At 41.1% G+C, this 72,089-nt stretch overlaps 3 protein-coding genes across 4 annotated transcripts in view; 1 reads left to right on the top strand and 2 right to left on the bottom strand.

Moving 5' to 3' along the window:
- Window positions 1–8,574: 8,574 nt before the first annotated feature.
- On the bottom strand, window positions 8,575–21,201 carry acer3 (alkaline ceramidase 3). The gene is made up of 11 exons (XM_073479448.1): window positions 21,091–21,201; window positions 15,102–15,212; window positions 14,849–14,901; window positions 14,600–14,652; window positions 13,340–13,421; window positions 13,194–13,229; window positions 12,306–12,364; window positions 12,079–12,180; window positions 11,508–11,612; window positions 11,376–11,421; window positions 8,575–11,279 (listed from the first exon to the last, which is right to left on the bottom strand). Exons 1-11 carry the CDS (start codon window positions 21,191–21,193, stop codon window positions 11,226–11,228), a joined length of 804 nt encoding a protein of 267 aa, XP_073335549.1. The 5' UTR covers window positions 21,194–21,201; the 3' UTR covers window positions 8,575–11,225.
- A 1,870-nt stretch (window positions 21,202–23,071) lies between these two features.
- serpinh1a (serpin peptidase inhibitor, clade H (heat shock protein 47), member 1a) lies at window positions 23,072–27,754 on the bottom strand. The gene is made up of 5 exons (XM_073478967.1): window positions 27,603–27,754; window positions 25,009–25,630; window positions 24,833–24,931; window positions 24,237–24,469; window positions 23,072–24,139 (listed from the first exon to the last, which is right to left on the bottom strand). Exons 2-5 carry the CDS (start codon window positions 25,604–25,606, stop codon window positions 23,837–23,839), a joined length of 1,233 nt encoding a protein of 410 aa, XP_073335068.1. The 5' UTR covers window positions 25,607–25,630; window positions 27,603–27,754; the 3' UTR covers window positions 23,072–23,836.
- A 22,240-nt stretch (window positions 27,755–49,994) lies between these two features.
- gdpd5a (glycerophosphodiester phosphodiesterase domain containing 5a) overlaps window positions 49,995–72,089 on the top strand; it is a 29,593-nt gene continuing 7,498 nt past the window's right edge. The window contains exons 1-12 of one of the 2 annotated variants that reach the window (XM_073479389.1): window positions 49,995–50,338; window positions 57,516–57,690; window positions 65,530–65,633; window positions 66,175–66,268; window positions 66,358–66,417; window positions 66,518–66,616; window positions 67,362–67,455; window positions 67,883–68,028; window positions 69,936–70,018; window positions 70,354–70,504; window positions 70,974–71,195; window positions 71,737–71,882. In XM_073479389.1, the coding sequence (XP_073335490.1) occupies window positions 57,574–57,690; window positions 65,530–65,633; window positions 66,175–66,268; window positions 66,358–66,417; window positions 66,518–66,616; window positions 67,362–67,455; window positions 67,883–68,028; window positions 69,936–70,018; window positions 70,354–70,504; window positions 70,974–71,195; window positions 71,737–71,882 (1,316 nt within the window). In that variant the 5' untranslated portion in view covers window positions 49,995–50,338; window positions 57,516–57,573. Of the gene's footprint in view, window positions 50,339–57,515; window positions 57,691–65,529; window positions 65,634–66,174; window positions 66,269–66,357; window positions 66,418–66,517; window positions 66,617–67,361; window positions 67,456–67,882; window positions 68,029–69,935; window positions 70,019–70,353; window positions 70,505–70,973; window positions 71,205–71,736; window positions 71,883–72,089 lie in introns of both variants that reach the window. The other variant, XM_073479388.1, reaches the window with a different exon arrangement.

Below are 72,089 nucleotides of genomic sequence, written 5' to 3' on the forward strand. Positions count from 1 at the left end.
ACATATTTAAATTATAGTCTTTACCTGTACTGTCTGCTAGGTGAGGAAAGAGTGGCTGATTTACTGTGCTGCATCCTTTGTTTCTTGTTTTCTTGTTGATCCTGCCAAATGAGGACATTTTCATATGAAAAATGATATTGGGGATAATGACAATAAATCAGCTGAAGTCAAGGACTGATGTGGTTTCAAGTGTAGAGGCATTTAAAGTATGAATGATGACTTGGATCTGAAGAAATGTAGTTTCTTGCAGAGACAACATTGCTTTGAAGAAACAATATACCAAAAACAAGTCATGGTGATACAGTTAGAGCTATGTATCACAATGAAAGACCTCTGAGGTGAAGGTGCTGTGCCAAAGACAAGACTGCGTGTGGTTAAAGCTATAATTTGAAGGTAGGTACAAAAACAGGACAGAACAAAACAGAAAACCGCTGCTTTTAGCTAGCTGTTCTTGGCTGTAGCTAGCTACCATTAGCCAATTGGCTCATTGCTCAGCCATAGCACCAGGCTTTGGAGCCAATTTCACATAGTGGCCAAACCGTGTCACGTGATGCACAGGCTTTTTCCTGTAAGCTTACATCACAAAATGACTCATTCACTGTCATAATTTTATTACTTTGGTCGATAACATTTGGAAAGTCTAGAAGAGCTGCACAATAATTTTATCTCTAGATAGCCAAAGTTAGCCAGCCTGACTCTAATGCGCATGCTCTGGGTGAAGATCTGGGTGATACTCTGCTCTGGAAGTCGAGCTTTCTTGGCTTCATGCACCACTAAGCAGCTTTCGTAGGAATGAACGGGGCTCCGCCTCCGACGCTGTGTCCAGCTTTCCTTTGTTATATCCATGGCGTGGACCCAGTGGCCCTGGAGTTTGCCGGGAACGTGACCTCAGATCACGGGTGGAGTCATCACAGGCAACAGTGCTCAACTCAAATAATTTAGCAGCCTGAGAGTGAACATGACTGGACACCAGACTGGGACTGAGAACAACCTCTGAAACTGCTCTGATCAGCAGTATGACTCGGGAAGAGAAGACACGACAGGAGGGGACTAAACTAATGGTTGCCCCTTATTTACACAGCATGAGTTTTCAACAGTCTAGTGACAGAACATAACAGGAGTTTCCACAAGGCCAGAGTGTTGCAAACTTCAGCAGAGCTGTCTGACTGCTACACTAATAACGGATGTACAGTATAGACAGGTAGTTGCACAAGTGTATTGTAATACCATCAGTAATGCTCCACAAGCCACAAGTAATGCTCTGCTTGATGTTTGCTCAAATCTGCTCCAACACACACCATGCCACAGAGGTTTAATAAAGATGTTTTGATCCTACTTGGATCTTCATCAGCTCATCAGTCATTCACATACTGTCCTGATACCCTTGCACCTTAGTGAAGTGTACATAACCATGTGATTGTTCGGCTGGCAACTGTACAATTCACAAGTAAATCATTTGAAATTTGATTTCGCAACTTTGTACTCTAAACACTCCAAATTATTGAATCCGGTTCAGTTCAATTCAATTTGAATGTCAGTTGAGTGCACAGGTAAGATCACTGGGGTGGTTGGTTACCTTTAACTGGACATTCATGCAGCATGCACACCCAGACTGAAATGTCTCAATCACTGGGTGGATTGTTATGAAACTTGGTACAGACATCCATGATTCCCAGAGGATGAAGTCTACGAACTTTGGTAATCCCCTGACTTTTCCTTCAGCACCACCAGCATCAAGGTTTTCACATGTCATGCAATAACTCAAAATTTACTACTCTGGCACGAAGTTTTAATTGCAGACATTCATGTTTCCCTCCAGATCAATCGTAATAACGTTGATGATCCCAAAACTTTTATTTGGTGATCAATCAAATGTACTACAAGGACTTTTTAAGTGTTCATGAGACAGTCTCAATTTAATACTGATGCCTCTTTATGACCTAAAAAGCAAACGAGATCATCAGTGAGAAGATTGGCTATTTCTATATAGTTGATCTTAATGCCTGTCGCTGGATCTTATTCCCTGTGCAATTAACATTACAAGTAAAGGAACGGTGATGACCTTTCTCAACAAAATTACAATTACTGAGCAACCAAAACAGTTAGCTGTAAGCCACATGCAGGATAAACTTGGTGTGTAAACGGCACTGCACTCCATTTGTTTTTGTTTCAACATCAAGTTATAGTATTTTAACCTACATAGCCACAAGTATATATATTACTGTATTGCTACGCATCCTGCAAACTGCTGTGTTTTTGAAAAAAGAAAGATAATATGAATAATACAGTGCCTCTTTCTTTCACTCGCCTTCAAAACAAATACACAGGGTAACTAGATAGCTAACTTTATTACCAGAGGCGGTGGTGATGATACTGCTTTTGTCCACAGGGACCACCAAAATCAACAAAAAATGAAAGGTCCTTGTAACAGCTTTAAAGCAACATTATGTACCTATTTTATGTTCAAATAACAGCGTCCAAATCATGGTACCGTGACTTATAATAAGGTGAATGGTCTCCCTGCCACTTGTTTCTGCACATTAGCAGATAAGATCTCAACGCTTAAACGCGGTTCAGCACACACAGCAGCAACTATCACTGGATAATCTTTTATAGTGAAACTGCTGGGTATGGCAGTTAAAGTTAGCTCTGTTGGCCGACACTGCACAGAGAACCAACCGGGAGTATTGGTGTTCACACTGCTATCACAGGGGCTTTGGACTGACAAGACAAGGTGTTGAAATGTAAGTGATATTAGACTGTCTTTTAATTATTTTGGCCTTGTATATGGCTTTTATTGACAGGACATCTTCAGAATGATTACAGGAAACAGGACGGTGACATGCAGCAAAGGGCCTCAGGTCGGACTCAAACCCGGGGCCGCTGCAGTAAGGACAGGGCCTCTGTACATGGGGTGCCCACTCAACCAACTGAGCTAATGGGCGACCCATTAGACTGCCTTTCTAAGTTGTACGTGTTGTGTTGAACTTGATAACTTACTTGATGTTTGGCTGTCTTAGCAAACTTGTCAACACGCTAATTTATTTTTTTATAAGCTCATTTCTACAGAGCTAGCGTGCCAAGTTTTGTGTGTACTGTAGTCAACACATAACGTTACATTACATCTGACAAATTGTTACAGAAACATGGGATTTGTAGGACAGGGGGTGCCAAATTGCAAAAAAATGCAAAATACTACATTATGTTGCTACTATATAACCAGCAGGTCAAAATTTTCATTTCCAACACTGAAATTATGACCAAATACCTACAAAACAAATGACATTCCGACAAGCCTCTGCTGTACTTTGTTTATTGTTAATAAGCAAATATTAGCTCCTAATAAACGTATACGTACCATTATAGTAGCTGACCTGATAAAACTTAACTAGATTGCAGTGAAAACCGCAAGCAGCTGGAACCTAAAGTAATGTTAGAAAGTAATTGTTATGCACAGACACAAAATACAGTGAATAACTGCATATCTATACTACAGGAAGAGACTTGATAAACTTATCAAGAAGGCCAGCTACATCCTGGGATGCCCTTTTGACCCAGTGCAGGTGGTGGGAGAGAGCAGGAACATGGACAAGCTGTCATCGCTGCTGGTGAAAGAGTCCCACCCCCTGCAGGTCACTTTCACAGCACTGGTCAGCTCCTTCAGCAACAGGTTGATACATCCCAAGTGTGTGAAGGAGAGGTATCGCAGGTCCTTCCTTCCTGCTGCTGTCACACTGTACAACCAGCACTGCTCCCAGTAGACCTCACATGTGCACTGTGCGATACAAAACTTGCACTAATTGGACAATTTTTAATACCCATATTTATTATTTATTGTTTGTAAATAAAAATACCAAACTGCTTATACTTACACTGTTCATATTATAAATACTATGTCAAATTGTAAATACCAAGTTCATATTGTAAATACTATGTATATACGAGTTAATTCTATTTCTTATCTCTTATTATATTGTTTATTTTTTATTTTTATTATTGTTTAAGTGTGATACTGTCCTTTGGCTGCTGTGACTAAGGAATTTCCCCATTTGCGGGACAAGTAAAGGAATTCTGATTCTGATTATGACATTCAAATGCACAGTATCATAAAAACATGGAAACCAGCAGCCTCTCTGCAGCTGCTTTCATTCTGCTCATCCGCCTATTCAGCAACTCGGGCATTCCCAACATGAGTCAGTATTGACAAGGTGTCACCCAGATGAAATCTGTTTTACAGCTGGGTAACGCACCTGAAGCGGGACCAAAACATGATGCCTGAACACAATCTAATCACAACGTCCATTAGATACGGATAGCACTGAGTCAAAGGAAGCGGGATCACTGGAAAAAACCTACTAATGACTCTCATTATGACTCTGTTAGACACAGCTTAACATTTTGACTCATTACATCTTGCTGCTGTCCCTTCAGGCTAAGGCTGGATTTTTATGTTCCCAGTTAAACCTCTAACATGACATGAGTGGAGCGCTGTTGTGCAATACCTGCTGATGAATTAAAGTTATTGGTCTCTTTCCAAGATATCATGCTTTTTCTGCATGCACACGGCAGCCTACAAATGACACTGCGCACTGCTTCAACTGATCTGCTAAATGAAAATCCTTTTGAAAAGACATTTAACAAATGTTTATCACTTCCACCTTTTGTAAACATTAGGAGGAAAGGTAAATTGTTTAAAACCAGAGAAAACTAAAGACTAGATCGCTGCTCAAATGGCAAGCAGCTGGAGGAGGAAGGGGATTTTTACAGATTGGTCACCACGCTGAATAGGTGCTTTCCTCCTTTTCTCACTAAACCAATGAAGTTGTGTCAAACAAGTCAATAAAGCTGTGCCAGGTGTGGGAACTCTGAAGGCTTTTATGAGCTCTGCTTTTTGAGTAATGACAGTTTATAATCTCTGTAGAGTTCAGGATACATCTCTCTACAAACTCCGATTGACAGTGTGTGTGTATTATACTAGTATACTGTTTATGCAAAGCCTGATTGATGTGCATACAGCAAAAAGACATCTGGATCCATGAATGACAGTTCTGTGTCTATTGCATACCTATACCAATACCAATATGCTGATAGAAATGACAGTGAATAGATGTGCTTGTGTTTATACAATAACAGCACTTATGGAACATCAGTATGGACTGTCTTTATATGAGTGTTTATAATACCAAGAGAGGAATGTGGCGAATACATGAGGGAATTATTCTTTGTCCAAACTTGTCCTCCTAACAGTACACTGTATACAATATACAGTACATGTGTGTTGATATACCTGCTGCACATTACATATCATGATTTCATTCCTCCTGCCGCTGGAAAACTACGACTGCAAGATTAAAAGACCCAGAAGGTGAATAATGCGTCACTCTAAATGTACTCTGCACTATGTTTTGAGTATTTTGCTGATTGATTTACAGTGAAAAACTGCATATCATTTAGAAATCTTAGAGAAAGACAACCTCAGGCAGGATTCTGAAAGGGTTTGAAAACCAAGTGTAGATAACGTTTGCGAATGTCCTCTTTACATTACATTTAGGGCATTTAGAAGAAGCTTTTGTCCAAAGCGACTTACAGTAATTCATACATTCATACACTGATGGCGGTGGCTGCCATGCAAGGTGCCGACCAGCACATCAGGAGCAGTTTGGGGTTCAGTATCTTGCCCAAGGACACTTCGACATGCAGACTAGGGGAATCGAACCAACAAGACGCTGGCTCTGCCACTGAGCCACAGTCGCCCTCCTCTTTGCTATGAGCTTGGATGTCGTCAGTTGAAAAGCCAGTGTTGGGAACGGGCAGAATACACTGTAACAACCTACACATACTGTAACACAGTAACACAAAGTTGTTTTTATTTTACTCAAACACTATGTATATTCACCCATCTTTTTTTGTAACGATTTGTAGCAATTTAACACAACAATTTAAAAGAGACCTTCCCCGTCTCTCCTGGTTGCTGATTTGTTGAGGTTGTTTATTGCTGCTGGACTGTGGATTTCTGTAGAAACTGTGGATTTCTGTAGAAATCCACAGTAGACTTTATGCTCGTTGTCGAGTGACTCATCTCAGTGCCTCTCTTTGCTCTGAGAGAAACAATGAAGAAGTGGATATAAACATGACATAAACAACCGGCTTCCAACACAACAGAAAAGTTCCACAGAGCCTCTTTAAATAAATATTTTTTACACGTGGATTTTAAAACTTTAATTAACTGATTCTGAGTATCTCATGTCGTTAACTGCTGCAATTTTTTGCCCTTACACATCCGAAATAGCCATGTCAAATAATTTTCCTGAATTTTGACTACTAATACTGCTGGTCTAGTGCATATTTTAAAAATGTGGAAAGACGCTGTTAGTGATGTGTGACCATTCAGTGATGAACTATGAAATAAACCTTTATGTAGTCATGTCATCTTAAACAGGTACATTTCAGCACCTCTTTCTCCTGAACCACTTTGTGTTGGATGTTAGGAAAAGAAATGAGAGAAGAGAGAGGAGGAAATCAAAACGATTTTAAATTAGTATCTGGTCTGATTGATTGATTGATTGATTGATTGATTGATTGATTGATTGATTGATTGATTGATTGATTGATTGATGAATGAAGTCTATATGCATGCAGTTTGCATGCAATTAGCTATTTTTCATTTAATTTCAAAAGGAAGTATGCTGTCAGAGAAGTCCAGAGTAAGAGTGTATAGTGAGAACTTTCCAGTAAGTTCAGTTTGAGAGAATTCAGTACCTACAGGGCCACACTTCTGAAGCACGCGGCAGTTACTTTCACATTGCTGTCTCCACACTGTTGGTGAACTGTATTTGTCCCAACATGCTCTGCCACACATGCAGCAAAACAAACAGCATATCTTCATCTTCTTGGGAACCTGTGGGCAGGTCCTTGTGACAAAGACGTGTGAGTAACAAACAACTCAATGACTAAGGAGTAAATCAGTAACTGAATCCTTGATTGAAAAGTCCAGGTGACGCATACTCCGAGCTGTGTCAGACACAGCCTTCTCTTTGCTGTGGTTTGAGTGGTCTTTTGTTGCAAAATTACAACAACACTTCCTCAAAGTGCCTTTCCTCCACCTCTGCACAGGCTGGGTTGCACTGTTTGGTGAGTGGGGTGCATGGTAACGCTGTGTGTGAAATGATCAGTCAGAACAAGCCTTTTTTTCCAGAAGGCTCCATTTATGTAGTGTTGGCATTAGTATTTAGATCTTTTACTTAAATAGCAATATCACAATGTGAAAATATTCTGTTACAAGTAAAAGCCCTGCATTCATTTTTTTAATACTAAGTATAAAAGTAATAACAACATCACGGCACCAGAGAAGTCCCTATTATGGTAATCGTACCGTATCATGTACTGTATTAAGCGATCATTATTACAATAATGTTACTATTTATGTCGTAGCTGGTATTGGTGGAGCTAATCTTAACTACCACACTTTGTATACATTACTATTTGTTGGCTCAACCCTCAGCAATATGCTGAATACTCCAATTGTAAATAAAAAATGTACACATCAGTGACAGTCGGAGAACATGTAGTGAAACATTACTAAAATTTTCTTTTCTTGTCGCATTTTAAAATCATTTTGGCATTCTGTCATAATGAGCATCATATATATGTTTTATATGAAAAATACATTTAACCCTATATATCTTTAAGTCTCATATTTCATTTTTGAAGCTCATCATAGGTCATCTGTATAAAATCTTACTATAAAAACTAAGTAAGTGTAGTTAGAAGTACAACACTGCCTTGTGAAATGTAGTGGAGTAGAGGTATAAAGTGGATAAAAATGGACAGACTCAAGTAAAGTGCTTCAAAATTGTACATCAGTAAATGTACCCCAGAATCAGAATCAGCAGCCAAAGGACAGTTCAATTCAACAATAAACAATAATAATAGCAATAATAATAGTAAAAAATAAACAATATAATAAAAACCTTGCTACTGTCCACCACTGCATTTACATTAACCACACATTTTCTCTAAAGTATTTAAAACATTGCTCTGAGAGAAGTCTGTACATTTAAAATGTGTTTTTTATATATTGTTATCTATTTATTTTTCTTGTGTGAAATATAATCATTCAATAATAATAATATAATGATCTTTGTCAGTGATGTAACTTTAACATTCATGAAAATAAACCTTGTTTGAATTTGAACATTTCTGTCTGCTCCACAATTGCCAGCTTTACAGTTGAAATACATGAGAACAGGGAACCACCACCATGGCACCATGGTTTCCATGGCAGCCAGAGGAGCATTACAGGAATGTGCCAGCGCCTGTGGTGTGCAGCACGTTTGTTCCACAGCTGTAGTAGTACCACACCTTTGAGTGACGCGACTCAATTGAAACCCTTGCCAACATTGGATTACCTTGATATGATGCTCAGAACAGTGGAAGAAAAATAAATGACTCATATCTAGTGACACTGCCACCTTTGTTTCACATTCAAGCCATTGTCCAAAACCATGTATGAACATGAAATGATCAACAGTGTATGAGTTCAGGGAAATGACAGAGACAGAATAAAGTTGTCAATGTCAGACATTTTCTTTTATTTGTCAATACAGGACATCATTAAAGACTGGCACATGACCAAAGTTCAACAAACATGTTGGCAGAGTTTGCTCCTCTGGCCTCAACACACAAGTATTATCATCTACAGCCACAGTTAACATCATCAGAACAACCCCGTCACTAGGATGTTGACACATGAAATGAATGGAAGGCCGAAGAATCAGGCACAGACTCTGCAGAAGAAGCTGTTACCATTTGTCCTCCTGATACTTTAACTGCTAATAATCAGGAGAAGGGCACACTGAACAACACAAGGGACATATTGATTGGTTTATCATGAACATCAAGGCAACTTGGATTACACTGCAAGGATAACAATAAGGCACCCTCTGCTCCCCTCTAGTGACGAGCAGTGATTTCAAGATAATGACACACATTTAAGATTTCACACAGACATTTGAACAATGTTAATACTTATCTCTCATACATTGTGCTTATGTGCTTATGACTGTAACACTGGGATCACGCAAAGGTTATACCCTAGCATATGAGAGTCACACAGAGACACAGCATGTAGGCATAATGAAATATGAATGTAGCATGTGTTGTCTCAGGACATAGTCCAGCACACAGCAGTTTAGGAGGCCACACACTTACAAATATCTCCATTAACAACAATGTTGTGCAGCTTCTAATTTACCACAATTACTTCAAGCTCCAGGTTCTATTGTTACCAGAACATCTCCACAATTTCACAGCAGAAAAAACAAACATTGTAAATGAGAAGGCCTTCATTTCACACCACAGATGCAGTACAAGAAAACTGAGGCAAAGATCCCGCAGTAGGTAGGTAGTAGTTCTTCAATGCACAATGGCATGCTTGGCAATGTCTGAAATAAGCTGGAAAATTATGCCACCTAGTGTTTGTATCATAAACAGTTTTACAATGGAGTACATGTAGTAAGGAGGTTTAGTGAAACATGGCAGGGGACAAGAGCCGAGTGAACTGGCTGTGTCTAGTATCCCATTCCCTGCAGCTGATGACGATGCAATGATTCAGACATCTTCCATTCACTCTCTTGGTCCTTTGACTGAAAGCTAACAACTACAAATAGCAAATGTTACTCTTAAACAGGTTGTCTTTGTTAGCTGGCTTCATTAGCTGGGTTTCAACTTAGCATTTTAACTCCAACTACCCTCTAAGCTAGCTGCACTGTACACAAAGTTCTTGGCGAGTTAAGCTGATGCATTTACAGTGATGTTTCTGCATGTTTGCATTATTTGTTTCTGAGCAGACCCATCAGATGCTAGTCAAATCCAAACAAACGGGGTATAACATTTTTAACACAACAAACCCTTAGGGCTTGAGGGGTGACTGTAAAATTCTAGTCCTTCACAGAGCACAAATTTATTGTGCAATATCACTTTAAAGACTGAAAGCGTCGTCTGTCCACAGAAACTTGAGATGTACAAATGCACAAAGTGGCTCAGCTTGCTTTGTGCGCCTGGGAAAATATTTAACCCTTTCCAAAGCAAAAGCAAAATCCAGTGTAATGAGGTTGTGTAACAAAACTATAGACATTGCATCTCTTGCTTGATAATAACGAGGTAAAAGATACGCGTTTCACACATTACACTACAGTTTTGAATCCCAGAGCAAGTTTGGCATTTAAAAAAAACAAATCATAAATGCTAATGAATCATTCCAGTCTTGGCATGTTTTGATAGGAAAATTTCTGGTAAAAATGAAGCCTGTGGGCAAGCAAATGATCGACTGAAGGCGGCTGAGCTACACTAACACAGCATGACTTTCACTTTCTAGCAAGCAGTTATTATCCCATATGTAGTGAGCACATCCAAAAGCAATACAATCCTCCTTGATAAGGGATGTAACAACACTGTGTTGTAAGTAAAGCTCCTTCAGCTACTTGTGAAACTACACATAAAAGTCTTAAGTTATACTTTTGTCTGGCGAGCCATTTAAATATATTTAGGCTTCAGAGATTCAAATATCCACAGACTCAAACATACAACAATAATTATGCTAATGTGAATTCTGAATCAATGACAACGTTTTCCCTTTTCCCAAACCCTAATTAAGATAACATCCCCTTCAACATGTTGATGAAGGTTCTCAGTCATCCAGGTCATGGTGATTCTAAGTGCTGTATCGTAGGGAACTGGACGTGTTTCAGTTTCTTGAAGACGTTTCACCTCTCATCCAAGAGGCTTCAAGCTAGTTAGAATTGAAAAAGCCTATTGGATGAGAGGTGAAACGTCTTCAAGAAACTGAAACAAGTCCAGCTGCCTACGATACAGCACTTAGAATCCCCTTCATCATTTACCACAGCAGCGGATTACACAACACATTTGCAATTTGAAATGAATGAGCAAATAAAATTATTACACTTCAATAAAATGACAAAACACTAGTCTAATAAATTATGATCAATGAAAAAACATCTTCCATTTCTTAAAACTGGACTCAGTGCTATACTGTACTTAGTAAAACCCCACAGTGCAGAACCGAAGGGTCCCTGGGGTGGTGCTTTTGGGTCCACCTGCTCCTAGCTGTGGGCTGAGTTCCCAGCAGCGGGCACTGGCAGGTCCCTGTGCCAATGGTGTCTGGATATGGCAGTCACCATCCTTAAGCTGGTCCCCATCCCTCTATTTCAGCTTGTCTTCTGTGGTTCAATGTGCAATGTGGGCCAAACTCCACAAAGAAACTGGACAAAGTTAAGACAAGACAAATAAATACATGAATAAATAAATGTAATGAAATGAAAACTACAACTTAAACAAAGGCTAACGGCAACACATACCTTTACTTTTGGTCTGTACTTGAGGTAGGTAGACCTGATCTGCAGGCTAAAAGAAAATCAACATTAGATTTTAATGCAAATTATTATGTCTTACCACAACAAAACACACCTTAGCTGACTCCTGTTACTTACCTTAGAAGTATGTGCAGGTAGGATCCAAGGCCTGTGAAGATGTGCCACCAGGCATGGAACTGTGTTACTACTCCAACACCAGGGGGAAGAGTTTTTCTACTGGCTCTGAAAGACCAAAAAGTGTGGAGCCAGCAAATTAAATTAATAACAAAACAAATGTGGCGTCTCCAACAGTGAGCGATTCTCCAGAGGATGCCAGAATGGAAAGGTATAACATCACCACTTTATAAATGATTGATTTTTTTTATGTTCTTTATGAAGGAAATGTTCTCATATCAAAACTTACAACATGCATCATGCATTGATAAAATTTAATAAATATGGTTTAAGTTCAATTTTGTATTCCACAGTAAATGAGCTGACACATTTCCAGGCAGTGGCATTACTAGTTTGCCTAACTTGTATTTGATGTGACAAAAAAAGCATTGATTAATGATGTATGAGGCTAATGTCACTGACTGTTGATATGAACATTTTCCTGCCAGTACTGTTAAAAACTTTCCTCTCAGAATTCCAAAATTATCTAAGTTAATACATAACAGGACCATCATTATTTTTCCAAAATACTCACCTTAATGTGTCACAGAAGATATTGTCAATGTTCCACAGTAGGAAACCTAACATGAAGACTCCTAAAGAGACGTAACACAGCGGTCTGAGCCATGGGTACACCCTAACATTAAGAAAACAAACAAACAAAGAAACCACAGGCAAGGCATTACTGCATTGAATATCAATGAACCACCATTCCTTTGATATGTTAATGTTTTAATTTCAGGGTGTTCTTGGCAAACTTACCATGTAACAATGAAGATAGATCGCATCACCAGGCAAGCTACTAGAGCACCATACATGACCTAGAAGAAGACACAATCACTTATATCTGGCTCTGAAACAGGCAGCCTAAGCTGTACATTGTGATTAATACCAACATGGCCTTCTAACAGCCTTGCAGGATAAATGGTTTCAGCTAGTCATCTTTTATCAGAATTAATTTGTTTTCCTCTGTCCAGACTAATTGATACATTACAAAATCAATAAAGCAGTGTTAAACCTAAAAAAAACTTTCATACAAAATCAGGTTTATCTTCTCTGAATCACTGATTTAAATAATCAGATCAAATTGTTGAATTTAAAACTCTGTACTTGTTTAATTTGCTCCAGCAGGGACAACATTATCAGCCTCGTTGTAAACCCCCATAGAGCGGTGTGATTAGTAAACAAAGTCAACTCCAAAGAGTAAACAGATGCAGCTTTGTCACATTGTCCTTACTGTTGTTAAGCAACACACAATGTGAACTCTAAGCAGGTACAAACACTGTGCTTATCTTTAAAGGTTTGTGTTGTTACTGTACATGGTTGGTGTTGGGATTATTCTTCTGCTTGGCAGCATTAACTTTTTGATACCATAGTTGAGGATTCAACACCAAGTTAAAGGCTTAGTACTGTGTTTTTTGAAATGTTAAAACTTGTTTAAACAGCAGAACACTAAAATATGATTAAATGTTGCAGTTTGTATACCCTCTCAGATGTGAAACACTACTTCATGTTTAACAACCAGCATGCACAAAACTGAGTGTTTTATGCTGTGCTGGCCAGCCCAATGTTTACACAAGGTAAAAATGACTTAAGGCGCACTGAGCCCTAATGGCAAACAATGAGCATTGTAACTCAGAGCACGCTTACCTGGTGAAAGACTGGCTCCTTCCACTGCAAGTATACCTGCAAAAATAAATACAGAAATACTCAGGATGATAGGATGTTAAGCTATGCTTCATTGACAATATGATTCAAAGTAAATGATTATTGTTATACGGAAAGTGGATGCTCACCACAGTGACTGAGACACTGAAGATTAATAACAATGCAATAGGAAATAAGCTGATGGTGTTCTCTTGTTTGAAGCATTCATATCTGGAAAAAAAAGGAAACAAATGCAAAGAAAAGAGAGAAAATAATGGACGATTAAATGAGTAACACAGGACCTTTTCACTCCACACCCAATTTGTGTTTTGTGGCCTCTCTTTTTCACTTTGATTGGAACGTGTTTCAGAGTGGCCTGGAGCTGGAGAGATGGTATTCTCCACTCAAAGCACCTGGGCTACCTGGGTTCTCTATTGTGTGTACATATTCCATTTGTAAAAAAGGACTCTAAGACACAAAGTCAGGAATCCAAGCCATTCAGCTGCACTTGCAAGACCATGACATGGATGATGAGTTCAAATGAGATGTCACCACCAGTGTGCTCACCCATGTGCTCAGATACAGGACCTATTTACAAATAAACATCAAGTACATGCACACTCATGGTGTAGATGCAAAACACCACCAAGGTTTAGCTGGCCCTGCCAGATGTAAATGGGTGGTAGGCCATTTAGTTAGCCTGTAAGGTTGCAAGGCCATCATGAGAAAGACAATGATATAACGTGGAACCTGGGTCCATTCGTCTTCTTTTTCGTCTTCTTCTAAGAGCTGTGCTCCCAGAGGCATGGTACGTTAAGCCATGTCCTGCTGCATTGCACCTGACTAACTTTCACCAAAGTAAGTGCTTGCTGCCTGCTTTACTACTTGAGGAGAGGTCATTGTCCCTGCTCCAAATAGGCTTACTTCTTTGCACAACCAATTTATGTGATCTCTTGTGAAACAAAAGGGGGAAATATGCAGTTAGTGGCACTATGTACCCCCCCATACATTCAGCATGCTGACAGGCAAGTCCAAAGTGGTCCTGCGGCTACAGTACGTCCATCCACTACAGCTATGTGCTTGGTTGGAGCTCCTACTGATACATATCAAGCCAAACTTTGGCCAGGGTGCAGTAATGACAAGCTGGGAGGCATGCCTGCCATTTCTTATGACAAGGTATGGAATATGGGAAGTGGAAAGAGATACTTGAGTTCAGTTTAGAATCAATATTTCCATTACATACAGTTGACATGACAGCAACAAGGTGATGCACTGTACTTTCTTGGAATGGATAAAGTGATCAGTAAGGGATTCACTGATTTATTTTACAGCCACAATCACACTTGTTTCAGTGTTTGCAAGTCCTAAGTGCTTCAAGGGCAATAAATCAAAAAGGCTGAGCCACTTACAGACAGTAGACAAAGACGCATGTACTGTAAATCATTGGTAACTCGTCCAGCAACTGCAAATAAAAATACAGACAAAACACAGAATGAATCACTATAGGATTACACCGTTTCAGCATAACTTAACATCACATTAGGCAACAAAACTTTGACCTCATATTTCCATTGCAATTCCCAAAAGTCTGATGGATGCAGGAAGTTATTGAACACTTTGTTTACATATTAAGATTGCATTGTAACACTGTAGCCTACCTGCATCTCATATAGCAGCGTCATGTGGAAGCACCAGGAACCAACTCCAACAGCTGGGCGACAAACAGAAAACCCAACAAAATATTGTACAGAAAGTCAGGACATTCTCATGTGTTAGCAATTTGATTGATAGTATTAGCCGTAAATACTGTGCAAATGGAAAAGCTGTTGTCAATAACTACAATAAACAAAAGCTGAGTTTATGCTTCAGTAACATCAAGAGCCAGGTATTTTGTGGCTTCAACAGACAAACCTGCCAGTCCCAGGAAAGAGCAGACGTAGCGAAACTCAAGACCATCGCGAAACGTCTGGATGGCCCCACAAATAGGAGGAAGAATCATAATCAGGTTGCTGACAGTGTTCCCTGTTCAAAAAGACAGAGACAAATTAGAACCTGATGACTTGACCTGTGCAATATTTGAACGCCTCTGAGATTGGGTGACATGACAGCAGTGAGGGTTCAGTAGGTCAGCCGGGGTTACATGCTGTGATCATTACAACAGCATGAATGGTATCTTATAACAGAAACCTGATCCATCACTGCACTAGGAGTTCATGCACACACTTCTGCTGCTAGGTTTGCTGCCACCCTACATTAATTTTTATTGTATTGCTTATAGCTACTACAAAGGACTTTCATTTTTGTTGATTTTTGAGCCTCATGTAGACAAAAGATGCCAATGGCGAATACAAACCAAGCTTTGCTTTAGTGTTGTAAACCAGACTACAGTGTCACACATGCAAAAAACAGGAACCAAATGCAGATACAGGAGCAGGCAAATTCATCACAAAAAGCGAGCTTTAATGAAAGCTGATAATAAGTCCAAAAAATTCAAAGAAGACAAGCAGACAGACCAGTAACAAAAAGCTGGCCAATGAAGGGAATGAAGACAACAGAAAAACAAAAACAGAGAACAAACCATAAATCCAAAGTGAACACTGGGAGCACATGAGGACCGGGGAAAAGACACAGGTAAGCAGGATAACAGGCGTTACGTGAGGATGAGAACTGAACAGGATGAACTGAACGGACAGTCCAACAAAGCGTCAGGGGAACAACACAGGCTTAAATACAAATAAACCTAATGAGGGGATGAGGTGCAGGTGGACTGAGGCAGAGGAAAAAAAAGGTGAGGGAAATGAACGGAAAAATACTAGAAACAGGAAAAGGGCTGATAGGCTGTAAAACACTGGAAAGAGGGAAAGGCTAATGAGGGAGATGCAGTGCAGGTGTGGAGGGAAAGCAAACTGGGGAAGAACTCAGGTAACAGGGCTGGGCTAATTAATCAGACTGAACACAGGTGTGGAGGGAAAATCAGGCTGGTGAGGACTACAAGAATAAAGCAGGGACGACACGTGTATAACACACACACAATGAACCAAAATGACGACTGTGTCATACAGAGCAGCTTCTTTCCTCAAGCTGTGACATTCCTCAATTCCTCCTCAGCACTCCACCATGAGAAATCATTTTTATTTTACGACTCATCTAACCCTGAAAAGTCAAATTCCAACCTGGTGACAAGATAATGACAACTATAATAAATATATAAAAATAGCCAATCTTCTCGCTGGTGGTCTCATTTATTTATGTAGGCCATATAGAGGCACTGGTATTGAACTGAGACTGTTTCATGACCAGTTAAAGGCTCCCTGTAGTATGTTTAAATAGAATTGACAGCACAGGAATACTTGAATTACTGCGCATCTGTCACTTAAACTGTCAAATACTGCTAATATAGTAGTATTTGGGTTTGCATTAAAGCAACACTAGGTAGTTTGGACTCATTACTACCCACAGCTGGTTGAGAAGCGCAATTATCTGTTACCAGTGTCGTAAATACTGTCGCTGAATGAGCATCCCTGGGGAAAATTAATACATGTGAATTTGTTGACGGAGCCGGCGAATCACGAAGCCTCATTTGGAAACAATCAAAAACATGAAACCTCAATCGAGTGCCAACAACAAGCTAGATTCAGAGATAGCAGTTGGTAGTTTGTTAGCATATAGGCTGCACAGCACATTAGCATGCTAGAATTATTCTCATACCGTGTTGGTTATAGTGATTGCACCGACTAAGTTACTTCCAAAACACGACGCTTGGGCGTGAATGTGTTTAGTAACGTCTGAAAATATAACTATGTTTTCGGGAGTTACTAAATACAATCGCAAGTTGACGTTGTGTTTGGTGTAATAACTACAACCAACTCGTACGACAACAATAAGTAGCATGCTAACGTTACCAATAACAACAATAGCCTAACGTTACCTCCCGACCACACTGTTCAACAATTACGTTGATTATCTGCATGAACTAAGGAATCTGCAACTTTTCAAGACAAGACGTTCATAGTGTTTTAGTAAGTTAGTCATCGTTTACAGTCACTACATGAAAACGTGTAAGCTATCGAAGCGGACAGCATTAGATTATCTCCCGGCTTTACTACGGTTATAAAGTGTGGACAAATAGTGCCCCAATGAACACCACATAACAACAAATCAACTCAAAGTAAAAGTCGGTAAGATAATAAATATGTATATATGTAATATATGACTTACAAATCCAATAGCATCAAGGCTCAGTCTTGAAACCCATTTCTTCTCTCAGCTCGCGCCACCGAGTGTAAGCTGGTCTAATATTTATCCGTATTCGGGCTCTGTTCTATCACTTTCTCTTTTTCTTTTCTTTGCCTCCTCAGACAATACCTTCTTGGCTTTTTTAGCTGGCTATGGCGTTGGTTTACGAAAAATCCAAGTATTTAAGGTCGAAAAACTACCTAGTGTTGCTTTAATAGGTACAGGTAATGGATAAATGTGGTCACAGTAAACAATGGACTTCAATGCCACTTTTTTTTATTTCTTCTTCTTCTTCTCCTTCTCTTTTAATTTTTTTTTTTCTTTATTAAATGACACAAAATAAATCTAGAACTATTTTGATAATCAATTGACTGCTGGTATTTTTTCAAGCAGGGCTACCTAAACCTTGACTGTTCCAGATTCTAAAAATATAAGAATTTTCTGCTTTCATTAAGCGAATTGATCTTATTGGATTTTTGACTGTTGGTTGGACAAAATAACATTGAATGTCAACTTGGGCTCAGGAATATTCTGATATGCATTTTTCAGAATAAGAAACAATTTATTGATCCCCTAAGGGGAAACTGGGTAACATTACAATTGCTCCAGTTGAAATGTCAGACTATATGACAACTACTGTATATAGATATAGGAATCAAAAAACTATAAAATAGAAATATAAGATGATATGTGCCTCATACTACACTTTAACTACTGCGTAGAATCTACAAACTGTGAATACGTATTATTACATACTGAGTAATGATAATTTTTCAGTTTTCTCATGTTTTATTGATTAAGCATTAATCAGTTAATCATTAACAATCATATGAATAATTGCTATTTGCAGTCATAACTGCTGACAATGTATTGTAGCACTATTTTGAGGTGTGGAAATTTCACGATTATAAGATGCTTCGCGATGTGGACGTGGAAGATGCTGCATCGATGCAGACACAGCTCAACTGAGAGTCTGCAGCTTACGTTGATTGTTGATTGTCCGGCCTCAGCTGGACAATACAGTTATGTTGTTGTACGTTATATAGGAGGTATGTCAAAGGGAGGCAGAGATCATCTGCAAATGATACAAAAAAAAACTCACAGCATAGTTTCGAGACATCTCGGGGCACATGTGGGATTTTATGAACTTGCTGGGAAGCACAAACTGGACGAGACCCACGCTGAGTGTGACTTCTGCCTCACAACAATTACTAATCACGTTAGCCATTTTCTCCTGAAGCTAACATCTGCAGCCATAAATAATAACTGTTACAGTAAGCCAAGCTAATCAGCCAGATCTGAGGAGGCGCTGTCAACTTTGCCGTCAAACTCTGAGAGAGAATACTTTATCTTGCTATCTAGCTGCTATGTGAAAACAATATTATTGTAGATTACAACAAATGTGTAAGGCACTGCAGATCGGACAAATGTTTTGTTTTTCTAATGTTTATGTCTTGAAAAGATGCAGCTTTTATTTTGTAGACTGCTGTAGTCTGATTACTGGAAGGACTTTCTGAATAAAAGGGGAACTTAAATGATGAAAAAGTAGCCATGTGCAGTAATATAGATAAATGACGATGTCATACATTAATCAAGATGCATTGAGAATCGTTTTGCATTGGAATTGTTGACAGCTGAATAATGACAGCTGAGTGATGACAGTGTGGCTGGTTTCAAAACTAAAAACAGCTGAGGAAACCTGGGGTAGTGAGGTCAAAAAGACTTCAACAACTATTGTTAAATCTGCCTCGAGCAAAACGTTTCAGCCTTATCTGTAGAAGTGGCTGCCGAACCTGTGTCAGTGTTTGTGTATATAAACCTCCCTCCCCTAGGCCATTGCTGTGTGCTTACTACGCCATTGGTACATCATCAGGCCCACAGAGAACCTGATAAAGCAGAGCTCAACGTTGATCCTGACTTTGCTCTTCTGGGTGTGGTGATGTACAAACTCAGGTGTGGGAAACAATCGGGCTTACCAGGATGTTTAGTGGGTAAAAACTAATACTGCTAACTCATATTTTCATAACCAACATGACACTTTTCCTTTATCTACCTGTCTGATAAAGTCCTTAGTGACCATTTTAAAATGTGTGGACTTTGCCTACTGATAATAGCACATGGCAACAGTGCAACAGCATGGGAGTGTTTATTTTTTCACATTTCAATGACAACTGCAAACATCTGAATGTGATGGGACGCCTGTTCCCTGTGAGGGAGAGTCTTTATGACCTCCCTCTGTGTCTGCCTACCATTTGCTGATATTTTTTAAAAGAGTGACCCTGCACAAAAGCCAACAGCAAATGAGGATTAAAACCATGATGGTGTCTCTTTTCCACACGAACAATGCCACATTCCAGCCATTGTAACCTGAATCACCGTTAAAATGCCAAAACAGTTCTTCTGCAGCTGAAAACAACTATCTTGCTAGGCCAGCGTGTGTCATTTGTGCTAACAACAGCTTCAACTGTCAGTACCCTTGATAAGCTGCATTCACACCAGTGCCAATATCAGTAATATTTCAGTAAAAACAGTTAATACAGTATGCTGAGTACAGCAGGCCTACAACATGTAGTCTACAACTAATGGCTCGGAGTAGGACTTTGTACGGCAATAAAATTAAGTGCGTATCACTATAGTCCTCGTAGTGTGGACAAAAGGCACAGAAGATGAAAAAGTGGTAATCTCTGACCCACTTGGCTCGAGTATACCTTGGACTAACTGTTGCTTCACTTAGCAGCCTCTATGCCATTGATAACAGCAACTGGAAGGTCCTGGACATACAGTGAAACCTGCACTGCAATCAGTTTATCATCAGTTCTACAGTCAATCTACAATGACTGTGCAGGGTGTATACATCACAGCTGAAAGAGGACTGGTAGTAAAAATTGTATACATAGCCTGGTTAACCTCCAAAAGCTGAAACTGCATGCACAATAATGAATAAATATTTTTTTTGGTGGGAATGTTTGACTAGTTTGTCTAAATGCTTTTGAAGGAAAGCAGTAAAAGCTGAAGCGTCTGCCATCTGTATTTTCTGTTTAAAGTCCAGCAGCTATCACCTGTGTGAACAGTTTGACACTAACAACGTTTAAATCTGAGATAACGCTTCTTGAGGAACCAGTTTTTATCTTTAGACAAAGCGACGGGTCGCCCTGTTAGTATGAAGGAAATGTTTTATTAACTTTCGAATGGTGCCCGTGGATGACGAATGCACCTTGCGTAGGGAAACAGTCGAGACCAAGTCCAGAGTCGACCTGAGATGTAAATGAGTTGGTTGGTAATAAGTGTGATGTGTTTAGGGTAACGTTAGCTAACACTCACTGCACTGTGCGGAATAATAGCCTACATTAAACCTATATGCAAAACAGCTCGACTCTGAGCAGGTTCACTGGCTCTGTCTCCTGTCGTCTTCCTTATTACAGCTGTGGTTGCTTTAACGCTTATGAGCTAACATTTAGCTCATACTGAGTGCCCGAGGACTCATCTGAGCCGAGCTAACATGACAACATAAATCAAGTTATTGTTACAGCCGCTGCTCCCACTTCATGTTGACGTTATTCAGGGGCGACTGTGCGTCCACAGTCCTGACCGTCCTCCCCAAAGTCCCCTCCAACGAGCCACAGTCACCATTTTAGCTCTAAACGACGCAATTGTGTTTACTTACAGAATTCCGCCATGTAAAAAGAGACGACATAATTTTCTTCACACCAGTCCAGCGTTGAGGTCGGCCGCCCCCAGTATCCTTGCCTGTCTAACGAGGGAGCCATGATGGAAGAGGAGGAGGCTGTGGGTACTAGCGGATCTGTAGTCCCATCACAGCGAGAGGCTCCTCCCGCCCTCCTCCCCGCGAGCGGCGGGAAGTCCAGAAGAAGTAGTCCGCTGGTTGCTGGAGGTAACGCCCAGCCAGGTAAACAAAGGGTGCTACTCAGCTAGCGAGACTACATGTCGTTACACACTTATTAGCTCGTTCTATGGCCAGAGAATGGGTGCAATTTTGGAACAAGTATTTTTCTTTATTGGTCTAATTAAAACTTAAAACATTAAGTACCAACTCTTCACACTGAATACTTAATGCTATCATAATGTAAGTCTTTTTTTTTTTTTGTCTTTTTCTTTGACACTGTAATGTTTAGATAGAGCAGGGCCCTTCTCTGTCCCCTGGTGACATTCAGTGATGTAAGATCATGCATAACCACAATACCTTAATGTTAAAAAGTAATAACAGCAAGAGATAAAGGGATTCATCATGGTAGTGGCTATTGTATTCATCTTTCTTTTTTTCTCTTTTTTTTTAACCCTAACCCTAAAGCAACCCCCTTGACGATAGAACACACACACACTGCATACATTACAGTATAGCAGCCCAAAGCAACCAATAAATTAAACTGTTTCAGTTCAGTACTTTATTGCCACATCAGCAATCATCTGACAGAAATGTGTCATCTGGCAAAAAAAAAAAAAAAGAGGAACACTGTACAACAAGCATACAACATCACAGTCAAGATGATGACACATGCAGTACATCAGTGATAATATAACAGACTATAACAAAAAGATGTAAAGATACAGTCAGCTTGTTGAATTATAACATGGAGGATGGCTTCTGGATAAGTTCTGTCTCCGGATCAGTCCTGCGCTCCATGCTCTTATCTCTCACCTGATGGCGGCTGACTGGTGAACTGCACACAGTACTTTGTTTTAAGGGAGGTTAGATACAAGACTGTATACGTCACACCATATAAGCAGCTCCTCTTTTATGCGACAGTAGGCTGTCATTATTAAAGAGCATTTAAGAGATCCTACTGTATGAAAAGCTTCTATCATACACTTTTTAAGTATTTTAATTAAATATAACTGTTTAGATTGCACATTCATCTTGTAATTCTCCAAGACTGACAGCATGATTGCATGTATTAGTCTCACACAGCCAAAGAAAGCAAATATAACAGTATGATAAAGGGCCTGTGATACATTACTGTAATGTGGGTACCCACAAATTATGCAATTTGTGTACTAAATGAAAAACAATCATTTTGTGTCATACACCCAGATGTCCTCTAGGTGGTGTTATAAAGCTTCCAGAATACACTGAAACAATGACAACACTCTCCTGTCTTTATGTGCTAATCTCCTATTTAATCTTCTCCTCTCCCAAATGAATTATATTGTTCTATTCTATTATTGGACCTTTTTTCCATTAAATAATGAACCATCGCTCACTGTTTTTGTAAAAGTTTTCAGTAGTGAACCTACTGCAAGCATTCATGTGGCAGGATAACGGCGTTTAGAGATTGCTGCTCATTGCAACAGCTGCAGAACCCATCTGGATGTACCCAAATATTTTGCTGAGGTCTAAATAATTAAGAGACTATGTTTACCATATAGCGTGTACCATTGCATCTCTATCGTATTCCTTGTTGAAGTAGAGCTGGCCAGGAGGGAACACGATCTCCCTCACTGGAATGTTCTCATGTTATTCAGCTGGAAAATCCCACTGGAGGCCAGACTACAACAGAACTGCCCAAGGCTAAACTGCTATTTTACTGCAACTGACGGGCCAAGAGCCAAACTGGTTGATTGAGCACAGTCCTGTACTAAAAAAAATGTCAGCACCAATTATCTAAAATGAAGGTGACACTTGTAGGTTTTCTTTCACAACTTTATTGCAAAAACCTGAAATTTGTAACAGTCTCATTTATATTTTGTAATTGTCAAACTATGTGAGCATACATTGTTATTGAGATAGTTCTTATTAAACCAGCCATAATTTGGTTTGTTTGCCAGTGTTTTACCAGTGCATTCAGGGTAGGTCAATAAAAAGCAACGCAGCCTCTTAGGTAAAAAAAATGTGCTTATGGTGGAAAGCAGTGCAAAGAATAGGCAGATCCTTGGACTTAACCAATATAATGTAGCCATACTTGATAAACTAAAACACATTTTGTTAAATTAAACAGCAAGCACCATGAAATCTCTCCAAAAATAAGATTGTTGAACACCTTTTACAAAAATGGTTAAGACTTAACAGAAATGATTGTGCTGACACTAATTATGATGTTACACAGGTATTCTGGTTCTCCTGAGAACCATGGAAATCATACTTAATGTAAGTCTTCAGTCCATAATGCGATCTGCCAATACATAAAAAAGCACATAGTTATATCAAATAGTCTTCAAGATAAAAATGACGGCGGTGCACAATGCTTTGCTCACTAGGACAAAATGTTGAAACACATCTCTTCAGTCATGTAGTGGAATGTACCGTGTGCTGCTGGCATGTGACGTAAAGGAATGCACTTGTGCAATATCAAATGTACTTTTCATTTCCCACTTCTCAGCATGATGCAGGAGAAAATATACACTCACACATACAGTAAAGGGATTTAACTTGAGCTGCTCAGGTCAACACATGGTTACAATTCATCTCTCATCTTTTCACCCTTCGGTCTGACCATCCTGCCAATGAATAGGATGGACTTAGTCTTCTGGTCCTTCACCAGGAAGATGAATGGGTGGTCAGCATAGAACAGTTTAGGGTCTTTCAGCTTGTCTGTGCCAAAGACGCTGGTGTCAATTTCATTTCCGTCAGTGTCCCATTCCATGGCAGAGGCGTGAAATACGCTGGACAGGTAGAGGTCCTTCTTCCCAGAGATGTTGGACAGATCGGCTTTGGATTTGTCCACAGCCTCTGTCAGGCCCAACTCCCCGAGGTGTTTCTGAAGGGTAGCAGAAAATGGTGTCATTGAGTTTATATAAAAGAAAGAGTTGAGTTGAAGTTGAGAAAGAGGTGTCGTTGTTTTTCGTGTCTTTTACCTGCAGGTTGTGACTGACTTCCATGCTGACTTTGGGCAGAGACACGGCTACTGCTGTCTTCTGCATCTTGCCCATCCACTTATCTAGCTGATCCTTGGTCAGCAGCTTCTCCAGTCTCTCCAGAGTTTCCACATGGTGGGGCATGATGAACACCACAGTGGACTTCTTATGGGCCAGGGGCATGCTCATGATGGTCAGCTTATTGGTTTTGTCATCATATAAGTCATAGAGACCTGAGGACACAGATTCAATCTTATTACACTTACTACACAATCTCTGCTTACAATACACTTCATGGAACTGCTCAAGCTTTATACTGTGAACCATATTCAAAGTTCCAGTTTCTCTTTAGCTCTTTATATAGTGGATACAGTAAATTTCACATAAATTCAGATGCTACAGACGATTTCGGACAGTTTTTTGACATATTTAAAGAAGATATGACAAATTACACATATTATATTATCCTGACATGTATGTTTACTTCATGCCACCCCTGCATGAGTCAGTGCCACTTGGGCCTCCCCGGTCTGATCCCACACATTTGACCATTAAGTTTCACAACATTTGATTCTGAACATGCTGTCTCCACCTACCTGTGCGGTGCATCATCTGTACTGAAACAGTGTAGCCACGGGATACCATGAATCCACGGTTGTCCACCATCTTATGATGAAACTGCTCATCCCAGTGAGCTGTGAGAAAAAAAATCAATTACTTTGATGGCATTTAAAGGAATTATACTACACATGTCATTTTTAAACAGACTTACGTTTGAAAAACATAGCATTGATGATCATTGCCCCATCAGTCTTCTCTACATCCTTGGTGACCTCAGGCAGTTTGCCATCAGTAGACTTGGCCGCCCACTCGTTGATAGACTTCACAGCACTCTTCTTATCTCTGAAGTTTATCTTGGAGTGGTCACAGTTATAGTGCTTTTTGCTGCTCTTCACAAAATCATCCACAAAGGTGACAGAGCTGGGTCCATACAGGCGGTTACTAATCTTCCAGGTGACATTGCGGGTCTTTGGGTCGCTCACCTCCGTCAGGAGCTCAGCCAGACCAGAGTGCAGCTGCTCATCTTTAACCTTTGCTGCATTCAGAACGGTTTTCACCTGAGAGGCAGTGGAGGATTTACCCCCAAGAGCCACCAGACCCAGACAGGAGGCCACTACTACAGGGGAAATGAGGATATTTTCTACATTCTTCTCCTTCGCCATGTTTTGGTACAGACTGAAAGCCAGTTTTGCGCTGTTGTCTGCAAGGATGGTGGCATGGTTACTCAGGACCTTGTCTGCTGAAGCCGAGGTGGCAGCTGAGGCTGAAGTGGCCAGAAGGAGCAGGGCTACCAGGTTTGTCACCCACATGGTGTGGTACTAATCAGTGAAAACCTGTGAGAAGACATGAAGACAAACATCAGCTATTAACATCATCTGCTGAGAGTTGATTTAAGTTTAAAATACCTTGTCCACTTTACTTTTCCAAACTCATCTTGTGATACATTCATGGTTTTCAGGGCAGTTTTTAAAGGGTAACTTCAACAATTTTACACATTAAAGTGTGTTTACAGGTCTTGGGAAGTACTACTGCATATGTGAAAAAAGTAGTATGAAGCCTGGCTCCAGAGAAAGCTAAATGATGTCAGTCAGAGGCTGAGTTGCATTGTGGGTAATATAAGCACCAGGTCTTGATAAGCAGTCCACTGGTCTAGCATTGCATTCCTATAACACTGTTGGCCTCATTATAGACAATTTCAAAACAAATGATCAAAATCAACACAGCAGAACCAGAGATATCACCTTTCTTATTCAATGCATTCTCCTTCTTTGCCTACATTACCCACAATGCAACTCAGACACTGAGTGACATTGCTGGAGGCAATTTATCAGAATACATGCAGCTCCCTCTGGAGCCACAAAAAGCTTCACACTACTTTTTCACATATGCAATAGTACTCCTCAAGACCTGTAAACACACTTTAATGTTAAAGTAAAATGTTAAAATAAAATTGGTGGAGTTACCCTTTAAGGATAATAGCAGGGGGAGCCATTGGCATTCAATGGGATCTCTCCCAGTACCTCAAGGAAAGACTAACTTACATAACAGCCACGTAGGCAGCAACAGGAAGTATGTAAGCCAAAATATTGGTCAGCTCCATGTCTTGGCAACACAAAAGATTTAAGATTTCCAGAATCCTCCATAGAGATATGAATCTGGTTGACGCTGATTGGTTCCTCATGATGTGGACAATGTGACTATGTGCTGACACAAGCAGAACCATGTCAGGTTTTTTTTTTTCCAGTCCACGTATATAGAGGGGATGTGTGCTTTAAGTAGAGGAGGTACTGTGTTAATGGCTAGTTAGTTATATGTTCAGATCCTTTGATATTTTGAACAGAAAAAATCTGTTTCTTTACACAGATGAGTTGGTTTGTAAAATCAGTTTATCAAAACTCATTTCTGCAGCTTTTACAGGCTCACCTCCATGCGAATGAATGAGTTCACTTTCAAAAGGCTTAACATTTTGATTTTTTTTGTCTACAGTCTCCTTAAAAATGCATCTTTAATAGTATTTTTAAATTACCACTTAAAGAAGGCTGTTTTCTGTGTTTCTGACAGGTTTAAAACAGATAATAAAGATGAATTTGCTTCTTTAATACTGATGATGTGGCCTCAATAGCATTTGAAAAGTGACACTGCATCTGACATTTAGAAAATCGTACTCTGTGTCTTTAAATGATCCCATGACTAACGTTGGTTAATTTGGTTTGCATTTATTTTTATCCATGTTCTCCAGGACCTTTCGTAGATCCTAACCAGTTTCTAACGTTTACATCACTCTCATTATGCCCTTTGTAATCCATTACTTTCAAGCCTGTCACATCAGCTACAAATAGTTTATTTAATCAGGCATGAGAGCAGTATAAATGAATGACAAGATATTTATCTTGTGCAGTTTTAATGCACAAGAGACACTGTGTCTGTATACATCATCAATAAAATTAACGTGTTTTGGAAAATGTGTAAGTGGCTTTGTAATATGCAGACAAAGGAAAGACAGATGTCCCATGTCACAGATGAAATCAGGTCAAAAGTTGCAGCCGACTCCCTAAATGTCTGAACTGTCACGTATTTCTAATTTTTGTGCAACATACTTTTACATTCTCCTCTTCTTTTTCTTACTTGTTAAAACCTTTCCAACAATGTGGAGCCACATTGCTTAAATCTCCACTAGAATCTCTAACTGCATATCACAGATCTGACTTTGTGGCCTCTTTTCACATGTCTGGGCAGTTCCCACCAGTTGAACACTGCACTGATCCCCTCCCTTCCCCCCTTACTCCCACTACTTTTTTATCTTACCTTATTAGGCTCTTTCAATAATTCAGCAGGAGATCCTCCAACCGCTTGCAAATATATCCCTCAGGGCTGATGTGCTCTATGCAAAGTTAAATAATTAATGGTCAGAAACAGAAGTGTATGGGACAGTTGCAGAAGTTGTCATTCCCGGCTGTCAGAGCATGAAATCTGTGCTCAGGAATCTTTTTTCCAGGCCGGTCCCGCCCATGGTATCCAGGGGCAGGAGGGGAAGAATCCTCCCCCTCCAGGTCCTAAAGCCTGAAATTGCAGCCCAGCTGGAGCACACAGACAACTTCCACCCACTGACCCATAATAGAGTTCCTACTCATTACTTACTTATTACAGTTGTACTGAAACATATGATAGTTACCCTCTAATATCTAAGACAGTGTCCGTTTCCCAGCTACTGGAGAAGCTAGAGAGTTGTATCAAGTATAGGTGGTGTTACTGTTCAAATGAAGCCATTTTTTGGATATGTATTGTTTGCATTTACATGAGATATTGTCAAGCCCTTGTGTTGTCTTGATGCAACAACCAGTACACTTGCTTCTAAATTCCTGTTTGTATGGTGGCTTCACTTTCTAAACTGATCCAAGGAAAAACAAACTTCACAGGTGATGAGAGTTGCATGGTATTCAGTGGTACTCCAACATATCTTTGGTGAATGCTGGTGCTGAGAAGTAGTGCTAATTAATGATCTCTATTGTTGTGTCAGTGCTTCGACTGCCTTATTTCCTCCCTCCCCCACCCTTTAATTGCACCTCTGCCAGCCAGATCTGACACAGCACGGTGGGGGTAGCCGGAGGTCCTGTTTAAAGAGAATTAACCAAATGAGTATCCTTCAAGAACATGAACTGTATTTTGGCAATGTCTTGGATGCAGTAGGTCATTGTGGGTTCACTTCCCGTTGGTTGTCAGTGTAATTCCTGGACATTTTTTCACTTCAAACAAAATCATCATCATCAATCACTGTCTCCCGGGAAAGGGTTAGTTTAGAGCCTGAATTAGTAACAGTGAAGCAAAGCATCTATTGATAAAACATTTTCCAATGATTACGCAAATCAAATCATTCTGAAATAATCAAACGTAAATTAACTCTAACTCAATTTGCAACAGAATTTTTTCCTACTCACCATATATCTCTGGCAATTTAGTATTAACGCTTTTACAACAAAATTAGCATGTACATGCAGATTGTTCAAAAACGTTCTGATTTTTTTTCTTGTATGTAACATTTAAGTAGAGGGCAGCACATCATACCTCATCAGACTGCATCCAGAAGACATTAAAACTTGTTTTAAAAAGTCTTGAAACAACATAACATTCTGAATTCCGGGGCTGATGATGGAAGAAGCTAAGGAGTGAGACGTCTCAGTTCTTCCTCTTCTCTTTTGAGTGTTACAAATGCACGATGAAGATCAGGCAGTGGACAAGCATCGGGTATGGACACGAAGGCCAGTGTCAGTGTAATGGTGGTCACTTTTTGAATATCTTTTACTTCAGTGTCTCTCTTTCAGACTTAGCTCTGACTGGCTGATGTTTAAGTGCTGTTTGAACAGAAGTATTAACGAGCCAGCATTCTTAACTTTGACACACATCATAGCATCACACCAGACCAAAAACACCAGTTTACTATTGAAGTCAACTGAATGCTGATTTTCAACATTCGCACTAAAGACAAAAGCCAGATGTTAGTGGGTGTAAGTGGGTTTTTTTGCTGTGCTAAAGGATATCTTGTTATATTTTTGCATTTTAACAAAGTTGGGGGACTTGCAAAAGACATTTCCTGACTTTTAGTCCCTACTAAGAGTTTGGCTTCAAAACACTGGATTCTATAATTCTCATAATGCAGCTCAAAAGTAAGCCAATGCCATCAAGTTAAAATGCAGGTTTTCTCAAATATTAGAGGTCTCAGGTCTAACTGAAATAACCCTGATGATGTCACCAAGCTTATTTTCTCAAACCTCTCTCAGAGGAGAGTAGGCTAACCTTTACATGCAAAACTGTTGCAGTGCCCCTTTAAACAAGAAAGAAACCCCTGTAAGGAAATCAGGTCACATCATAAGCTGCACAGCCCTATCACCCCAGTGGAATGTACAGTAAACTGCAGGAGACAACAAGATGTTCTTTGGAACCATAACAGTCCATCTAACAATAACATAGCCTGAAGCTACATGTCTGATACCTCAGTGTTATAACAAATGTGGTGAACTTGGCAGCAGCATAGCATGATGAATGATGAAAACCCCAGCCCATTTATACAGCTAAATCTGCTGAGATGGTATGATTGGTATTGCCAGTCCCATGATATGACATAGTTTCTGTCTTACTAGATCTGGGGCCTTATTGTTATATGCCAGAGTGAGTTTGACTGAAGCTCTCCACGAGGAGCACCAAACACAAAACTTTTTCAAATGAATCCATTAAAAAGGCAGTTCAGTCAGTTCATTGTGAAGCTGATGTGTAAAGAGAGTATGGGAATTGAACACTCTTGTTGCATTTTTCCCATGAATGCTTCCTCTTCTTCTTCCTGGCGTTATGTGTATCCTCCCCCTGCTTGGGAGGTGGATCAGGCAGCAGGAAGTTAGAGAAGGAGCGGATGCATGTCCGCTGTAACACTGCCTGTCCTCTTGAGACTGTTATTATATCCATTCAGCTGTTGTTATGCACTTTGGGTCTGATGGAAAAAAATATTCATACATAAGCACATTTGTTCACACAACATTATGAATGTTAATGCAGCTCGTTGTTGTGCCTTTTTTCACATACATAAGCGACTCACAAGATAAAGGGTACAGTCTGTCACGGTTTTTTAACGGATATATATTAAAGATGGGGAGGACCCAGATGCAGACACACACAGGAGGCAGAATAGGGGAAACAAAAGGCGAGCTTCTTTAATATAAGCTGAATGCAAAAAACCAACAGAGTAAACACGGGAACTAACTAGATAAAACAAAAGGCTAAGCAAAGTTTAAACAAAAGCAAAGTACAAAATCAACAGAGAAACCAAACTACAAAACATACCAAGACTGGAAACATGAGGACCTGGAGACACGAGGAGACACAGAGGACCAAGTTGGGAGTCAAACACGGGGGAAGACAGACAGGCTAACACAAGCTACAAACAAACACGAAGGCTAACTTAACAAAGGCACGGGAACAGGAGCGGGACATCTATGAACGCGACATGGAGCACATGGACTATGGAGGGAACGAAAAGGAAAGGAGGAACGATCAGACAAAGACATGAGGGAGAACAAAGGCTATATACACAGACACTAATGACAAGACGAGGTACAGGTGGAGTAAGCACGGACAGGTGAGGGAATCAGTGGAGAAACACAGGAGGAAGTGACAAGAAGACTGTGACACACAAGGGAACAATTTCAAAATAAAACAGGAACTAAACCAAACAGACACAGAATCATGACAATAATAAACAAAACACTGAATCATGACAATCAAACCAAAACAGACACTGAATCATGACAATATTAAACCACAAACAGACAGAGTCATGACAGTACCCCCTTCTCAAGGGGCAGATTCCAGATGCCCCAAAACCAAAAAAAAAAGAGAGTCCAAAAGAAGCCGGGAGGGCGGAGGGGGGTCTGGAGGAGGGCTAAAGTTCAAATGAAGCCGGGAGGGCGGAGGGGGGTCCGGAGGGGGGGCCAAAGTCAGGGTAGGGGGAGACCAGGAGGTCAAGGCATGGGGCAGGGGCCGATCAGAAGGCCCGCGGCACCTGCAGGGCCCTTCTGGGGGACGTTGACGACGGCAAAAGCCCTCAGGGGACCGTCGGTGAAGGTTGGAACCCTCCGGAGGCCGTCGGCGACGGCAAAGGCGTGGGCTGTGACCCTCCGGAGGCCGTCGGCGGAGGCGAAGGCGTGGGCTGTGACCCTCCGGAGGCCGTCGGTGGAGGCGAAGGCGTGGGCTGTGACCCTCCGGGGGCCGTCGGCGGAGGCGAAGGCGTGGGCTGTGACCCTCCGGGGGCCGTCGGCGGAGGCGAAGGCGTGGGCTGTGACCCTCCGGGGGCCGTCGGCGGAGGCGAAGGCGTGGGCTGTGACCCTCCGGAGGCCGACGGCGGAGGCGAAGGCTGTGACCCACTGGAAGCCGGCGGCGGAGGCGAAGGCGTGGGCTGTGACCCTCCGGAGGCCGTCGGCGGAGGCGAAGGCGTGGGCTGTGACCCTCCGGAGGCCGGCGGCGGAGGCGAAGGCTGTGACCCACTGGAAGCCGGCGGCGGAGGCGAAGGCGTGGGCTGTGAACCTCCGGAGGCCGTCGGCGGAGGCGAAGGCATGGGCTGTGACCCTCCGGAGGCCGTCGGCGGAGGCGAAGGCTGTGACCCACTGGAAGCCGGCGGCGGAGGCGAAGGCTGTGACCCACTGGAAGCCGAAGCGCTGTCTGGGAAACCCTCCTGGATGTCAGTAGGACCACCAACGGAGGATTACAGGTTGCTGTCGGCCTGGGAGCCGGCAGAGGAGCAGGAGTCGGCTTGGGAGCCGACCGTGGAGCAGGAGTCGGCTTGGGAGCCGACCGTGGAGCAGGAGTCGACCTGGGAGCCGACCGTGGAGCAGGGTCAGGAGTCGGCCTGGGAGCCGACCGTGGAGCAGGGTCAGGAGTCGGCCTGGGAGCCGACCGTGGAGCAGGGTCAGGAGTCGGCCTGGGAGCCGACCGTGGAGCAGGGTCAGGAGTCGGCCTGGGAGCCGACCGTGGAGCAGGGTCAGGAGTCGGCCTGGGAGCCGACCGTGGAGCAGGGTCAGGAGTCGGCCTGGGAGCCGACCGTGGAGCAGGGTCAGGAGTCGGCCTGGGAGCCGACCGTGGAGCAGGGTCAGGAGTCGGCCTGGGAGCCGACCGTGGAGCAGGGTCAGGAGTCGGCCTGGGAGCCGACCGTGGAGCAGGGTCAGGAGTCGGCCTGGGAGCCGACCGTGGAGCAGGGTCAGGAGTCGGCCTGGGAGCCGACCGTGGAGCAGGGTCAGGAGTCGGCCTGGGAGCCGACCGTGGAGCAGGGTCAGGAGTCGGCCGGGCCGCCGACCGTGGAGCAGGGTCAGGAGTCGGCCGGGCCGCCGACCGTGGAGCAGGGTCAGGAGTCGGCCGGGCCGCCGACCGTGGAGCAGGGTCAGGAGTCGGCCGGGCCGCCGACCGTGGAGCAGGGTCAGGAGTCGGCCGGGCCGCCGACCGTGGAGCAGGGTCAGGAGTCGGCCGGGCCGCCGACCGTGGAGCAGGGTCAGGAGTCGGCCGGGCCGCCGACCGTGGAGCAGGGTCAGGAGTCGGCCGGGCCGCCGACCGTGGAGCAGGGTCAGGAGTCGGCCTGGGAGCCGACCGTGGAGCAGGAGCAGGTGTCGGCCGGGCCGCCGACTGGGAGCCAGGAGCAGGTGTCGGCCGGGCCGCCGACTGGGAGCCAGGAGCAGGTGTCGGCCGGGCCGCCGACTGGGAGCCAGGAGCAGGTGTCGGCCGGGCCGCCGACTGGGAGCCAGGAGCAGGTGTCGGCCGGGCCGCCGACTGGGAGCCAGGAGCTGGTGTCGGCCGGGCCGCCGACTGGGAGCCACGACGCTGCTGAGAACGTCGCCTTCTCCGGGGAGGCATCTTGTATGCCAGGCGGGTTCCCCAGAATGGATCCACTGGGGGCTTGTCTGGGGTTGAGGCTGAGGCAGGGACAGGACTCGGTCGGACCTCCGGCCGAGGGACAGGGTCAGGCGCCGGCAGGGCCGCCGACTGAGAACCACCGCCAGATCCTGCAGTAGACAGGAGGCTAGCTGGCTGACGGCTAGCTAGCCCCGGGGCTGACGAGATGCTCACAGGCAGCTGGCAGGCGACTAAATAGGGGTCACTGCCCTGCCACTCCTCCATAAGCCCCTTCAGTCTCTTAGCCTCAGCTAATACTCCTACTGTCCCCTGAATCTCCCAAAATGAGGGCCTATCTAACAGTTCTTCCTCAAAATCTAAAAGAACCTGAAGCGCATCCTCAAGCTCTACCCTGCCAGCAAGATAAGCAGACCATGAGTCTATGATGCCTCTAAGTGCGGAGATGTCTGCTGGGTCCATACTGGTCTGATCGTTCTGTCACGGTTTTTTAACGGATATATATTAAAGATGGGGAGGACCCAGATGCAGACACACACAGGAGGCAGAATAGGGGAAACAAAAGGCGAGCTTCTTTAATATAAGCTGAATGCAAAAAACCAACAGAGTAAACACGGGAACTAACTAGATAAAACAAAAGGCTAAGCAAAGTTTAAACAAAAGCAAAGTACAAAATCAACAGAGAAACCAAACTACAAAACATACCAAGACTGGAAACATGAGGACCTGGAGACACGAGGAGACACAGAGGACCAAGTTGGGAGTCAAACACGGGGGAAGACAGACAGGCTAACACAAGCTACAAACAAACACGAAGGCTAACTTAACAAAGGCACGGGAACAGGAGCGGGACATCTATGAACGCGACATGGAGCACATGGACTATGGAGGGAACGAAAAGGAAAGGAGGAACGATCAGACAAAGACATGAGGGAGAACAAAGGCTATATACACAGACACTAATGACAAGACGAGGTACAGGTGGAGTAAGCACGGACAGGTGAGGGAATCAGTGGAGAAACACAGGAGGAAGTGACAAGAAGACTGTGACACACAAGGGAACAATTTCAAAATAAAACAGGAACTAAACCAAACAGACACAGAATCATGACAATAATAAACAAAACACTGAATCATGACAATCAAACCAAAACAGACACTGAATCATGACAATATTAAACCACAAACAGACAGAGTCATGACACAGTCAGTCTTTAAAGGCGGGAGATTAAAAAACAGATTTCATATATCTTCAGGAGAAGATCTGTGAATCTGATTCATTTAAAAGGAATTTGTTTATGTTTCTGTACGACTTCAAAAAACCTTTATAGACCAGGACATTCATTTCACAGTCTCTTAAGGTTCTAAGTGATTGTGATTAACTATTGCAATATTTATAACTACATAAGTAGCTATTATCTGTGTTGCTGCTGTTGTATTACTATTACAATGTGAAGATGTAATAGTGCAGAGGGGAAGATATTAATTGCAGATTGGATTTTGTTTCTTGCTTTTGTTAGCTTTAGCTCAGTTTAAAAGTCTGTTGCACAAGACAACTTGCACTGTTCTATAATACACATCGGGTAGAGAATCCTATTGTATTATGCCTGGACAGTCCAAGCTGGACTACATTGTTGACTTGGGAGGTTAACAAACACATACAAAAAAAATGACTCTTAGTTCCTTGTATAGGTCAAGCTCCCAAAGCTCTAGGTCCCACATTTCCCATAATGCACCAATAGCATCTTAAGACTTTCCCCAGCTTTGTTAATGCCCTCATCTTTCAAACTCTGCAACAGTTGGGTACGCAGGCTATAGTAACCCTGATGACAGCGTTAGGGTTATTTTCTCAGAGAAGCCAGGAAGTTAACAACAGTTTACGCATGATGGGTTCATCATTGGTGGTTTGATTTGATGGGCTCAAATCAAATTGAAGTGTATTTTTTGGCCATAGCCAGGCCATAGGACCTCAGTAATCATTTCTTAAAAAGAGGCCTATATTTTTTTAATCAGGCTATATAAAATTAGAATTAAAAAATGGTGCTATATAGCTGTATAATCAGGAGTTGAAACATGTGGTCAAAAATAAAGATCAAAAGAATAATCAATCTTTAAATTTCATAAAGTTCTAAAGGATTTTAGAATGACTTTTTCATTTTAATAGGATTTTTTTCAAAATCCAAAAGGTTTTATGAGAATTATTTTTATTATTCAGTAAGGGATTTAACATACATTTTTCTACAACAAAAAACAAATCTTATAGAAAGTAGCTTATGACATACACACAATCAGAAAAAAATCAGAATTTAATGTTTACCATGCTTTCAGAAATGAAGAAAAAAGTCATGTTTACCCTTAACGTGATGTCACATGTGTACTGCACAGAGAATTTCCCTGTTTTTAAGTGGTTCTTGGAAATGTAGGAAATCCCTCAGGAATCACACTGGACAAAGTGAGGGAGTGTGGGTACAACACTGTAAACATTACAAATCGATGATTCAATTACTGCTGTGTCTTATCTTGAGCTTATGTTCTGTTTAATGCCAAACATAGATTTATCCAACTCTATACTGAATCTGTCTGGGAGAGATTTAACTGAACAAGTTTGACCTAAATCCTTCTCCAGCCGGAGAAGCGCTCCAGTCCCCAGCCCTCCACCTCTGGCTCACAGGTGATCCCCGTCCAGCCACAGAGGAGCTTCATGTTCCAGCTGTCCATGAGTCATGCATCACGCCTTGCTACAGGCTACCCAGCGGTGGGTGAGTAGTCCACCCCAAACACTCTGCTGAAATGTTTACACTCACACAACTGCCTGTGAATTTTGCCATCCATAGTAATGTTGGAAAATACTCAAGTCAGTCACTGTAGAATTTGATTAGGCAATTTGAGAGCACGGTATTTAACACTGATTTTACCTCAGGAAATGATCACTGATTTGTGAATGGTGTTTGTGTTGGCAGAGTGACCTCCACGATCTCCCTCAACTCAAATGACTTGTGTCATTCATCTTACTACTACTACTACTACTAGAACTAGTTTGACCTGTTTCTTCCCTTTTGTTCTTGGTCCATCTCTCCATCAGGCTCAGGAAAGGAGGCAGAGGAGGAGACTGAGGGAGCTGCAGGCGAGGCGAGGCGAGGCGCCGCAGATTAAGCGAGGGGTACTTTGACACCGAGGCTGTGTTCAGCCGATCCAGTCCCGGAGGTATTGGCACAGTGGGACTACTCTCCCTTCAGCCCTGAGATACAAGACCCCTCACAGGTAAAGGGGCCGGGCTGGAACAGCAGGTCAAGTATAATTAGTGGCCATTTGACCGCCACTCACACAACTGCTACATCTTTCTCTCCAACTCTTTCCCCTTAAAAAAACTACATAGTAACTACAAAAAAAGATAATAATACCAGAAAGTAGTGCTAAGTTAAGTTAAGGATATAGATATGGTAATAAGTTAAGGGCATAAATAAGAAACAAAGTTTACTATATTCATAAGTGATAGGTAAGTATAGTGCTAAGTAAAGGCTGTACATATAGTAATAAGATAAGGTAACAGATAAGTAATAATACACTTAATTTTAGTATATTGATAAGTGATAAGTTTATGTTATAAGTACTTATAAGTAAAGGTCAAGTCAAGGAATTAATTGGCAGATTGCTGGTAAAATATGCAGGTGGCTGGTAGATTTGCTTCACTTTACTCTTCTTCTTTACTCTCTTTGATGACGTTTATTATGATAATTTCTACAAACAAACAAAAAAATCCATTTATATACATAACGCTGCAGAGACAGCAGCTGCTTTGGCAAAAATCATCCTACTGCGTAAAGACAGCTGGACGGAGAAAAGACACTTTGGTCACAGATCCAGTGGATATTACTACACTGGCTTGAAGGCTGTAGATCAGATCCAGAGCCAGTGGACATCAAGTGAGTAAAAGTAAATGTACCAACTCTATTTATTTGGTCCTAAACTTTCTTTAATTAGCTTAATTATCACCTCAATTAAAAGACGTGTAAAAGATGAAAAGGCTTTAAGAGGGTCTTTATGGAATGTTTCATTCAAATCTACTACTAGGTTCTTATAATGACTCAATATCAGGAGAAGTAATGGCCTTCCATACTAATTATTCATAATTTCTAATTCATTTATTATGTCTCAGTTTATGAACTGATGTGCAGTTGTCATCAAAACACTACAAACAAATGTTATAAAAGAAAAATATTTATCTATAACATCCCACCAAAACAACCAAATAAACCACCACTATGTTCAATCGGGAAGTAATCTCCAAATCTTTCTTTGAAAAACTAAATGTTCTACAAAAATCAATTAGAAATTGATTTCCCAACAGAAGAAAAGGACTTTAGAAGGGTCTACTTGCAATATTCCATTCAGACTGGTTTTCCTACACTGCATACTGTATAATGACATAATTCTCCCCTGCTGCATTTTTTTAAGGTGATGCAATTTTATCATTTCAACCACAAGAGGTCAGTGTTCATAAGATCTTAATTCATTAATGTCACAGCCTGCACTCAGCAAATTATTTCTAGTTGTTTTAAGTCATGATTATTATCTAGATACTGAGCCATAAAACAAAATAAGAGGAGGCTTGGCAAGAAGCTCCAAGCAACCAAAACCCAGTTATTATCACTGGTCATCAGTATGCTCATTTTGAACTTGTGTTTCCTCTTACCAGTGGGACCTGAAACGGTTCAAAATTCTGTACAACATCAGGAAGTGACAAAACCTGCCTACTTATTAATACAACCAAGTGTGAGGTGTGTTCCATGAAACACGATTAAGGAAAAGCTTTGCATATTTTATTAAGTCTGGCCTTATTAAGTGAGAGTGCCGTTCCATCACCATGGCCTATATGAATTAAAGAATTATTAAAGATTAAATTAAATTAAAGATTTAATCGAGGGGAGTGGAAATGAGGATCCCAGCAATTCAAGTATGGACAAATTATCATGCTTGTGTAATTCCATGGCAACCCAGTCAGGGCAATCAGGCTGGCTGTGAAAGATAGACCAAAATGCAAGGCAGCATGGGTTAGCAGCCTAGTAAGAAAAACAAAACTTTGGGAGAGCCAGACCACCAGCAGCCTTTTTTTTGAAGGTGGGTCTTATTAAGACAAAGATCGAGACATGTGAACTATCTGAGAACTGAGAACTATCCCTTTAATGAATTAAAGCAATACAAAAAATAAATAAATAAATATATATTATTGCAATTTTTTCTCTTACTTACAGAAGTAGAAGTGAATGGTATGTGTTTAGTGATTACAATGTTTGATTTCAAATTACACTAGAACCATGTCAGGTTAAAAAATGTTCCGTCTCTTCATTGGTGAAGTAGATTTTCCTGTAATGTATTTCTAAAAAGTGTGCTATAGTACAGTTACTTTGAAGTGTGTTTAAGCTCAGAGGTTCTCAGGAGAACACACTGATGCATATTCAGAGTTTTGTTGATATAAGCCATATATTGTCATTTATGGACTCAATATACATCTTGAGGACATATAGCACACTAGGATACCAGATGCATCTAAATTTTGTCATGTGTGTGGTTCAAATATGACCTCATGTCTGGAAATATCCAAACTCATTATTTTTTCAGAATACTGATCGTATCTATAGCATATCTGTAAGTGTCATTGCCCAAACACAGTCCACACTCAGTTAAAAAATGACTGAAAGTCTTATCATTACTCACGATTCTCTTGAGGATATGCTAATCGCTACTAGAAATAGGGCTACAATGAGTGAGAATAGCTTCTTGGCATTAGCATTAATTTGTCTGCAATTATTACTCTGTTATTAACCACATATCCACTCAGGACTGATTCAAATGACTGACCAGTGCCGGTAACTAATGCTTCATAGACTGCTACATAACAATATACTAGTTGTTTTACTGAAATACTTACCTGACATCGGAATTCATGGTATGGCTGATGAATCTCTCTCAGGATTTTTCCAACTCGACATTCTCCTGCACGCACTCCCATTGAAGACAGATAGCCAGTCATGAACTTATGGCCATAAGATGGGCCTGTGAAAAATATGGGTCATTCCATTTAAAATCATAGAGAATCAAGGAAAGTGGTTGCAGCACTGTCTCAGATTTTGTTAAAACTTTGTCTACATAATGTTTGGGTCCCAAAACTAAGGCCTGTAAAATATTGGATTACACCAATGTTTTTATGTTTTTTTCAGCCCTTGATATTTTTTTAATTTTGACACTCTCAGAAATGCCTTATGTGGCAAGCCATGTTTGGGCATTAATATCTCGAAAAATATTATTGCTAACCTCACCAAACATTGGAGGATGGAAGATAACCATGTTCTCAGTGTGAGTGAACCATTAAAAGTTTGTACTGCATGCCTATTCATTTTCTATAAGGCCCGAGATTTCGAAAAAAGAGCAAAATTCCTAAACAAGAGTGATATTGAGGGCATTATAAACCAGTTTTTTGCACCCATGTGGTATCAATCAGTATTTTTTCTTCAAATACAATATTTTATTAATTTGTGCCAATATTTGAGGTCTCTATCACTAATGGACATGAAGGTATTAAGAATAAAACAAGGTGTGGTAGCATTTTTCAGTCAGATTCACAGGACCAAAATGGTATGTGGGGAAACTATTAGGAACATAAAAATGCACATGGAAATAGCTTCATGTATGGTCATTTAGTGTACAAAGTGCCGATGTCCTTCCATGTTCCCTTCATAGATAAATACACATCGTTAATCACATTGTTTTACCATACGTTATTTATGGAAAGTGTTGACCAGAAGTGCTTTTATTTTGAAGTGCATTCTTTCAAAATAAATGCACTTCCTGTCAACACTCCATAAACAATGTATGGTAAAACGATGCATTCCTTTGGCATTGATGACGTATGTTGGGCAAGAGGATGTAGTTCACTGCGACTTTCTTGATGTGGAAAATTGTCTTGGCTGAAAATGACAACACAATTAAACAATTTGAAAAAAAACAATAATAAAAAAAAACATTCTGTTCTATTTCCATTAAAGGCCACATTATAGAATATTCCCTTAGATCCATCAAAGGACACATTCTAGAATATTGCCTTTGATCCATCAAAGGACACATTCTAGAATATTGCCTTTGATCCATCAAAGAACACATTATAGAATATTGCCTTTGATCCAGCAAAGGACACATTCTAGAATATTGCCTTTGATCCATCAAAGAACACATTATAGAATATTGCCTTTGATCCAGCAAAGGACACATTATAGGAGCTTGTCTTATAAACTTCCCACAAACTCAGTCAGGCTACTGAAGTCAACAGACACAGAGTGATGGACAGAGCATTCAAAAATCATAGTGTTTCCACTACTGAGAGCGCAACAAAGAAGAAAGAGATGGACAGTTTAAGGATTTATGTACTCCGCAAGCAGCACGAGGCTTATGTGTCAAGGATGGAACCTCCGCAAACTTTGGCAGGTCCAGGCCCTGTCCAGAGGAAACCACCACCATACTGCAACCCTCAGACACAACATTCAGGTACAGTTAAGGACACTGATTTTAAAAAGGGTCCAGTCCAAGACAAAACGCTCTGGATACCATACCTACAGTTCCGCACTCCCGAGACACAAAATTCAGGTGCAGTTAAGGACACTGATTTTAAAAGGGGCCTAGTCCAAGACAAAACGCTTTGGTTACCATACCTACAGTTCCGCACTCCCAAGACACAAAATTCAGGTGCAGTTAGGGACACTGATTTTAAAAGGGGCCTAGTCCAAGACAAAACGCTTTGGTTACCATACCTACAGTTCCGCACTCCCAAGACACAAAATTCAGGTGCAGTTAAGGACACTGATTTTAAAAGGGGCACAGTCCAAGACAAAACGCTTTGGATACCATACCTACAGTGCTGCACTCCCAAGACACAACATTCAGGTGCAGTTAAGGAAACTAATTTTAGAAGGGACATGGCAAAGAGGATCCGCAACCTTGTGGAGCAAATGAAAAAAGCCAAAAATACCTTCTGTGTGGGGATTCAAAGGGTTATTTAAGATATCCTGAGGATAATTTGCCAGCCTACATCATACACAACCAAGTCATCCTGGAACTGTCTTGTTATCCCCAACTCTCACCTTCCTATACAGATAGCAAATTCATCCCTCCTCCAGCCCGCATACCGCATGGAATGATGGAACTTGGACGGTCCACTCCTGTTTGCCAGATCTTAGCCACAGGCAGGCCATACCGTGGCCATATGTCATCCAAGAGTGAACCGAATGTATTCTATTCTGGTTTATTCGGTTTACTCTTTGCTTACATATGGTCATGCCATAGCCCGCTTGTGGTTCAGATCTGGCAAACAGGACGCCCAAGTGCCATCTTTCTGCACGGTGTGTGGGCCGAATGAGGGTGTCTGGTAAATTTTGCTATCTGGGGTTTTCCCTGAGCTTCTATGGGTTTTCTCTGGGTGCTCCAGTTAACCCACTTTCAGTGAAGAAGAAATTCTTCATTGAAAAAAAAAAAATCCAATTAGTTCAGGCTGCATAACAATGGGAACATCAGCACAACTCAGATAGCAAAATTGTTGCAGCCCAGTCCACTCCTGGTTGCCAGATCTTAGCTACAGGCCGGCCATACCATGGCCACAAGAGTGAACCAAATGTATTCTATTCTGGTTTATTCGGTTTACTCTTTGCTGACATATGGCCATGCCATGGCCCGCTTGTGGTTCAGATCTGGCAAACAGGACGCCAAGTGCCATCTTTCTGCACGGTGTGTGGGCCGAATGAGGGTGTCTGGTAAATTTTGCTATCTGTGGTTTTCCCTGAGCTTCTATGGGTTTTCTCTGGGTGCTCCAGTTAACCCACTTTCAGTGAAGAAGAAATTCTTCAATGAAAAAAAAAAAATCCAATTAGTTCAGGCTGCATAACAATGAGAACATCAGCACAACTCAGATAGGAAAATTGTTGCAGCCCAGTCCACTCCTGTTTGCCAGATCTTAGCCAGGCCATACCATGGCCACATGTCATCCAAGAGTGAACCGAATGTATTCTATTCTGGTTTATTCGGTTTACTCTTTGCTGACATATGGCCATGCCATGGCCCGCTTGTGGTTCAGATCTGGCAAACAGGACGCCAAGTGCCATCTTTCTGCACGGTGTGTGGGCCGAATGAGGGTGTCTGGTAAATTTTGCTATCTGTGGTTTTCCCTGAGCTTCTATGGGTTTTCTCTGGGTGCTCCAGTTAACCCACTTTCAGTGAAGAAGAAATTCTTCAATGAAAAAAAAAAAATCCAATTAGTTCAGGCTGCATAACAATGAGAACATCAGCACAACTCAGATAGGAAAATTGTTGCAGCCCAGTCCACTCCTGTTTGCCAGATCTTAGCCAGGCCATACCATGGCCACATGTCATCCAAGAGTGAACCGAATGTATTCTATTCTGGTTTATTCGGTTTACTCTTTGCTGACATATGGCCATGCCATGGCCCGCTTGTGGTTCAGATCTGGCAAACAGGACGCCAAGTGCCATCTTTCTGCACGGTGTGTGGGCCGAATGAGGGTGTCTGGTAAATTTTGCTATCTGTGGTTTTCCCTGAGCTTCTATGGGTTTTCTCTGGGTGCTCCAGTTAACCCATTTTCAGTGAAGAAGAAATTCTTCAATGAAAAAAAAAAAATCCAATTAGTTCAGGCTGCATAACAATGAGAACATCAGCACAACTCAGATAGGAAAATTGTTGCAGCCCAGTCCACTCCTGTTTGCCAGATCTTAGCCAGGCCATACCATGGCCACATGTCATCCAAGAGTGAACCGAATGTATTCTATTCTGGTTTATTCGGTTTACTTCTTGCTGACATGGCATGGCCATGGTTAAGATCTGGCAAACAGGACGCCCAAGTGCCATCTTTCTGCACGGTGCGTGGGCCGAAAGAGGGTGTCTGGTAAATTTTGCTATCTGGGGTTTTCCCTGAGCTTCTATGGGTTTTCTCTGGGTGCTCCAGTTAACCCACTTTCAGTTCAGTTCAGCGCAACTCAGATAGCATAATTGTTGCAGCCCAGTCCACTCCTGGTTGCCAGATCTGAGCCACGAGCAAGCCATATGAAGGACTACTTTTGGAGTGAAAAACTGTCCACGGTCCGCACAAATATACAAGCACAAATGCGCATATGCACCCAGCCATCCGAGGAGAGGGGATCTCTCTTTGAATTGCCTTTCCAGAGGTTTCTTCCCGTGTCCTTTCAAGGTTGTTCTAAGGTTCACGGGGAGTTGTTCCTCGTCTTCTTAGAGAGCTTGGGCTGGGTACCTGTTCCTGATCCTGGTCTGCAAGGCCTACTGGAACACCATCAGCAACAAAAATAATACCATCATTAAGTCGGCATAACAAAAAATAGCATGCAATAAAAGCAAATAAAAAAATCGCAAAATAAAATAAAAATTCATGTTTGTCAGTCAGTTGTTGAGAATTTAAAGACTGTTTTAAGGCTTTAAACACACACACAAGTCATTTGACAGCAGAACCTGTGCTTTACTTTTGAAACGTGAAGTACCTTCAGCTGATTATACATTTACTTCATTAAGGTTTTGAATGCAGAACTTTTACTTGTAATAACTTATGTATTTGTGCATAAATGAAGGATCTGACTACTTCCTCCACCACTCATCTGCAACTGACTACTCCTGAAAAATTACGTATGAGTTATATAAATCAATACTTGTTTTAGGATTTCAACAGTATTTGTCCTTTGCCATTAAAATGTTGAGCTTTGAAGGCTTTATTGTGTGTGCTGGTCATGTAACCACCATGATCCAACAATATTCTCATCCTTCATGGTTAATTCACAAATCTGACCATGTTTGACATCTTCAATCAAATAAATATTGTGCAAATGATAATTTAAGTGTGTTCTGATGTTCCTTTAACTCAAAGATTTTACTGTTATAACTTTGAGCTGTGGGATTTTTAATCATTTGCTAAATTTACAATAAGTATTATATAAAATACACATAGTAGTAGTAGTAGTAGTATTTAATTACTGTAAATATGCTCTTTTTATATACTTTTCTGCCTGCACTCCAATTGATTGACTGTTTTGTTTTTTTTAGATTTATTTTAGTCTGTTGTAGAAAACAGAAACACTGTGTCATATTAGAACATACAAACATTTTGTAGGAGCTCCACAGGTATCACTGAAAACTGTTAATATAACTTTCTTCAACTAAGGTAATATTTTTTGTCTATAATGACCCAAAAAGCATATATTTCTAAAGCCCACATAAGTATAACTCAAGTATCTTAGCTGTCCCATAAAATTGAATCAGTTATTATTGTCAAAAGTCCCCATCTAGAGGTCACCTGATCTCACTGAAGGCAGGGAGGAAAAAACAATCACTCCTACCTGAGAAGGACACACCCACCTCAGGTGCAATCATTTCACCTGATGAGAGCTTATATATACTGCCTGCCTCCCTCCCTTTGTTCTTTCTTTTTGACCCCAGCCATGTGTGTGTCCTGTAAGTTGAATTCCTTGCTTAATATTTGATTTACTTTATTATTGCACACAATTTCTGTTGACATTTTTGAACCTATGTTAATCATTTTTGTTCTCTATTTGCAGAGCTTAAAGCACACGTAAGAAACCTTATAAAGAAATCTGCAAAGAAATGGAAGGGAAATAAAACTGCTCTGCTTTCTGAACTTGGACATCAATTAATTAATAATGAACCATTCATTTTATCATCAAGCTTTTTTCTTGTATGTTACAATATATTAAGCAAATATAATGTTAGATACAAAACATGATAGGCTCTTAATCATGACAAGGATGGCATGAAACTGTGATGGTTGATGTAACGTAGTCCTGACACGTCTTCTTTGGAGGCCTGCTGTGTGCTGCTCAGTGGTTGAGGAAGGGCAGTGTAGGTAGACTGTACAATGACTGTAGTCCTTATCTTTGAACACTGCAGTCAGCACTTAAGAATCACACTTAAACTTTTAGCTTATATGTACAAAGTGTTAAGTCCCTCTCTTCACTGAGTAAAAAGTGTCCTCTTGAATGCCCCTACAGTAGATACAACATGATAAGGTGCCCACCAGGCTGCCCTACATGCTGTGCCTCTAAATGGTTAAATAGTTACTAGTCCCCTGAGAGATGCCGTAGATATCATTTACATCTTAGGGTTTGGAACAGTTTGCATCACAACTTTATGCGGGCTGGCCACCCCACCACTTGAAGCTGGTGACCTTTAGATGTTTTCAGCCCTGCCCCTCAGACAGCCTCACTCCACCACTGTTGGCTCAGAAAACAATAAAGGCAACATTTCATCTTTAACAGATTTCCTGTCAGAGCTCAAACAGCAGTTTTTGCTCCTAACTCAAAGTGATTATATTTTCATTCACTGGTCTGTGTTGAATAGATTCCTTCTGTAACAGACGCTCTCACTTTTTCTTTGTTCAGATATGCTCTGTTTTAAGACGAGTGCCACAAGCTTTCATACAGTTAAAGGCAGGTTGAAGAGACACTCTGTAAATGACACCTCAGATTCATTCATTCTGTCGACCCCACTGACCTGGATAGGTTCAGTGTATTTGTCAACTCAAAGGAGATTTAACCAAACATGGCACCATTTACCAAAAAACAACAACCAGGGCCATGAAAACCTCTGTCAACTAAACTGACACATTAATATTTCCTAACTGTATGTTCAGTGGGTGTATGTGTTAACACACCACCTGGCTGGTATAAAATCTGGCTATGAATGATGTATGAACAACCTCTGTAAACAAACAAAAACCTTCAGAATATAGAGAGGAATAAATCTGGAAAGTTTGGTGTATGTTAGTGCCACTGAAGTGGGGATCTCTGGCTCAGAGTATGAGAAAAAAAACTTGTTTTAATGACATGTACTGAAAGATTCGGTTCATTTTTTGAAAAAAGAAAATGGCGATTAGTACATCGCACAGATATACTAACAGACTACCAGCCGATTTCCTACATTGAGACAATTATTTGTTGTATTACAGATTTTCTGAAATCATATGTTAAAATATAAGGCATTACCTAATACATCTCCACAACAGAAATCTGAAAAACAAAACAAAAAACACTTCCCACTATTCAAAATGAAAAACTTTTTCACCTGTAGTGTCTGGCCTTAATTCAGTTATACACAGGCCAAAAGGGAATATAGGACAGTGAATAAGCCCTCCATCTTGCCTTTTCTGCACATTATAATAAAAAGTAGAACTTTAAATCATTGTAAATAAAATCTTTATTTTTGGTTTTGCAGTCTCTGTGCATCTGAGCATTGTTTCACTCAGAAGAACTACAACACCCAGACTAACAGATTCGTATTCGCACAATGTGATCACGTGTTGCTCTCTCACTATCATTGACAAGAGAGACATGTGACCAACAGTACAGTTGGCAAAGATGCCCTCTGCTGGCTGAAGTACTGACTTACAGCTGAGCAGTGGAATACTTCCCATGGCCACTAGAGGTCGACAAAGAGCTAACATTAAAAACAGAAGGCAGTGTTGTCTTTTTACTGGTGTGGTGCTACAGGTTACAGTTACTATCACCACCACTACCTTTGCTATCATTATGATTACATGAAGGAATTAAATGATTTTAGTTACACTGTGATGAGTTGAATTAGAAGCACACATTTAAACATGTAAAGCAGGGTTTGGGGTTTTCCTAAAATACCTCTCATGTTTCCACATTTTCCACACTCTACATTTGTCTTCTCCACTCCTGACACCATCACAGGACCAGCATGCATTTCCTCTGTTAGAGAACTTCTAGTTGAGGGACTGTCATTGCCACTGGTAAATTGTTAGGATTAAAGGGATCTGACGTAGTTATCCCAAGCCAAGGGTTAATCTCTGAGGTGCTGGGCCTGGAATAGATCTCCTACAAGACGTTACTCATCTTCTCTACCTGCCTGCCAGGTGTTGGTAATGCACGGCCTCCTGGGTCTTGTATGGTGATGTATGACTGTAAACAATCAATTAAAATGCTGAAAAGTTGCACTGATATGAAGAGAAGAATAGAAAACTGCCATGTTCGAATCCCATTCTGATTATTCAATTAAAAAATCGAGATTATTTTCTGATCAATTAGGCTCATGGAAACCTCTTAAAGCGACACAAACGCATGCAGTGAAGCTTTTTCTGAGATCATGAATTAGACAATCACTGAAGTGAGTAATTATTCTTTTTCCATTTTACAAATCAGAGTGGCAATGAACTAGAATGGATCCATGTAAATTAATAATCTTACGTGCTCAGTATTTAAGATAATATCTGCCCTGTGGAAACAGTATAGTACTCCATCAGCCCCATCCAAACCTCCACACCTCCTCCCCTGTCGTCCTGCTCGGTACATTCCAGGAAACACTAACAGTTCCTAGAGATGGGGCCTATGCCAAGCCTCCCTGGCAACTTCTGACCCCCCCACAGAGAAGTTTAATGAAATTATTTCCTTCTTCACCTCCTTCGATCTTTCTCTCCTGACATTTCCACTTACACTTAAAACCACCATACTTGATTTAAACCCTCTCACAACACCTCTCAGCTCCAGAACTTGAGAAAAACTTGTCCTCACTGACTATCATGTCTGTCAGTGTCCTCAAAAGGGGAACAAACGAGGCTGGAGAAAGGGGTCCAAGTCTTCAGAGAACCTCTCATTACATCTCTGTGCCTCTCCTCTCTTCCTCTCTACATTTATCTCCTCTGTTTCAGCTGTCTTATACATGTGAAATTTTAATATCTGTAATGCCAAATTTATGGGGTAAGAATTAGACCTGCAGGAAGGAGTGAAACTGCCCTTAGACGCTCCGTATTTTTGCAGTGGTGAACATGAACTATACATTTTGTCAAGTAGTGGGTCTTCAAATCTTCTGAAAATACTGAAATAATATGGTTTACTGCCTGTAAAGTGTACTGTACATACATTCTCTCTTGAATTGAGGGGACAGAGGACGTTGCTCTCTGTGCAGATTGTACAGCACATTGAGGCAACATGATTGTGATTTTGGGCTATATAAATAAAGCCGATTTGATCTGATGCTTGGAAATATATGGGTAGTTTAAACATAAATAAGAACCTTAGCTGTAACTGCATTCCAATGGCCTGCCTGCCTGCCCGGTAACCAACCATGTCACTGTCATTACCTTTCCACTCTGCCTGCAAAGTGGAATGTGAACAATTTTTAGGAGAACACACTAATTTCCATTTCTATCTTTACGATGCAGTAATGCTTAAATTGTAATTTTCCAATACTTTACAATAATTGCTCGTAATTCTACTATTACAACTTGTCATATATTGATGTCACCGATTTTATTTTTGTTATTTCTTTGCCATTTCTTCACATTACTACTTAATTAATGGCCTGTAAATTAAAGGGTCACCACATTGAGTCACAAAGTGAAATGATAAAATATAAAATAAAGGTTTTATGAACCCATGCTGTTCGTCTCACCCAGAAGTTAGCATCGCCCTTGTTCCATGAACAAAAAGCCTCTGGGATTTTTGAATTGGATTTTTGAATATTGTCGAAAAATAAGCTCTGTGACAAACACAGGTTTATGATACTGACACGTTTTGTTTAGTAAAATAATCTTCACAGATGAGCACCACTTTGTGTAAATTAAAGTGTAAAGTGTGTAAAGTGTAACTCTCGCCAGAATGCAACCTAGGCTTTTTTTGTGAATGTACCCGAGTCAAACCTTTGTGTAAAGCATAATTACGACGAAAAAGCCACTTTTAAGATTTTCCGTATTTTAGTTTTCGGGTCAAAATCATTTTCAATTGCGTGCTAGGGGCAGCTGTATGGTAGCATCAAAATCGCTATTTTTAAAACACTAAGAAGACTCAACACAACATGAAACTTTGCTCGTTGTATCACCAGGGTCTCTACACATGAACATGAGCATTAAGAACATTGTGTACACAGAGTTTACTAAAAAGAAGGTTTTTGAACAACTCAAGTTAGCAGTAGCTTGCTCCGCTCGCCGCCGTCCTGCCAGTCCAGATGCATCGATCCCCGAGTGCGGCGTAACATGGAGGCGAAAGCTCCATGTTACGCCGCACTCGGAGATTGATGCATCTGGACTGGCAGGACGGTTACTGCTACTATACAGGTTTTCTATAAACTTATCAATGTACAGGTTGTAAAGTTAAAATAGTAAAGATGGACAAGTGAGTAGAGTATGCGTGTTCAGTTTGATGACGTTTAATGTCCGCGACAACTTCTGTAGTGTCATTTAGCCACTTGTTAGCAGTGATGTGTTCACTGTCGTAGAACAGAAAGTGTATCTTCACCAGTGGTAAACACACATCTTATTTAAGGCATTTAACCGAAAACTAGTTAAAAAAACACAGTGACTGTGAGACGAGGGGACAGATGTGCAAAAAAGCGAAGTGATTTCTGTTCTTTAGGACTCCAGACTACACCACTCTATTAAATGTTTGTTTTATAAACATCAGTTGCATCTTTACAATAAATAAATTGGTTAATTAGTGATTTATAAAACATGTTATTGTTTATTAACAGTGAAATATGAACTACTGTTTAAATAACTAGGCTATGTATTATTGTTTTTGCCAGAATAAAATGACTCATGACACAACAGAATAAGTTCTAAAAGCTGTACATCCCTGCAGTACCGCTGCTCACTGCTCAGGTCCATTTACCTCTGACAGCACAGCACTTCATCCACACTATAAAAAGTGCCCGTCTCAGCACACCAGGCGGTGCTGTGGCCGGTGTAAAACCTGCTTCAGTGTCATATTGTTTGCAGTGTGCTCCACAGCTCCACCCACACCGTGTCGGACGGATTACACTTTTTAACTCTTGTATGAACACTGAAGGTCCGTCTGTTCCAGGAGCAGCTATCCTGTCATTTATTCACACATTTGATTCTTTCAGACTGTCGCGTTGAACTTGTGGACTGTTGCTCAGCGCTGTTCGGGTCCAAAGCAGGCTGATGTGTCCCACACGGCCGCTGGAAGTTTCTCCAAAGTCTTAAATGAATCCGAGCTGAGGTCCAACTGTGAAGAGAGGACATTATGTCAACACGCATGGAAATAAGTGAATAACAGAGAGTTCTGACCTCCTCAACACGGTCCAGGATACAAAGGCTGTCGTGGAGGTAAAGTGTGTGTGTGTGTATGTGTGTATGTGTGTGTGTGTTTGTGTGCGCGCACTTTATCGGATTATCTTCATATAATCTGAGGAGCTGTCACCTGGCACTGTGTTGTGTTTGTTTTGTTTTGTGGGATTGAGCTGAGTGATCTGTGCTCACTGAATGTTTTTTTAATACCTGATATATCTTTTTTCAATCAGCTGTTGTGAGGATCATTTGTCATAAATTAAAATATTATCATATCGTGACTGTATAATATCACTCTACTTTCTCATAAGGATACATATAAAATGTTAATAACTAGTTGTCACGTTCTCTTGCATGATGGTTGATTGACAGTTGTGAAATAAGTGGAATTGCTTTTGTTCACTGGACTTCAGTGACACCTGCTGCAGAACTGAACACTGTAAGTGATTTGGGTCCAGACACACAGAAACAGTGTCAGTATAGATAGAAATAACATGAGCTTTTTACCTGAGCTGAACTGTGGACACCATTTTTCTGACATGGGAAACACTGACATGATGAGGAAGAGAAAGGTTCTGTGCTCAAACTATGACTGTAAGCATTCATTTATGCCTTTAAAATGCATATAATCTTATATACATAGTTTCTGGACTGAATGTTTGTATATAATAAAAGCTTATCAAGGCTGATTTACTGACGTGTAGTTTTGAACAAATTACAAAAGATTGGTAGAGCTGGGTGATATGACCGTAATATAAAAATTATCATTTAAGTTGATATATATCTGTATATTTCAAAATAAATGCTAGAACTGAGGGACAAAGTCAAATATTACAACATTTTTTACCAAAAACATTGTGATCCACATTGCGACAGTATTTGTATTTGTCAACACAGTGAGATTTTTGTTAAATAATCATCAGTAATGTGGGTATAATGACGAAGTTGGTAAAGACAATTATTAGAACAAGTAGAACAGTCTGGGAAGTTCAGTAAATGACATCACTGTATAATGCAGCCTTTAAAACCAGGAAAACTCAAGGCTTATGCCATATATCATCATATAACGATATCCAAAATCTAAGACCATATATAGTCTCGTATCACGATAATGATCTATATATTCATATTCTGCCCAGCCCTTTGTGATTTCAGCATCTTTGCAAAGCAAATGAATCAAGCTTTAATAGTCTGTTCATTTGTCTTACCACATGTGATTAGTAGAGGACATACACTATCTACCTACCAGTTTTCCTCTGTATCTGTACACTGGCTCTCTGCAGCACCACTTCCTTTGTTGCTCAGATTTAGATTATTTAATAAATCAGAGGTTGAACTGGCAGGTGTTGCTTGTGCAGGGCAGGAGAACAGGGTCTCAGTGTAAGAAGCCGACGCTCATGTCTTCTGACCACCTGATGGATGCAGGTTAGCACAGAGTGATGAAGCATTTACTGAAATATACTGACCGGCTTCGGCAGCAGCTTTGTTTCCAGTCCCTGCCCTCATACTCCTCCCTGTGTGTGGATAATGAGCACGTGGCACTAATGGAAACTCTATTTTGGGCTAAATCCACTGAAAGATTAAGGATACTATTAATGCATGCATATATAAATTTCATGAAGGAGTGAACGATGGAAGCCTGGAAAGAGGCGACAGTGACCGAGATAAAAGGCTAATAATAGACCGATATGGCGGGGGCTCTGTGGCAGTTGGTTGGCTGAGACTTAGTGGATTATTGTATTATTATTCATGGAGCGCATAATTCTAACTGCACTGACAATGCTGACACAGCGAGTGGGCTGCAGCCTTGGTGGGGTGTCAACATTAACCAGGTTATCTGTGGGAGATGGTGAGACAGTGAGGAGAGTCCTGTCAGGTACATGGCAGGTTCAGGAGGAGAGATAATAGAAAATACATTAAAAATTAATAGCACATTAGACCTGAGAGCCCAATCAGCTGAACAGTTCCTGCTACTGTATGTGCGTCATTAAAGCAGAAACCCTGCTGACTCATGGAGCAAACTTCATAAAACACACTGAACTTCTAACGAAGAGCGCAGCTAGCGACATACTGCTACAGCTATTGTGTATTTTCAGCAGGTAAATGCAGGTTCATCAAAACTCACATTCACTGAGGTCAAAGGTTTTGTGTCTACTGTTCACAGAACACTCTGCGTGTGGTTTCCCAAAGTGGTTTCACTGTAAATAGAACTTGTGTTGACATTCCTTCAAATGCGAAGGTAGTTATTGCTGCACATATTTTCATTAGCAGAATAACCCTTTCTTCTGTCAAGTGTTGATGGAAACCTGGAATACTTTGTATGTCATTTTCCAGAAACAGCTTGTGCATCTCTTTTATGATATTTTGTGTTGGAACAAGCATTGCCTTTGTTCTTTGGACATCCTCACTCCATCTAAAACATCTATCATGGCATTAACCCTGATAAGACAGTTGAATATGGGAAGACAAACTTCCCATCACAACATCCTTTCACTGTCTATGTTTTGTACCAGACATGATTTATGTGGAATTATTTTCAGTTCACTGTAAATAAGCTTGAAAATCACGCAGCCATAGAGCAGTAAAGTGTCTCAACCCTGACTGAGCGGCCGTAGTTTACCCTTATGATGAGCACAGCTCCCTGACGATAGCACCGTGGTGGAAAGCCTCAGGGAGACAATAGGCCAACCTAGCTGGAAAAGGCCTCTGTGATTTCAGCTCCAGTTGGCCCTTGTTTGAGGATGGGGTCAGGATGTGAATACTGGGAATCTGCCAGCTCCTCTTAATCCAGGAGAAGGCTCCCTCAGGCCTGGGATTCACCATATAATCACCAGTCAAAAGTCAAATGCTGCAGATCTGCAAAGTGTATGCATAACCATTTTCCTCCTTTTAAAGACTGTTGTATAGATATAAATGTATTCACTGTTAGATATAGGTTAACAGTGAATCTGAAACACACATTCACACTGGTCTCGTGGGAAGACCTTAGTAGGCATGTGGCAGAATACCCAACAAAAGTGAGATGTATTTTGGTGCGGCTGTGGAGCATACAGACAGTGAGCCATTTAGCATGTTGTTGGGTAGAAAGTGAGAATTTTTTTTCTCACTTTCTTTAACATTGCGCAGGTTTTAGACATGCAACATTTTGGTTAATTTCTCAGGGAATGCATGGATCTTGATGAAGCAAAGCCAGTGTTTAGTATTGAGGTGGTGAGTAGTGAATATACAGTTTGATGTGGATCCTAATAAAAAAATGGATCTAGCTGATTTAAATGTTTAATTTGATATTGTTTTGAATTGAACTACAACACTATTTGCAGTCTACTGAGTGCCATTCTAGTTCTATAGGTATTTGTAACGCTGGATGGGGGATGACATTTCCGTCATCCTCAGCCGTACTTTGTGTGTAGTGCTAATAAAAACATCAGCACGGAAGCAAGCTAAACTGAGACGCTGAACATTGTGAACATAAAACCTGCCAAGCACAGTCATTGTTAGCATGTTAGCATTCTGACCATAGCATTTAGCTCAAAGCACTGCTGTGCCCAATGGGGTTTTTCCACTGGAACTTTTGTCCACGCCAAGTCAAACCATGCCACGAGTTGAGCCTAGTTTCACCGGGGATGGACCTTCTCTGGTGCAGGGCCACAGAGAGGCCTAAGTGGGGCGCAAGTGACCGGCACAGCCAACCCTTGATGACCCCGTCTGCCCCTCAAACAAGCATGGGTTGTTATACTCAGGTCATGTTGGTGCAGGGAAGCTTAGAGAAAGTGTCTTTGTGTCCAGCTCCCAGTGGTTTTGTAGCTTCTTACTCTTAATCTCTGTCATTTGAAGTTGAGTTTCTCTCCAGTGTCCCTGTTCGTACCCCCAGGTATCTGCTATATTTTTCGGTTTCATCGTGTTCTCTTTCAGCTGTTTCAGGGAGCCGTGTTAAGTCACTGCTGGTAAAAATCCAACATTTCCTGATTTTGCTGCTTCATGATGAAAGCGTTTATATAACTAAATGATGGAGGAGTTGTATTGCGAAGAATTTATAGGCAGTGAAACGTGTTTTATCACAGAATTAGCAGAGTTTTGTCAGTAGCTATTATTCGATCGTACTGCTGGAAGATTTCTTGCAACTAAGTTCCACTGACCACTGCACAAGACCAGCGCGTCATCAGGTAAAGACACAGCTTCAAGTAGGTAGCCCTGTTGTAATCAGAATGCTAATCCCTGCCCTGGTGTGCCAAGTTAAACCGAGTCAAGCCAAGCCAGCACATGTGTCTGGAAAAACCCCATACCTGCAGCCTCACAGAGCTACTCTATGGCTTGTTTTCCAATTATTCTGCTTTAAATCAAAAGTTCTTTTCACTGTTTGCTTTTTCGAATCTTTAGAAATTTGAAGTGACATGGAAACAGTGACAGACAGCCAGACACATTAGTCCAGCCCCCCCGTCACGCTGTAATCTATCTGCTCAGAGATAAGGACGAACAAGCAATTTGTTTTGTTACCGGACTGTTGACCAGGAAACACCCTTATCTACCTCTATTTATCCAGGAAATTGCTTTTCATTGTTGCCGTATATCAATAAGATAAAAAAAAAATAAAATGTCAGATATTTTATTTCAGCTGATTTTTCAGCTGTACTCTGTTTTCGGTCTATGTGATGAGTGCTTTTCTGTCTAGTAAACCTCATCCTCATGGTTTGGTCCAGGCAATTCACCATTCTCATGGCAGGATTTACAGTGGTACCTGCAGCACCAAACGGTTCTGTTTTTATGAGCGGTGTGTCCCTCAGTGGGATTCAGTCTCTAAGCTAAGAGGTTGAGTGACCTTAACCTCTCTTTCCATGTCTTCTTTTGGCTCTGGTTAAAATGACTGAGGTAAGCTCAAAGAGGTGAGCTCTCCATTGTAGAGTTTTTCATTATAAAGGAGTTGCCTGCTCACGTGTGGAGGGATTTTAGTCACTGCCATAATCAGGGCAACACATTTCTCTTACACTGTTGAGTGGTACCATTACACATGGGACTCTTTGTGCTTGCCATACTTACAACCTACATTAATTTACATGCAACTTCACAGTGTGGGGTTCAGTTGCAGTTTGACTTAAAGGTGATTTGTAGGTATTGGCCACCTGTTGAATTCACACACTAACAGATTAGGTGGCAGCACATCACCTAAAAGTTAGGATGTCCACCTCTATCGAAAGAAACAGGGAAATGCACAGGCCGTCCAATAGGTCTTCGTTCCTTTCAACAATCAGCTAACATAGCAAAAATATCAACACTGTCAGTAACATGATACAGTTAGCTACCATTATATCACTAAATAGTCAGAATAGCATTAACAGCTGTTTTACTTACCAGTCTGGAAGAAACGTTCATCCCTTTCCTTGCTAACTACCAACCACCAACTAGCCCAGAGACACCGCACTGCACTGCACAGACACAGCTGAAGAGGTCGGTGTGTTTACCAGAGACACTACAGCTCACAGTCCGCTGTATCAGCTCCCTCGCTGGCTGTTTGCTTAACAAACCAACAACAAGAAAAACACACACAACCCAATAACGCCAGACAACCACTGAACATACGGTTACACCCCGCCTTTCCGAAACCCCGCTGTTCCGAAAATAGACTTCCATTCTTCGTAATGGCGTGGTTTCCCATTTTTTCTAAAGACCCCGCTATTCCGAAAAGGCTATTGGGGAACCCCTGACCCTAACCATAACCCTAACCCTATTGGGCAGTAATTGGAACTTGAAAGTCGGATTCAGAACAGCGGTGTTTCGGAATGGAAGGCCGTCCCCGAACATACAGTGAGGGAAATAGTATACTAGCTAGCTGATTATTGTCTCATTTGTGGATGATTAAACAGTAGGTTCATCAGGGCCCACTGAACTCCCTCCCTCCCTCTGGCTGTCCAGCAGACTACCAGGACCACAGAGATCTCTGTCAGATTTATTCAGCTCCCGTCGGAAAACTAATTGGATGTATTTAGCACAAAGTAGGAGCACAAAGTTGTCAAGGCTTTCCTCACACAAAAACAATAGATGTAAGCCAATCAGAGGCAGATTAGGGAGGGGGAGCCATAATGACATGCTCACTGTGACAATGCTAACATGCTGATGTTTGGCTTACATTTACCAGGTTCACCATCTGAGTTTAGTGTGTTAGCATGCTGGCATTTGCTTATTAGCACTAAACACAAAGCACTGCTGATGCTGATTCAGTTTTACAGGTATTTGGTCATAAACTAAAGCATTGGACAAATTGAAACTTTGACCCGAAGGTGTCGCCAGATGAAAAGTGAAAGCAAAAAGAGGATCGCCAAACTCAGAGCCAAAACTGTCAGTCTAATAATGGTACTAGAGGAAAGGTCAGCAGGATTTCTTCTCTGGGCAGCAAAATGTATTTCAAGGTATTTCAGTCAGGACCAAAGTGGTGGAATGACATTGCCATCCATAGAGCCATGCTGCTAAAAACAAACAAACATGAATGTCAACATTGTTGAATGAACCGTCACTCCCCAGGCCACCGAGGTGTTTTATAACCAGAAAGGCCCTAAAGGTCACTGGAGCTTCTGTCAAGTAGCCAGCTTTATTTTTAGAAGTCATATAAATAACACATACCTGTGTAAGTTACATGGGCTAAATTTATGCAAGACATAATGCTGTCTGTAAGCTTCTTCATACAGAAATACTGAAAATACTCAAGAAAAAATAACAAAACACAAGAGCAATACAGGACCCTGAAAAAGAGACAAGCACAGCACCAACTCATTTTCCAGAGCCATGAGAAACAACATGTTGTGTGCCAAGACATTTTTACCTGCCACCAAGGCAACAAGCTTTTCTTTTTGAGGGCAACACGCTGACTCCATCTCACTCTTCCTTTTCACTGATGTTCTTTTTTGTTAAAGGATCAAGTCATACACATAGAAAGTTATCCTACCATTGACATAAATTCTTAGATTGTGACTGTAAAGCATATACCATGTTATTATGTCTGTCCCAGACATGACTCACTGTTGAATAGTGTGTTGACTTCCTCTCACAGGTGTTGTTACTGCAAACAAAGCCCAGGACTGTCAACATATTCACAGTGTTTAGTGAAAATATACCTCAGCAACATGACGTGATATGGCATGTTGATGAAAAATGTAATTGTATGTACAAAGACTGAGCTAATGATTTGAAAGCTTGTTCTGTTTACTAACACTGTGATCTTCTCCAGGGTTCCCAGTCCTGTGTGGGATGTTAACAGACTGGTGGCGCGTTGTGGCTGAAGGAGCATGGTGAAACACCAACCCTTACAGGTCTATGAGAAGCAGGTCTTTGTGTCCTTTGTCACTGGGATCTATGGTTGCCGCTGGAAACGCTACCAGCGTTCCCAAGACGACAGCTCCAGGGTAAGGCAAAACCACAGATCATTATGGAATATGATATATACAAGTATATGCAGTATTACTTGCTTGTTATACTAATAAAACATAGCAGTAATTTTCTATCACTTGTTGTATTAGAACATGGTTGTATTACTGTAGTACTATTGTTATTATTGCATGTTGATGTATCTTGGCAGTTTATTGCAGATGGATGATCAAATCTGTGATTAAATCTGGTTATTGTTTAGTATTAGTACCAGTACCATACTGAATTTCAGTTTCCTCACTTTGAGAATGGTCGACATGTTTTTCCACACAACCTATTCTGCTGAGCAACAGTAGTCACATGGTCTCAAATGTTAAACATCTGTGCAACCGTACAAGAGCTTTAATGAACTAATCTTCATTTGGCAAAATTTGTGTTTAAAAATATAATATGTACATTCTCGAATCAGAATGTCCAGACACGACTAGACCATCGTTGTATCTTCTGTTGAGCTGTGTACTGACATTATTACAAGTGTTTCCAACAATGTTCAACACCAGAGAGATCTTTAAAGATACATTCAAGATGGCGTTTCATATGGTCACCAGTCAATGGCATTTTGTCGATGGATGTAATGAGGGAAATCTGGATACAGGAACGCCATGCCCTGCTCATTCCTGTGAAAGCTTTTATTCTGGGTGTAAAATTGCCTGGACCTTCTACATAGCCTCCACATTGCGAGGTCCATAGCACAAGTTTTTTTAACAATTTAATGGTGCGGCTCTTCTAGAATTTCCAAATGTTGCAGGCCCATAGTCGAGTCACTTCGCGGGGGTTCTGGCACTCAAAAATGTATCCACCGTTTACCAGCCGCTTCTTTCACAATGTAAGCTTATGGGAAAAAGCCCTTTTCGGACAGTCTACATCATGTGACATTTCAATGGCACAGTTTGGCTATTATGTGAAATTTACGTCAAAGCTTGTTCCTGGGAGCTTGGTCATCAACAGCCTACGTCAGAGAGTGACGAACAAAGCCGGCGAACTAGCTCACCAGCCATTCTTCTGTTTACTGTTATATCGCTCACTGGTGGATACAGTTTCAGGTAGATTTTCATCAGCAGTGGTTGTTACACAATGAAGACAACTCCCAGGATTGCATTTTACTTCGCTACATATTGTTTTAATTGAGAGACCCCTACATACTGTGCATTTACTCATGAATATCTGATCCATGAAAAAGAGAGACAATGAATCTGACCAGACAGTCAATGCCAGCTTTCAGTACTATGGACACATCTCAGTCATTACCAGAAAACCACTGAGGTTTAATACCCAGCCTCCTCTTTAAACCATTCTGCCATGTTACAGTGTGTTTGTCAGACATGTTTTAAATTGTCTCCATCAGAAGGCTGGCACCACCACTGGGCAAGTGACTGGAACATTGTGATCAATTACTGATGGCTACAGTACTCATGGGAAAAGTCATGACATTTCTTCAGTAATTACTCAGCAGCAGTAATGGGTTGCAACTATATTGTCGTGTCTTAGCCGAGCTTAAAGAGCTCCACATCCTCAAGACACACAAGTCACATCTGTTGTACCCTGATTCCAAAAAGGTTGGGATGCTGTGTGAAACATAAAACTGAATGTGATCATTTACTCGTCCTTTTTGACATAGACACAATTGAAAACAGTACAAAGACAATATATGTGACAAGGTAAAATATGTTTTGGACAACTGCCAGGCTGGGACAAGCCTATACTTCTCACACCCACATCACTCTGAACACTTGAGCTGTAGCTGAAGAAGGAAAGAATAGTCTATTACAGAACCATGGTTATTAAGTTAAGCATAGGTGCTTCAGCATTAGTATTTACAGTGCATCTGCTAAATGCTAATGCAGTTTTAGTTGTAACCCGGCTTACAACTCAGCCTCAGTCCTCGGAATGTTGCAACAGATATGTGAGAAAATGTAACTTGCAGTCTTAGAGACTAACAGTGGTATTCTCCTCTTTATTTCCACGTTGTATGCAGGAACCTGGTAGATAAACCTTTATGTAAAGACAGTAGATTGACTGACCATGCAGCTTACTGTGGTGTGCAGCAGAGCAAAACAGAGCTTATAATGAGAAAACACAGTCCTGCTGAGGCTGCACTGAAACATGATCGCACCTCAGGAATAAATGAACTATTTTCCATTTGGTGGTACTGAAGGCCAAAAAACAGGTCAAACTTTGTGAAAGGCAACACAAAACTCCAGTTCAGTAACCTGAAGTGCATCATACATCCATTAATTTTGATTATAGCATTCCAGTCTTCTTTTGTACCCTGCATATATGATGATTTCATCCCAATTCTGTTTTGTTTTTGCACTAAATTCCTAAGTAACCCTGAGACCAGATCCTAGTAACTGGGGAAAATGATCTTTACAATGAAGCCAATAACAGAAGCAGTGCAGTGTTTGGATGTGGAAAGCAGAGCCAGACACCCAGCTGTGTTGGAAGCCCACTGGGCAGCCACAGCTACTGCTGCTGGGTGTCTTCTTTATCACAAAGAGCCAGCGGCTCAGCCATAAATTAGTCCATTTACTGAATGTGTGAGGCTGGCACTGATGATGTGCTGACTAAGAGGAAAATACAAGCACACAGATGCCTCTTTCCCTTCTCTGTCTTCATTTACAAAGCTGCATGTAGTCGCACACACAGTGCTTGCACATAAGCAAGAGAGGTTAGCATTCATGCTCTTAAATGTTGTGTGTTTACAGCGAAACTTAGCGATGATTGTATTATTAACGACCACAGCGCTGCTTTGGGTTCCAGGCTTTATGTTTTGTTGCACATCATCAATACTCTGAACCTCTGCTTCTCCAAAGGCCTTTTAGGCAAGCCTTGTGATGGCAGCCATCTTGGCAATGCCCCCAGAGCAGCTATTAAGGACTAACAAGGCCAGGCTCCTATGTAAATGAATGGGGACAGAACCATAACTTCACTTTCAATGGTCACCCGGACATAAAAACTGCTCGTATAGAATCACCAGTCGAATCTGATAAAACCTGCTTAAAAAGTTTGTGGACTTTGCCTCAAAATAAGGTTTAAAGTAAGTTTGACGACACCAACTAGCTCAGTCCAGAGCGCCACGATGTGATCCTGTCAGCTCATCCCACCAGAGCATTTAAACAAATGCAAGAGTTTAATGTCTAATGTTTGAATAACTTCATATTTCTTGGTAATCTTGTGAATTCCTGCTGTTCCGTTCTTATTTGGAGTCCTTCTGCAGCCGCACCAAATTGGTTGAAACTTTTGTGAATCTCAACTGTGCATATGTGTCAGTGTAACAGCACGATTGGCTGATATCTTTTCTCTAGGGCTGTTTTAAAGCAGATGATTGACTGTTGGGGTTGAGAAGCAGGATATGTGATGTAAAACTGCTGTCTCTAACATAACAGACTTAAATATTCATAATGCTTAAAGTGGTCTTGGCATTTTGGCCCAGAACAACTACTGAACATTTAGCTTCTTTCAGCTCATTGTTTTTATTTTACGGCCTAAAACTTTTCTGTTTGGTTCTCCAAACATGATAAACATCTTCCTGCCCAGCACCACGTGATAAACAGAAATCAAATTACTCTCTGGTAAAGAAAATGAAACATTTACTGGTTATGAAGGCAGATCCTCCTCAAAGGAGATAGTCGACACTAGAACGTTGCTAAAAGAGAGTGAATTTTGGACTTAAATTAACCTGGTGGCCAGAAACAAAACTGAATGTGTTACTAAGTTTGCTAACATATTTACCAAATCAACTTTTTAACTTGATAACATCTCATTATTTGGTTTAGAGCTCGATGTGCAGTCAATTTATGAATGTTTTTATAAAACCCCCTTGTTAATGCTAGCTGTTTTTGATTATCAACACCTCATGTTTTCCTTTATCTTTCTAGGACACATAAGAAAATCTATGAAACATAGAGATGATACAACATGCAACATACAGCTTCATAGAGGACTTTCCATTAGCTTGTTAACCACTAGTTATCAGTGGTTGAATTCTGTCAATCTCGTTCAACTTTGTTCTACATGTCCATTTAAATGTAACCATATACTTGTAATGATATACTTGCAAACCTGCATACTGCATCACTATTCCTCAGCCATTCAGTTTTCCCTTTCTATCCTGAATACTCTCATGTCCACTTGCTTTATCAGTGTCCATGTTCAGCCAACACTGACCTTGTCTGATACAGGCCAGGAGGTAGAGGTTTGTCATACGGTGAAGGCAGTGCATACTGTGGATCTGGATTTATGAGCGCTGTCAGAAGTTGGGCACCAGCAGTTCTAATTCAAAAGATGGACGGACCTTTGAAGGCCATATAGCACTCAGGGGAAAGTGTCAGATATCACAGAGCTTCCCTCAACGTGACTTGTACTGCACAGTGAGGGTGGCCGGCTTAAGGCTGGAAAATGTTACAGGGAGGTTACATTCAAACATATTCTCAATTGAAAACAATACAAAGACAATATATTGAATGTTTTCCCTCATCAACTTCATTGATTTTTGTAAATATCTGCTTAATTTGATGGCAGCAGCCCGTTTCAAAGAAGTTGGTACAGGAGCAACAGAAGAAAGTTGTGGCATGCTCCAGAAACACCTGTTTGGAACCTTCCACAGGTGAACAAGGTTATTGGTAACAGGTGACAGGATCATGATCGGGTATGAAAGGGACATCCTCGTCGTTCACAAGTAAGGGTGGGTGATGTTCACCACTTTGTGAGACATACATGTATGATTGTAGACATGTATACATGATTATATAAATGATGTTACTACATGGGCTCAGGAACTATTGTCGGTAAACAGTTTGTATGCAAATTATTGCATCGAAAACTTTTTAGGCAAGTCTTTTTGGGCTAACATGATGGCCTCGACCTAAATGAATGGGGAGAGACAGGTAAAATTTTCCTTTCAATGGTCACCAGGATTCAAAAACTGCATGTATAGAATCACCAATCAAATCTGTTAAAAGGGCTTTAAAAGGTCAGTGACGTTGACTCAAAATAAGGTTTAAAACGTGTTTTTTCCAATGTTATACATAAAACCACCATCTCTGACATTACAGACTTTTCTATTCAGAGAGCTTTAAGTGGTTTTTCTCCTCTCTTACAAGGTCTCTGATTGCATTCTGTTTTTATTTACATTTTTACACAGCGTCCCAACTTTATTGTATATCTCTAGCTAGATTGTGTCATGGAGGGCAATGTGTCAAATCAAGTGACCAAGGCTGTCTTTATTAGGTTTAGAGGATTTTTGCATCATATTTGATGAAAATGATCAGTTTCTCCTTAGTATTTTGGCTTTTTTGTCTCTCAATTTCAGGAAAATTTACAATATCACGTCATTGTGATTGTGATATAGTATTTCATCTATGGTGACAGAAAGTGTTATCTATATGTCCCACCTCTGTTCAGAGGTAGTCTCCGCTAGTGGAGGCAGAACATGCAGCCTCACACGGGCAGATGAGTACTGAAAGTCCTTTGACAGTAGTTACAGAGGAGCGGGCTTCTCCTCGTCACCTTTTTCCTCACATCAGAGATTTTCTCAGCCAGGGATTACTTGACCTTTATCCTTTCTCTGACCTCTCGTCACCTCCTGCCTGGAACTGGAAATGTAATCTACCATACAAGTGGTCTCTGGACGAGGCGTATAGATAGACAGAGATGAATTTAAGAACGAAGGGAATTTTATAAACCGATGACTTCTACAGTACACAGTAGTAAAAATAGATTAGAATTATAACCAGAATCATAAGTCACACATTTTGGGCAGGGGTCTGACTTCGTTATGAAAATTCATGGCTACTATGGGCGGCTGTGGCTTGGGGGGTAGTGCCAGCGGCTTGTTATCGGAAGTTTGCCGGTTCGATTCCCCTGGTCTGCATGTGTCCTTGGTCAAGATACTGAACCCCAAACTGGGGTTGTATGTATGAATTACTGTAAGTTGCTTTGGACAAAAGCATCTGCTAAATGTACTATTTTCACTGTTATTTGACTCGTGACTCTGGCTGACATCCAGGTACCTGCTAAACCAGTTAAAATCAGCCACTGCTGCTTGTCATATCCCCACTCCCACTGTCATGTTGTCACCGCCTGCATCAGATTAAAAGATGTTCCCTGACATGTATTCCCACCCTCTCCATTCCTGTCTAAACGTAGGTTTAAGGTTCGGGACCTTTCACAATTTGCTTCTTCCGTGCAGCCATTTGCTCTTTACCTGCACACTAATTATCTCCCAGCCTCTTACATAAGTCGCTGGAAATGGTGAGTCCAAGCATGGCGTGCTGCAAAGCTGATCAATGCTCAACAGGACCTGTTGACTGGCCTATCATACCCTACACCTCCCCTCACATGGCGTTAGCTCCTAATCCTGTTAACTACTGAAGGGAAGAGTCCTTGAGTGCTGCACAGGCTCTCCTCTGTACCTTTGTCCCACATGTCAAGCCGGAAGACCGTACAGGAAAGGGTGGGAAAGCTGTAGATGAGAAAACATTTAATAACACTCACAGTATACATGCAGTATGCTATTCTAAACATCTGTTTTTGTCCTTGTGATATTATGGAAGAATAACAGGAAGTCATCATAAGCAGATGTAGAACATAGTAGAAGCGGGTAGTTAGCCTGAGGAGAGATTAAACAAAGAAAATACCTCCGCCAACAGAATCAAATGAGCAAAAACAAGCAAAAATAACACATTTTTAAACACTTGGCTGAGAAACAGACTCATTATTATGTATTTTCTTATTTTTCTCATTATTTGCTGTGTTCGAGACATTTCTGGGCATCAGTGATTCTAGAGAAACATGGTTGACTGTTGAGTGTCATTCCCAAGTTGTCAAATAGCGACGTTTTGGGTTGGTGGCTGGCAAAGAATCGGGGGATCAGTCTCAACAATCAACCATCTCTCTCCTATACGCTGTGTGTTCAAATACAGCAACCAACAAATCCTGCATAGTATGCCTTTAAAAAAATTTTAAACCTGTATTCATTATTTTTGGCCTCTTGGACTTACCAGAAACAAGCTGTGAAAACAATATTGATAATAATATGTTATCACCTTATGAAGTTGATTTGGTAACAGAGTAAGCAAACAGGTGCCAAACACATCCAGCAGTTACATTATATTTCATTCATTTGGTCTTTCTGACCAGGTGGTGAATGTAAGTCCAGTATTTGCTCTTACAAATCTGACAATCTGACAGTCGCTACAGTGCCATTCAGCTGAGGGCACCTGCAGAGTGGGGTCATTATCTGTGGGTTTGTCGCTGAGACCAACACCTTGGCATTAAATGTAGTCATCTGCAGGCCAACCCACAGAAATGACTAGGTCCCTGAAAGGTCCGATGTATGGGCCCTACTCAAACATGCTTTATTCATATCAACTAGGGAAGCATGATATATAACAGACTGATAAATTATCGGCCCGATAATGGAAAATTTACATCATTGGTTATTGGCAGATAATGAAATTATAGCCGATAATAAAAAGCCAAATTGCTATTATTGATTTAACAAGTGCAGGTGCATAAACTACAGGTTATCAACTTATTTTAAAAATACAAAAATGTGTACTGGTGTCGGTATCGGCCGTGAAAAGCAGATAATTATCGGTTATCGGTATCGGCTAAAAAAAAATCCATGTCGTGCATCCCCAACATCAACACATGCAACACACAGTTTTTGTCTTCATTTTGTCTCTGGTATTGCAATTTATTTGCAGGTCCTGGCATAGCAAGGAAATTGACTCCAGCATTAGCCAGTAGTTAGTGAAGATCAGTACATTTTTCATTGTATTTTACTGTACTTTTATTTGTGCTTTCCTTTACAGTGGGAGTGTACATGGTTCATCATCTTGTGCAGCTCTTTCCTTCTGCTTCTCTTTTGGGCCTACTTCTGGTCGGTGGCTCAAAATGATTTCAACGAGTTCAACTTGTGAGTCATTTATCTAACTATGTGATTGTGATACATTGTGATGAAGGATGGAGCTTTTTGCAGATGAGGTTGTGAACAGCTGCCTGCTGACTTACCACATCAGGGTTGTATAGTGTTCTTGGTGTTACTAGGCTGTATAGCTGAGCAGAGGAGGATTAAGGTAGTTATGGGCCCCTAGGCTATTTTTTATGTGGGCCCCCCCTAGCACACAGGCAGGTCAAATCGAATCGATGAGCTTGATTGGATGAGGTGACCCATGTCTGCCCAATTAGTGCTGTTTTGTTTGTTTATTACCCCATGAACCAATAGAGTTCACTGAATGTTTCCATTATTGTACAAGTACCATAATTATACAAGTGTATTTAAATTTCTAAAAAATAATCTAACCAATTTAAGGACCCCTCCACACGTGGGGCCCCTAGGCTGCAGCCTAGGGGAGCCTGTGCATTAATCCGCATGTGTAGCTGAGGCCTTTCTGACAAGAATTAACGTGTTTTGGCATCAGCATGGATGAGTCAAACTTGACCTTTTGACACTGCAGGTCGGTATACAACCGCTCTGGAGTGTGGAGGGATGAGACGATCCCCCTCCTCGCCTCCACCACCGTGGGATTCAGCTACATCACATTCTTATTGGTAACAGTCTTTTACAAACCCTTAAATGTTTACAATGCTGCATTTTCTTCGGTGATGATACGACTCACTGAATCTTGCTTCTTTTTCAGATCTTAGCACTTTTCCACATATCCCTGGGCCAGCAGCTGAACCTCTACTGGATTCACAAGGTGCTGTGATTCACATCTTCAGTTTTTTGCCATGTCTTTGCTCCACACACACATTCATAATAAAAATCTGACCTTATCATTGTCCATTTTGTCTCTACAGATTGGAGTGTTGGCGACGCTGCTCACCACCATCTCTGGTGTTGTCACTGTTGATGATATATGGAATGATGAGTGGGACATCCTGCTTGTGTCACTGCAGGTTAGAGTCAGAGTGACATGACTGTGCAACAAGCTGACTGCATGTTTGGTTTTTGTTGTTCTGGTTCTAAGCATGACTTTTTCCACTTTTTTTTCCAATGAATCCTCTGAATTATGGATTTAAAGTAGCATTCTGAGTTTATTATTAATATTTTTTGTTGAGAAACACAACTAAGAAAAGGTCTCAGCACCTGAATGTGAAATCACTTGTTTTCCTGGATGGTTAAGTCATCTAAATGTTCAGTTTTACTCGTCATTGTTAATTCCTATCCAGTCTTCTCTGTTTTAAGGAATAGTTATATTTTTTAGGAAATACATTTTTGCCAAATGTTAGCTGAGAAGATCAATACCCCCTATAAAACTTCCCATTAAAAAGATAGATGATTAGCGAGCAATTGGATTTAGCGGGTTAGCAGTTATGTGCAATGTGCTGAAAGCGACTTAACTTTGAAAGTGAATAAACCTTATCAACAACATCCTTGAATAAAGTTTGTTGCCTAAATCTTTGTGCTCCAGTGCACCTCTTGCCATATATCTGAAGTCTCTCCTGATACTAGATTTTCTCTAGACTCTGAGGGCACTGGACAGGCCTCAGCTGTTGTGAAGTGGCTGAATTTCTCCAATAACACACTTGGAAGGGCTCTGATCATCACACTGTGTACCTATTTCTGAAGTAGTCCTTTGTTATCTAAATGTTGTACTATTTTTAATAACACCAGTGTTTCATATGTGTGCTTTGTCACCAGTCCACTGCACCTTTCCTGCACATTGGAGCCCTGGCAACAGTCACAGCCGTCAGCTGGTTGGTAGCTGGATATGTGATTCGCAGAGAGAGATCCAGTAAGTGTTGACCTGTATCAGGTAAAGGTTCCTGTCATCACCAGCACAGATTTCTGCTTTAGATTTCTCCGGCTTACACAGAGCGAGGAAGACTGAAGAAGAGCATTTTTTATGATTGTACGAGTGCATCGTTATCTGTAGCTGGTCAACCAACTCAGTTATGCTTATCCGCACTCGGATATTTTTGATATTTCAGATGTTGTATGGTATTTCATGTTCAATTCATTTTTCAGGGTTTTCTTGTATTTGTATGAATTTTCCAGCATTAGCTTATTATAGGGAGGAGATTAACAAATCAGCTATCCAACACAGACAAATCTAAACATTTCTTCTTTTTTCATTTCTTTTTCTCATTTCTCATAATGAGTTGATGAAGTGAGATGAAAAATTAAAGGAGTGACTCTCAAAACCCGCTTCCTCCTCTCAGATTTCCAGATGATGGTGTTGCTGGTCTACTTCCTCGTCCTCGTTGCTCTCTACTTGGCACCGCTCACGTTCACCTGCCCCTGCATCATGGACCGCCACAGCCTCAAGCCTCGACCAGACATCATTGGCCGGCGGGGAGCTCCTATGGTGAGCTGGTGCTTTGCCAGACCTCACTGTCTGATCCAGTTAATTGTTCAAATAGATGATGCAGCTCTGCGGGAAGAGCTACATGCAGTCTCTGCCAAGACCTGTCAGGTGTCCATTTCCTGCTGGTTCTCTGGATACAAGTGTAAAAAATAGCAGAAATGACCCACGTTTGAACATATTTCAGGAGAATGTTTCTTTAGAATTGTTACCTCAACATCCCATACTGATGGATCAACTGGTACATTTTGACATTCTCAGACTGAGTGTGTTCTTGCCTCTGCCGACAGTATATTTCACACAGCAGTGTGGTGTTCAGCTGCAGTACATGAGCTTACTGTTATCAGGCTCAGTAAGCATGAGAGCCAACAACACCCTGAACTGTCATCTCTCAGCTGGGCAAGCAAATACTGTTCCAGATGACTAGCTATAAACAAATGTACAGGGATGTTCAGAGCTGTGTTCTCCTGCCCTCTAAAGGCACACACACTCACTCATGCACACATACAGCACACACACAGCACACACAATAGACACGGATCACAAGGGATGCCTGGTTTTCATCTCTCTGCACAGCACCTCAGCTGTGGGGAGTTTCTTATAAATCGCAGAGGTATAAATCTGTTTTGTGTATTGTTTTTTTTAAATGACTAAAAACACCAACTCAGAACCAACTAAATGATTCAGATATTGTTGTTTCCTGAAGTAATATTTATTTTTGATGATTTTACAAACACAATCACAGACCGATCACAGACTGCCATAAACAGACGATTGAATAGGCCATACATTATCAGAAATATATTGGTAACTAGAGCTCTTCTGTATTTTTTTGTCCATCAGTTTGGAATTGTATTGCAAGATACTCCTATTTCATCCCCCAGAAAAGTCATTCCCATAGAACCGACATAATACTACCTACAAAATGCAGATACTGCACCCTGTCTATGGGCAGTTTTCACAGAATACAAGCAGGAAATGCAGCACCTGCAACTAATATGTGTACGCTTTTTTTTGCGGACTCCCATAGAGAGAAAAAAAACATACACAAGATAAATGTATACAGGCCTACAGAGAGCAGAAGGCTGGTGTAGGTTATTATTGTGTGGAAAGTTGTGAGAAAAGGGACTGAGGTTTTCTGGCAGACTGTTGATGTGTCTTGTTATGCATGGTGGGAAGACGTGATAGGCTGTGTGGTCAACGTAGGTTCATTTTGGTCACGTAGGTTCATTTTGGTTTTGTCAGCTGATTTTACAGGTCAGTCCTACAGTGATTGCACTCGTGAGTCAGGAGCTGAGATGGCAGCTGCTGCTAGTTTGCTAAACTAGTTCCATTTAGCAGGAGTTTGTCCAGTTTATTGTCCACATTACAACAGGATCTAGCTGCTGATCATTCAGTCATGGGAAATTACAAACCAACATTTTCAATAAGCCTGCACATAAAATAAGGAAAACAAATATAAAGGTAGATTTAGTTTTAGCTTTAGCAAAGCATTGTCATGGCTACCTCACCAGCTTCAGATGACTAGTTGGCTGTTTGTCCATTTTAATCTCAGTTAATCTCTGTTGTATAGTTACCACAACAGAGTTTTCATGGAGATGATATACGCCTTTTTCTACAGAAAAAATCTTTTTTATAATGTAAAACAGGCTTAAAAAAATCTGATCTTCAGTTTTGACTCAATATTGGTAACTGGTAATTCTCTCTTTGGGAATTGGGAGGTTAAATAAACCATGTGTAGTGCGTAGATGCAAAATGGTAAATAACTAGGCATGGTACTTCATTTGGACTTTTAATACTTTAACTCTCTACATAAATGTTCTTTTATATTCCTGTCACTCACCCATGATGTGTGTTTTCTACACTCCGTGACTGACAGTGTCCTCCTGTCTGTCTCCTCTCTGGTCTAGCTGGCTCCAGAACACACCATGGTGTCCTTTAACCGAGCCCTGCAGCATGGAGCCAGCTCCCTGGAGGCAGACGTAACCATCAGGTTATTAACAACACACTGAGAACATTTTAATCCTGGGTTATTATAATGAATGAGCGTAGTGTGCTCTGAAGTTTCACATAGACCTCACTGAGATATAGCTCGTTTGGTAGAAGAATTTATATTTAATGAGAGATGTAGAAAAATATTGTCGGATTTCTTCACCCAAGCTGGTGTCGCTTCTTTGACAGAATCAGTGTTAGTTGATTTTCCCCACATGCCATCTCTGCTTTTTGATGTCAGATAATCATTGTGTTCATTTTACCAAAGTATATTCTACATCATAACTGAAGTTGTGAAGTATTAGTAACATTTGCAGACCATTCTGTGTCCTCCAGTGTGGACGGAGTTCCTTTCCTAATGCGAGACCGCACCTTGAGACGAACCACGGACGTCAGTAAGATCTTTCCAGCCAGGCAGCACGATGACGCTTCTTTCTTCAACTGGACTGAGATTCGCTCTCTGAACGCAGGACAGTGGTTTTTGGAGGTACTGAAATCCACTTCACCTCTACTCACTGATCTGTTAATGCAGATTCCATCACGGCATTTTTTCCTCTTCACTGACACCACATCATTCACCATGCTCGAAAAGTAATTTGGAAATATAAAATGTGAGGGAGTCCAGAAGGAATTATGTTGGTGCATAATGTGGAATGAACTTATCTCCTCAAATGTTTTTTAAAGCAGTGAAATTGCATGTAGAATATGATTTCATGCCTGTTAAATGCACTGAAACCTTCATTAAAACATGCTAAAAAGAAATCTATGCCATAGAAAGCAGTAAAATTTCCAATTAGGTTATGGAATGTAACTGCAGTGGAACAATGCTAATTTTAAAGATAGAGAAATCCTTGGACAACAAACTGTATCATTTCATATTTAAGTAAACCACTGTACATAAGAGCATAGTGGATGTTCTCAGTGTCTGCCTCTCTGCTGCTTTCCTCTGCATCCAGACTGACCCCTACTGGACAGTAGAGACACTGACAGCCAGGGAGCGCAGCAGAATAGGCAACCAGACTGTTTGCAGTCTGACGGAAATGCTGCGTCTGGCGTCCAGGGCCAACATCTCCGCACTGCTCAACATCCGCAAACCTCTACCAGAGCACCCTCGCAGCCGGAACTGGTTCATGGACACGCTGTGGGCTGTGCAGAAGTCGGGGATTTCCCAGAAGAGGGTGAGGACTGTAGGTCCCTCCATAATAATACAACAATTACTCAGAGTAAAGGTGCTGCTTGTAGTACGGTTACCCCAGTGAATCATAAATGCATTACTTACTGTCGCTAAGATTGACAGCTGGTGTTTTCAGACAGTATACTGATTTTTACATAGTGTGTTACCATGGAGATACTGTGGGGAATTTACTAGATTGATTTTGGGGACAAAACAGTGAGAGGGTGCCTTTCTTTTAGCTGCAAACTCTTGCTAGAATTGATCCTACCTAGTGTGGTAGGCCAAAGAGAAGTGGCAGCAGAAGGATAAAAAGCACCAAAAAGAAATGAGTTATAGAATGTAGTCCGACTGTATGACTAAAAGGATGTTAAAAATCTTTATCATCTCCTCCTATGTTAACTGTTATAACTGTAATATTTATATTAATATTTTAAATTCTACAAGTAGCACCATTTTACCATAAAAGTGTAACATCTCTGGATATGAAGCGCATCCTGCAATCTGTTTGATCAGGGTCTTTCCATGTGATATGTGTTTTTTGCCAGGTGACGTGGACCCCCGACACGGACAGGGGGAGAGTGCGAGGGCTTCAGCAGGCCGCGAATGAGAAGCTGTCAGTGGAAGAGATAAGGCAGAGAGGAATAACAAGCCTGACCCTCCACTACAGCAAGGCCAGCCACAAAGACATACAGTAAGAGCAAATACTGCCCGGCAACAAGGAAAGAAAAGTCACAAAGGAGATAAGAGGGAGCAAAACACCTTCATAATTCTGGATCAATTTCTGGAGGTGTGACGTAGGAAGGCGTCAGCTTACCAGACCTCTCTGCTAAAGGCTCCAGGCTATGCTGGCCACTATCAGCATAGCGCACTCAAATCTCCCAACTGAACTTTCAGCAGT

Source organism: Pagrus major, chromosome 13, assembly GCF_040436345.1.
Source record: "Pagrus major chromosome 13, Pma_NU_1.0".
Taxonomy (NCBI): Eukaryota; Metazoa; Chordata; class Actinopteri; order Spariformes; family Sparidae; genus Pagrus; species Pagrus major.

What these genes read in the sequence shown, in the direction of transcription:
- acer3 (XM_073479448.1), bottom strand. Translation starts at nt 21,193, where the DNA reads ATGGCTCCCTCGTTAGACAGGCAAGGATACTGGGGGCGGCCGACCTCA. An exon ending in TTTTTACATGGCGGAATTCT is followed by an intron (nt 15,213 to 21,090) that starts GTAAGTAAACAC and finishes CTTTTTGAACAG; the next exon opens with GGAACACTGTCAGCAACCTG. An exon ending in ATCTTCTGTGACACATTAAG is followed by an intron (nt 11,613 to 12,078) that starts GTGAGTATTTTG and finishes TTGGTCTTTCAG; the next exon opens with AGCCAGTAGAAAAACTCTTC.
- serpinh1a (XM_073478967.1), bottom strand. Translation starts at nt 25,606, where the DNA reads ATGTGGGTGACAAACCTGGTAGCCCTGCTCCTTCTGGCCACTTCAGCC. An exon ending in CAATGCTATGTTTTTCAAAC is followed by an intron (nt 24,932 to 25,008) that starts GTAAGTCTGTTT and finishes TTTTTCTCACAG; the next exon opens with CTCACTGGGATGAGCAGTTT. An exon ending in AAGTCAGTCACAACCTGCAG is followed by an intron (nt 24,140 to 24,236) that starts GTAAAAGACACG and finishes GCTACCCTTCAG; the next exon opens with AAACACCTCGGGGAGTTGGG.